The following is a 72,089-nucleotide window of genomic DNA, read 5'->3' as shown; positions in this document are numbered from 1 at the left end:
TCTCATTGGGGAAGCACTGTGAGCCTTTCCCCTAAGATCAGGAACAAGACAGGGATGTCTACTCTCACCACTGCTGTTCAACATAGTTCTGGAAGTCCTCGCCTCAGCAATCAGACAACAAAAAGACATTAAAGGCATTCAAATTGGCAAAAAGAAGTCAAACTCTCCCTCTTTGCCGATGACATGATACTCTACATAGAAAACCCAAAAGCCCCCAAGATTGCTAGAACTCATAGAGCAATTTGGTAGCGTGGCAGGATACAAAATCAATGCCCAGAAATCAATGGCATTTCTATACACTAACAATGAGACTGAAGAAAGAGAAATTAAGGAGTCAATCCCATTTACAATTGCACCCAAAAGCATAAGATACCTAGGAATAAACCTAACCAAAGAGGTAAAAGATCTATACCCTAAAAACAATAGAACACTTCTGAAAGAAATTGAGGAAGACACAAAGAGATGGAAAAATATTCCATGCTCATGGATTGGCAGAATTAATATTGTAAAAATGTCAATGTTACCCAGGGCAATTTACACATTTAATGCAATCCCTATCAAAATACCATGGACTTTCTTCAGAAAGTTAGAACAAATTATTTTAAGATTTGTGTGGAATCAGAAAAGACCCCGAATAGCCAGGGGAATTTTAAAAAAGATGCTGATGGGGGCATCACAATGCCAGATTTCAGGTTGTACTACAAAGCTGTGGTCATCAAGACAGTGTGGTACTGGCACAAAAACAGACACATAGATCAATGGAACAGAATAGAGAACCCAGAAGTGGACCCTGAAATGTATGATCATCTAATATTTGATAAAGGAGGAAAGACTATCCACGGGAAGAAAGACAGTCTCTTCAATAAATGGTGCTGGGAAAATTGGACATCCACATGCAGAAGAATGAAACTGGACCACTCTCTTTCACCATACACAAAGATAAACTCAAAATGGATGAGAGATCTAAATGTGAGACAAGAGTCCATCAAAATCATAGAAGAGAACGCAGGCAACACCCTTTTTGAACTCGGCCACAGTAACTTCTTGCAAGATACATCCACGAAGGCAAAAGAAACAAAAGCAAAAATGAACTATTGGGACTTCATCAAGATAAGAAGCTTTTGCACAGCAAAGGATACAGTCAACAAAACTAAAAGACAACCTACAGAATGGGAGAAGATATTTGCAAATGACATATCAGATAAAGGGCTAGTTTCCAAAATCTATAAAGAACTTATTAAACTCAACACCAAAGAAACAAACAATCCAATCATGAAATGGGCAAAAGACATGAAGAGAAATCTCACAGAGGAAGACATGGACATGGCCAACAAGCACATGAGAAAATGCTCTGCATCACTTGCCATCAGGGAAATACAAATCAAAAGCACAATGAGATACCACCTCACACCAGTGAGAATGGGGAAAATTAACAAGGCAGGAAACAACAAATGTTGGAGAGGATGCGGAGAAAAGGGAACCCTCTTACACTGTTGGTGGGAATGTGAACTGGTGCAGCCACTCTGGAAACCTGTGTGGAGGTTCCTCAAAGAGTTAAAAATAGACCTGCCCTACGACCCAGCAATTGCACTGTTGGGGATTTACCCCAAAGATTCAGATGCAATGAAACGTCGGGACACCTGCACCCCGATGTTTCTATCAGCAATGGCCACAATAGCCAAACTGTGGAAGGAGCCTCGGTGTCCATCGAAAGATGAATGGATAAAGAAGATGTGGTTTATGTATACAATGGAATATTACTCAGCCATTAGAAACGACAAATACCCACCATTTGCTTCAACGTGGATGGAACTAGAGGGTATTATGCTGAGTGAAATAAGTCAATCGGAGAAGGACAAACAGTGTATGTTCTCATTCATTTGGGGAATATAAATAATAGTGAAAGGGAATATAAAGGAAGGGAAAAGAAATGTTGGGAAATATCAGGAAGGGAGATAGAACATAAAGACTCCTAACCCTGGGAAACGAACTAGGGGTGGTGGAAGGGGAGGAGGGCGGGTGTTGGAGGGGAATGGGTGACAGGCACTGAGGTGGACACTTGACGGGATGAGCACTGGGTGTTTTTCTGTATGTTGGTAAATTGAACACCAATAAAAATTAATTTAAAAAAAAATAAAATGAAGGACCTGGACCCTGAGGAACTAATTTTAAAGTCTCAAAGCTTACTGTCTTGGAGTTCACTATAATCTCAGACTGAAAACATAGCCTGCCAGTGCATCAGGGTCTAGGAGGGTCTGTTTGACTCAGGGATAAAAGGGACCCCAGAAATCCCAGAAGACATTTGCCAAGTGGTAGATTCTATCTACATTCACTTCCCATTATATCCTTGGCAATTTGGGGACAGGTCACTCTGCTAAGTACTCTGAAGGCTGCAGCGCTGGTTTTAAGCAGATGTGATATTTACACAATGCCTGAGGCAGGAAGTGAAGCTCGCCTGCCCTTGAATCCAGATTCCTTCACTGCTAGCTTTTGACCTAGGCACATCACTGCACCAATCCGAGCAAATAGTTATACCGATATCAGAGAATGGTTGTGAGGTTTATACAAGTCATCCAATGAAAGGAATAAAGTGTCTTCTAAATCTAACAAGTTGTCACTTATTCAGGGCTTAGTACCCTGAACTAGTCTATTTGATTTACAACTTAGACTTATCTAAGTTTCAAAACAACACCATAAAGCAATTATTATTAATATCCTCATTGTCTGTTGAGAAACTTCTTACCCATGTTCCTTTTCTAGGCCTTGCTTACAGGTGGCATCTGGAATTTATCCTGGTCTTTCTGGCTCCAACACAGACCCACCGCAGCTGCTTTCTGGCAAGCTCACAGTCTGCAAAATAAATACAATTTCCCTTCCGGCCACCAACAGGGCCTTTTCTCAGGTTGTGCTGCAGGGTGTGTGTGTGGGGGGGGGGGGGGGGGGGCGCAAGGTCCTCACACTTTCTGGCCTGCGCTGAACACCTGCTCCTTACATGGGCTCAGCCCCATCTGCACCTGGGAGCCTGATTCTGGAGGTAGAGCCCAGGGTGTCTCTAAGACTTCCTGCTTCTGCCCTCTGGGTCACAAGCCCGTTCCTCTCAAAAATTCACAGGTCGATCCATCTGGTAGCATGAGCCAGCCAGACCCACGATCACTTTTGCTTTAAGCCTCCAAGGCTAGACACTTAGAACCCGCCTCTGCAAGCTCCTTTCTCAGTCCCTCCCAATCCAGTGAGGCTGGTGTGGACCCCTGGGCCTGCGGAGGGCAGCGGGCGGCGGGCGGAGCTCTGCAGGTGCTCACAGGTGCCCTCAGCCCTCCTCTGGCCCGCAGCGCCACTCGGCTCCATTGCAGTCACGGCGTACCCCGGAGTCCCGAGGCTTGGCGCACCCTTTTGCCCTGCTGCTCCGAGTCCTGGGACGTCCTCCCGCCTACTCCTTCCTGGGGGCCTTGTGGGCGCGGATCTGCACATCCTCCCGTCTCAATAGGTGGGGTCTGGAGATGGTCCTCCCTGCCGCGGCGTCTCGGGCCAGCGTGAAGGGAGTCTGGATTTACTCGGATTGGGAAAGGAGTAGTCTTTGTTGGACAGTTCCCGAGGGTCATGCACATATCCCCTTAATCAGACTTTTTTATCTTTGCAAAAATGGACCTTAAGTCGTGTTGGCTCTTTATGGGAAGGTCAAAAAATTTTATTTTCCATAAACAGTGCAATTGGTTTATTAAGAATCAAATACCCTTCTTTTTAATGAAATACAGCTTTCTGGGGGCACCTGGGTAGCTCAGTGAATTAAGCCTGTGCCTTTGGCTCAGGTCATGATCTCAGGGTTCTGGGATGGAGCCCCCTTATGGGTCCCCCTCCCCCAGTTCAGCAAGGAGTCTGCTTATCCCTCTCCCTCTGCCCCTCCCAGCTCTCTCTCAAATAAATAAATAAAATCTTTAAAAATAAATAAATAAATAAATATAGCTTTCTGGATAAAAAATCCTTGAACTTGTAAATGCAGAAGCTAAATATGAGAGTATAAGAAATAATCAGCCCAACTACATTTAATTGTTTTGTAATAAGCTTTGCAACTTGATATTTTATTGTCCTTATGCTCTGTGCTAAACAAGACTTATTTTTTAAACACTTGAGTTACACTTGTTTATTTTTAAAGGTAAATATATCTAAATGTTTCTTCCTTTTTTTTAAGATTTTTATTTATTTATTCATGAGAGACACACAGAGAGAGAGGCAGAGAGAGAGGCAGGCTCCATGCAGGGAGCCTGATGTGGGACTCGATTCTGGGACTCCAGGATCACGCCCTGGGCCAAAGCCAGGTGCTTTACCGCTGAGCCAGCCAGGTGCCCCTATTTAAATGTTTCTTTTGAAAATGCAAATACTTGCTCAATTTGATGAAAATTCAGCAGTGATGATGGGATAATGGAAGCTAGCTCCCTCCTTTCTATCTCATCTTCCAAATAAAACCAATATTAACTGATGCTTAACTCTAGACTTTATGCTAAAGCTAACAATGGATTTTTAAAAAGGCATGATTCCTACTTATTTACAATTTGTTTTTACACTTAAAGTTATCTGGTCAGTCTTTGTAGGACTAAATCATTCTTTTTTGCATTGTAGGGGCATATCATGCTTATTCAATCAATCTCTTTGTGGTTCATGTTTAGATTGTTTCTAGTTTTCACTATTATAAAGAATACATAACAAGCGTCATCATCCATGTATCTTTTGCATATATATGTGATTTTTTTTGGCACAAATACCTGAATGGTAGATTTGCTCAATTAAAATGTGTACATGTTGACTGGCACTGAGGAGGGCACTTGATGGGATGAGCACTGGGTGTTATACTATATGTTTCAATAAAAAATAAAATGTGTATATGTTAAATACTTGTTAAATGCAAAGTCTTCAGAAAGGTTATTCCCCAGATTAATTTTAACAGCAGATATCATGCATTTTTGAAAACTGATTATTAATGATGCTTAAATTAAAAATGTTTTATTGGACAGAAAGTGGATGAAACACATATTCATTCGACAAACATTTGTTGAAAACCTACAGTGTGACAGACCTCATTCCAGATGCTGGAATAATAAGCAATACAAGTCTGCACTCTTGTGTAGTATTTGATCAGGATTGCTGTGGTCAATTAAGAAACAATGGGATACTTAAGGAGATATAATAAAAAAATATGTGCAGGGTTGGTGAGTCATCTATTACTAGTGACAGCAGGGAGCCATTACCACCACAAGAACTACCGTGGAGGCAGAAACTATTACTACATCCTGGCAGAAAAGACTGCACCAAAGGGAGCCTTACAAAGAGAAACATATTCATGGCCAACTTTTGGCTCAGTATAAGGAGCCAAAGGTATAAACATCCATATTTCATTTGCTTTCCACCATCTCATAATGTATCCCCTAATGAGCATTTACATCTCCTCACTCTGTGCCATTCTTAGAAATGCATCCACATAGTCTCCTCTGGAGTTCCTTGCTAATTTTGCAGTTATATTTTTTCCTAGCCCTGGAATACCAATCAACTCACTGAGCCATTGGTCATGAATCAGTGTGATTCTTAATATGTCTCCTTTTGTGCTTGTTTTGGCAGCACATATACTAAAATTGGAACAATACACAAGGAGATTAGCATTGCCCTGCACAAGGATGACATGCAAATTCATGAAGTATTCCTTATTTATTTATTTATTTATCTATTTATATTTTTAAATATTTTATTTATTTGTTCATTAGAGACAGAGAGAGAGGCAGAGAGAGAAGCAGACTCTTTGCAGGGAACCTGATGCGGAACTCAGTCCCAGGACCCCAGGATCATGCCCTGAGCCAAAGGTAGATGCTCTACCTCCTGAGCCACCCAGGCATCCCCCTCTTTTTAAAAAATGATTTTATGTATTCCATATTTAAAACAAAAGCAAAACAATACACATCTCCTTCCATATAAAGTGGACAGCCAAATATACTTCTCAAAAATCCTGCCCATAGGGAGAATTTTTCTGTACCAGAGTCTTTCATGGTCACCCCTGAATGGAGCTGTAATACAGTCATTCTCTTCTAGATGATGCTACCACACCTTGCAGATGATATATTTATAACCCAAGGAGGGCTCTTTTTTCTTCCTGTGGAAATGTCAAATGTTTATGGTGGACTTCCCATGGGGAGGATACATGGAGGATTATGTATTGGGGAAGTAGGAATATGTACCATGTGAATGTGAACCACTTGCTTATACAGTTTGCTTATACCTTCTGGTCTTGCACCTACCATCCCATTTAACAAAGGAATAGCCTTGCACACATCTAATATTTTGATTCAGTGAAATTGATTATCATGTTCATGATAGATATTTTGGGTCATTTTGCTATCCTGTGTTTAGGGAGTTTAGTCTCTATTGGGATCCAGTAGCAAATCAGAAGCTGCTTTTCAAATGGAGGATAGATATCATGAAGTGAAGGCATACCTTACTCCAAAATTCTGGGAACCTGAGCTATATTGAGTCTTCCAATCTATGAACATAGTCTGACTCTCCATTTATTTAGGGCTTTGATATTTTAATAAACATTTTGAATTTTTTGCCATACTGATCCTGCATATGTTTTATTAGATTTCTTTTAATTTTTTGGAGCAATTGTAAACAGTACTACATTTAAAATTTTCATTTCCAATTTTTTCCCTAATTTATAGAAGTATGATTTATAGAAGTATGATCTTTCTAAACTCAATAGTTTTAGAAATGTTTGGTAGACTTCTTGGGATTTTTTTATGTAGACAATCATATACTCTGCAAATAAGATACATTTGTTTCTTTCTTTCCAAATTATATGCCTTTGTTTTGTTTTGTTTTCTTGTGTTATTTAAATGGTCAGGATCTGTACTATGTAAATTGTTTTAGGGAGAGTGAACACTCTTCCCTGGCTCTTAATTTTAGGAGGAAAAACATTGAGACTCTAGCCATTTACTGTGCTGTTAGCATTGGTAATTTTGTGGTTCTTTATCAAATTGAGGAAGTTTCCTTTTATTTCTAGTTTGCTGGGAGTTGTTATTATGAATGGATATTGGATTTGGTCAAGTGCTTTTTCTGCATCAACTGATCTGAGTATATGGTTTTTCTTCTGTAGTCTGTCAAAATTGTAGATTATATGGATTGATTTTCATATATTGAGCCAGCCTTGTTTTTGTGGTATAAATCATACCTGGTAGTGGCAATCTTTCCACATATTTATGGACATGATTTACTTATATTTTGTTGAAAACTCGTGTGTTTTGTTCCAAAGATAAATTGAACTGTAGTCTTTTTTTTTTTTTTTTGATACTGTCTTTGTTTGACTTTGATATTGGCCTTATAAAGTTGGGAAGTGTTCCCTCCACTTTTGTCTTCTGGAAGGGTTTGTGTTGAATTGGTGTTATTTCATCTTTTCCCCCAGCTCTGAGTATACATATACATTGTAAAATAATCATCACAATCAAGTTATTTAAGATATCCATTACCTCATATAGTTACTATCTCTTTCTTTCTCTTTTTCTTTCTTTCTTTCTTTCTTTCTTTCTTTCTTTCTTTCTTTCTTTCTTTCTTTCTTCTTTCTTTCTTTCTTCTCTCATGTGGTGAGAACACTTAAAATTTACTCTCATAACAAATTTTGAGTACACAGTACAGATTTGTTAACTATAGTCATATTGCTGTATATTAGATATCTGGAACTCATTCATCGTGCATAACTGAAATTTTGCACCCCTTGATCAACATCCCCCCATCTCCCCTCTCCCCCTGGCAACCATAATTCTTACTTTCTGCTTCTATGAACTTGACTAGATTCCATATGTCATTTTATCTTAAATGTTTGCTATATTTACAAGTGAAGAAAACTTTGGAGATTTCCATTTCAGGCAGGTTTTAAACTACATATTCAGTTTATTTAATGTAAAACTAAATGATCTATTTCATCTTGGGTGAGTTTTGTGTTTGTGGTTTTCAAGGAATTGGACCATTTTGTGTAAGTTGTTGAATTTCTATGTATATACTTGTTTGTATTTTTCACTTATTATCCTTTTAAAGTCTGCAGGTTGTGTAGTTAGAATTCCTCTTTTATTCCTGATGTTTATAAATTGTATCTTCCCTTTATATGTGTCAGCCTTGCTAGAAATTTATCAATTTTATTTGTCTTTTCAAAAAACCAAAACTATTAGTTTGATTTTCTCTTTGGTTTTTGTGGTTTTAATTTTATTGACTCCTCCTCTTATTGTTATCATTCTCTTTCTTCTAGTTTTCTGTTTATTTTGTCCTTCTTTTTCTATTTTCTTGTGGTAGAAGCTTAGATTGTGGATTTGAGGCTTTTTCTTTTCTAATATAAACATTTATTTATTCTGATCATATATTAACAGAGATCTAAAAATAATAAGAAAGATCATATCCATATTAAAAGTATTCAGAATTTTATTAGCCAACTATTTGACATTTATGTCAAGTGATTGAAAAATAGATAAAAATGGACATAAATTCATGTAGATTAGTCCATTTATGTCTTAAGATTCTATATACTTATACAAAGAAAGAGATTTAAAAAAAAAAAAAAAGAAAGAGATTTTAAAGGCTATGAGAGGACACCTGCACCCCGATGTTTCTATCAGCAATGGCCACAATAGCCAAACTGTGGAAGGAGCCTCGGTGTCCATCGAAAGATGAATGGATAAAGAAGATGTGGTTTATGTATACAATGGAATATTACTCAGCAATTAGAAACGACAAATACCCACCATTTGCTTCAACGTGGATGGAACTGGAGGGTATTATGCTGAGTGAAATAAGTCAATCGGAGAAGGACAAACAGTGTATGTTCTCATTCATTTGGGGAATATGAATAATAGTGAAAGAGAATATAAAGGAAGGGAAAAGAAATGTTGGAAATATCAGGAAGGGAGACAGAACATAAAGACTCCTAACTCTGGGAAACGAACTAGGGGTGGTGGAAGGGGAGGGGGGCGGGGTGTTGGAGGGGAATGGGTGACGGGCACTGAGAGGGACACTTGACTGGGATGAGCACTGGATGTTATTCTATATGTTGGCAAATTGAACACCAATAAAAAATAAATATATAAAAAAATTGGGCATTTCTAAAAGAAAGATAGGCTTCCTCTAATCAGGGATTTTGAGTTATCCTTTGATTCTCAATTACAGAAATTACATTAATATATTGATGAGCATATTCTTTTTATTTTATTTTTTTCCTATTTCATTTTAAAAGATGACTTTCATTACGTATTTTAATCTCTATTCCTTGTAAACTATGGAGCCACCAAGTCTCTGATTGAAAAAACAATCATAAAAACATTGTTAAAAGGCATCAATCTTTTGTTCTCAGTCACGTGGCCTGAGTTTTATGTTTGTTTTAACTGCATGCATATTTATTTTTATTATGTGTCATTGTGAAATGTCAGTGCTATTACAGAAATTTTTAATTCAAAAAGCACATTTCATTCTTACACTCATGTCCCAAAAACTCCAGCTGAAATTTTTCCTTTACTATAATTATCACCACTGAACTTGTAGGATGGATGGCTTAAATCAGTCATTGGCTCAGTATGAGAATTCTCTCTTCTGTTTGTATAACATATGAACATATGTGATCACTTGAATCATGAAGGAACAATACAGAGAGAATACCAATTAGTTCTTCTGAGAAGAATGGGGATTAGGAGATGGAGAATGGAAAAAGTGATAGGATTCTGAGAATATGACAAGAGTGAAAGCAGAGTTGATTGATTACTCTGAATTGCCACATTAAAAAAGGTAGAGCAACTATATAACAAAGCAAGACTAAACATTAAACATCAAAAACAAATTTATAAAAATAAAAAGATGGTAAAGATATCTCCACAAGTCCCACAATATGAGTTGTATCGACAAACCCCCTACCTACTAGTAGTCTGTGCAGGAAGAAGCAAGGAAAGCAATGAGATGGGACAGTTGGAGAATAGCAGCTCTGAAAGGAGATTTATTGTCTCCAGAACCACATAAGGGGCGTGTGTTAAGGAGGATGAAAAGGGATAGAGCAGTATAGCTTCTATGAACTCTGAACTAACTTGCCAGGGTTCCCTTTTTAGGACAAGGTCCCACACTGAGAAGAAATTGCTTATAGTGGAATCAAAATCAAGCCGTTCCAGAACGGATGATGGAAAGAGAAAAGTTAGATTAATGTGAGAAGGGAGAATAAAGATAGGACATTTCAGAAAGCAAAGCCACAGTATATTTGAACTCTACACACAAGAGAGAAGGTAGTGTTGGAGGGGCTAGGATTCCATACTTATCTGGAATTTCATAGGTCTGATCTCCCCCTCATGATAGTATTAATGGAATCAAGTATTGAGCTGAGGTTCCACTTCCACACGGTGGCATTGAAACTTCACAAGCTAGTACAAGGCAGAAACAATTAGTTAGGCTTCATTTCTCCTGCCTCTGTCATCAAGGCCCATTGGGGAGCTGACCCTCCACCTTACCTGGCATCAATGAGGATGAATAGAGTGGTACAAGGAGGGATAGTTGACAACCTGCTTCTCCTCTCCCATCATGTCAGTGGGGCCCAGTGGAGACCTGACCTTCCACCCCTACCCATAGTAGTAACAAAGTGGTGTCAGTCAGCCTTCTACTCTGCCCACTTTCCCACAGTGGAGGCAGTAGAGCCAAGCAGTGAGCAGCTCATACAACTCTACTCAGAGTCCACAGGTGGTGTGAGTCAGTGCACTTTTGCCAGAAAGGTGACAATGAGGTGAAGAGGGACCTGAATTTTCACCCCACCCATCTCTAACAAAGCAGTGTGAGTCAGTGCCCCATTTTGGCCAGGAAGTTTTGGAGGAGCCTGACAGGGTGTTAGCCCTTGCTAGCCCTGACTCACCTTGCCCTTGCACTATACCTGCTAAAAGAGATTAAATAAGATCCATAGTCTAATATAATACACAAAATATCTAGGACTTAGCAAAGCACTCATCATACCAATCACAACAGGAATGAGAAAGAGACAATGAACAGACACCAACATCAAGATAAATTAGATACTAGAATTATCTGACAAGGGTTTTTAAGAACCCACTATAATACTTCAACAAACAGCTACAATTTTTTGGAAACAAATGAAAAAATAGAAAATCTAATGCAAGAAATATAAATTATAAAAAGATAGCAAATGCAAATTAGAGAACTGAAAAGCATAGTAATCAAAGTGAAAAATTTGCTGTATAAGTTCAATAGTAGAATTGCCGTAACAGAAGACAGATTCTGACAATCTTAAGACAGATCAAAAGAATTTATCCAATGTGAGCAACAGAAAGAAAAAAAAAAGGCAAAAAAAAAAAAAAGCATCTCAAGGATGTTTAGGGCAAAAACAAAAGGGTGAACAGTGCTGTCAGAAGCCCAGGAAGAGAGGAGAGGGAGTGCAACTCAAAAAATATTTGAAAAAAATAATGTCTGAAACTTTTCAAATTTGGAAAAAGAAATATACCTACAGATTCAAGATCTCCAATGATTCAAATGATCTCCAAACAGGATAAATTCAAAGAAATCCATACTAGGACACATTGTAATTAAATTTTTGAAAACTAAGGACAAAGAAAAAAATCTTGAAAACATCCAGAGAGAAACAACCTATTTTAATAGCAGTATATTTCTAATCTGTAACCCTGGGGACAGAAAGTAGTGAAGGAAAAAACTTCAAGCCAGAATTCTATATCCTGTAAAAATATCCTTCAAAAATGAAGGAGAAAATCACAACACTAGCAGATGAAATAATACTAAGAATTTTATGCTAACAACCTTACTCTTTAAAAAATGGCTAAAAAGGGGCACCTGGGTAGCTCAGTGTCTGCCTTCAACTAAGATCATGATTCCAGTGTACTAGGATTGAGCTCTCAAGTCAGGTTTCCTGCTCAGCCAGGAGACTGCTTCTGCCTTTGCCCCTCCCCCACACTCATACTCTTTTTCTTAAATAAATGAATAAAATCTTTGAAAAAAATTAAAATTAAAAATAGCTAAAGAAATCCCTCTAAAAGAAGGTCTTGGAACTTCAGAGATGAAAGAACATCAAAATAGGTAAAAACAGGGGTAAATACACAAGACTATTCAAACTTTTATGAATTTCTTATATTATATTTGGTTGTTGATACCACCTCATAGGGTATTTGAAATATAGGTAAGAAATACAATAATTATATTTTAAAAATGTGTGTGCATGTAAAGGGATCTAAATAGAAATAAGGTTTCTATACCTCACTTGAAAGGGTTAAACATCAATATTAGTACGCTGTAATAAGTCACCCATATATATAGGAACACCTAAAGCAATGGCTAAGAAAGTTATATGAAGCTATATACTCAGAATAAGTAAATCAAGGTAGAATTTTTTTTTGATCTGTAAGAGGAGGAGGAGGGTGATTTTTATTTATTTTTATTTATTTAGTTTTTAAATTTAGATTCAATTTGCCAACATCTAGTACATCATTAGTTTCTGATGTAGTGTTCAATAATTCATCAGCTTCATATAACACTCAATTTTCATCACATCACATGCCCTCCTTAATGCCAGTCACCCAGTTACTCCATCCCACCCCCCCAACCCAACTCACTTTCAGCAACTTTCACTTTGTTTCCCAAAATTAAGAGTCTCTCATGGTTTTTTTTTTTTTCCTCTCTGATTTTTTTTCCTGTTCAGTTTCCCCTCTTTCCCTTATGGGCCCTGTCACTATTTCTTATATTCTGTATTTGAGTGAAACTGTATGATAATTATCTTTCTCTGATTGACATATTTCACTTAGCATAAAACACCCCGGGTCTACCCACATCGATGTAAATGGTAGGTAGTCATTTCTTTTTTTCTTTTTTTTTTTTTTTTAGGTAGTCATTTCTAATGGCTGAGTAATATATATATATATTCTCACTTCTTTATCCATTCATCTGCCAAAGGACATTTTGGGTCCTTCCACAGTTTGGCTATTGTGGACATTGCTGCTATGAATATTGGGGTGCAGATGCCCCTTTGTTTCACTATATCTGTATCTATACCCAATTGTTCAATTGCTGGGTTACAGGGTAGCTTTATTTTTAACTTCTTGAGGAATATCCATACTGTTTTCCAGAGTGGCTGCACCAGCTGGTGTTCACCTTAAGGTAAAATCTTAATGTTCAAATAACCGACAAGGTAAAAAAAGTGAAATGGGAACAAGAAACACACGAAGCAAATAATAAAATGGGAGTAGCAGTCCTAACAGAATTGTGTTAAATATAAATAGTTTAAATGCACTAATTAAAAGGCAGAGATGACTTCTGGGAAAGCTGACACAGAAGGAGAACCTTAAAATCACCTGTCCCATGAATACAACTAGATAACATTCATATCAGTGCAAATGACCCAGAAAATGACCTGAAGACTGGCAAAACAGACTCTCCACAGCTAAATATAGAGAAGAGGGCACATGCAAGAGGGAAGGATGGGCAGAGACACAGTTAGGAGCCAAATGGACCACAGGAATGTCCCTGGGAGGCAGAAATGCTACAGACATCAAGAGGTGAAAGAAACAGGTGCCCATACCAGGGAGGCCGCATGAGAAAAATGAATTTCCTGATTTCTTACAATCCATTAAAACCTGGAACTTTAAAAATCAGTGGGTTTGGCTCTGGGAGAGCTGGGAGGGTGAGAAGAAACTGAGTCTCTACCCTTAAAGAGACAGCATAACAAAGATCCCACAGAGATAGAGTCTAGAAGCAGCAGTTTGAAAATGCCTGAGGCATATGGTAGGGGGATTTCTTTACTCATCTCACAGCATGCACTGGAGGGGTAGGGATCATTAGGAGACTTCTAGAACAAAGGAGCTGGCAGGCACCATTTCCCTGCTGCACTCCCTCCACCCCCACCCCCAACCCCGCATAAACACACTGCCACCTGCAGGACTCAGTTCACTGATAATACTACCAAACTTGCTAACAGTACCCTGCCCTGTGTTCCTTCAGACATACTCCCTCCAGCCAGGCTTCTGCTCCAGGTCTCCTCCCACAGCTTTCCTACACAAACCTTGCTAACACTGAGCATGCAGCCTTCCCTTCACATCCTTTCCTCCTCCCATCCCTCACTTCAGTAGATCTGCCCCCTCTAATATGCTCTTGGCTGTATCTCATCCAAAGTGGTACTGCAAACCTGGCAATATGCTAGGGGCCACCACTCTCTGAAGTGACTCCTGCCCCAGGGAGAGCAAAAGATAACCACACACAATAATCAGACTACAGCCCAAGCAGTGGGCAGGGGGTAAACATTTGGTCTGACTGCAGGCCCCACCCACCAATGAAACTTCTCAGGAGACAAGATGAGGCTACTTCATTTCTGGCAAACACCTGGTCTGACTCAAATCAAGCCGAAGGGGGGCCCAGATTGGCCCACTAATGAGATAGGGACCAAACCCTGCCCACACAGGTGGAGAGCCATTGCAGATGGCTGGACTGAAGATAAAAGCAGCTCAGCCACAACAGCAGCGTGCACAGTGTACACACAGCACACATAGGAGAAATGCCAGGTTCTGGTGACAGGGGGCACTGCACTGCAGAGCACTACGGGAACTCTTCATGAGGCTGCTACTTTCAAGAGCAGGAGACATAGTTAACTTTCCTAACACTTACAGACACAGAGAATTAAACAAAATGAGGAGATCAAGGAATATGTCCCAAATGAGAGAACAGGACAAAATCACAGCAAGAGACCCAAACAAAATAGAGAGAAGTAATATGCCTGATAGAAGATACAGAAAATGGTCATAAAGATATGCACTAGACTTTAGAAAAGAGCGAAAGACTTCAGTATGACCCTTAACAAAGAGATAGAAAACATTAAGAGCCAATCAAAGATAAAGAACTCAGGGACAAATTAAAAATACACCACATGAAATACATAATAGACAAAGGAAGCAGAGAAACAGATCAGTGATTTGGAGAATAGAGTAATGTAAAGCAATCAAACTAAACAGGAGCGAAAAAAATAATAAAATAGACTTAGGGAGCTCAACAACCCTATCAAGTATAAAAACATTCATATTAGAGGAATTCTAGAAGAGAGAGAAAAGGGGGCAGAAAATTTATTTGAAGAAATAATAGCTGAAAAATTACCAATCTGGAAAAGGAAATGGAAATCCAGATTCAAGAGGCACAGAGAGCCCCCAACAAAACTGACCCAAGGAGGTCCACACCAAGAAACAGTAATTAAAAATGGAAAAAAGGGACAGGCCTGGTGGTGCAGTGGTTTGGTGCTGCCTGCAGCCTGGGGTGTGATCCTGGAGACCTGGGATCGAGTCCCACGTCGGGCTCCCTGTGTGGAGCCTGCTTCTCACTCTGCCTCTCTCTGTGTGTGTCTATGAATAAATACATAAAATCTTTTTTAAAAATGGAAAAAAGTAGTGAAAAAGACTTTTGAAATTAGCAAGAATATAGAAAACAATTGCACACACATAGAAACTCCTTAAGTCTATCAGCTGATTTTTCATCAGAAACTTTGTAGATCAGAAGACAGTGGCAAATATTTGAAGTGCTAAAAGGAAAAAAAACCCTACAGCCAATAATACTCTATCCAGGAAGGCCACCATTTGGAAAAGGGGGAGAGATAGATTCTTCCAGAGAAACAAAAGTTAAAGGTATTCATAACCACTAAGTCTGTCCTACAAGAAATGTTAAGGAAACTGTGAGTGGAAAAAAAAAAAAAAAAAAGGAAACTGTGAGTGGAAAAGAAGGACTATAAGCAACAGTAAGAAAAGTAGAAAGGACAAGAGGAGTAAAAATAAGTATATTTATTAAAAACCAGTCAAAAAACTCACAAAATAAAAAGATATAAAATATGACATAATATGCTTAAAATATAGGGGGAGAGAAGTAAAGAATAGGTTTGAGGGACACCTGCATGGCTAATAGTTGAGCGTCTACCTTTACAGGGTGAGATCCTGCAGTCCCAGAATCGAGTCCTATATCAGGATCCCTGGATGGAGCCTGCTTCTCCCTCTGCCTGTGTCTCTGCCTCTCACTGAGTGTCTTTTATGAGTAAGTAGAAAAAATGTTTAATAAAAAAAAGAATAAGTTCAAACGTAAATGACCATCAACTTAATACATACTGCTAGATGCAGAAAATGTTATATACAAACAAAATGGCAAACAAATTTCCAAAACCAATAATAGACATTTAAGGAAAGAGCAAGGAATCCCAGCATATCACCAAAGAAAGCCAGCAAGTAGTGAGAGAAGGCAAGAGAAGAAAGAAAAATTGAAGAACTGCATTAACAAGTATAAAACAAGCAACAAAATGTCAATATTCATGCACCTATAGCTAATTATTTTGTATATAAATGAGCTCAATGCTCCAATTAAAAGATACAGGGTGTCAGAATGGATAAAAAAAAAAGCAAGATGCATCTATATACTGTCTACAAGAGACTAGTTTCATATCTAACGACATGCATGAGATTGAAAGTGAAGGGATGGAGAAATATTTAACATTTATCATGCAAATGGAAGTCAGAAGAAAGCTTGGGTGGCAATACTTACATCAGACAAAATAGGCTTTTAAAGAAAAACTGTAACAAGAGACAAAGAGGACACTATAATCATAAAAGGAACAATCCAAGGAGATATGATAATTTTAAATATTTATGCAGCCAACATAGGAGCATCAAAATACATAAAGCAGTTAATAACAAATATAAAGGAAGTAATCAATAGTAATACAATAATAGTTGGGAACCTGAACACCCTATTTACATCAATGGATATTTCATCTAAACAGAAAATCAATGAGGAAATAGTGGCTTTCAATGACACATTGGACCAGATGGATCTGCTAGATATATACAGACATTCCATCCTAAAACAGCAGAACACACATTCTTTTCAAGTGCACATGGAACATCCTACAGAGTAGATCACATATTAGTCCACAAAACAAGTCTCAACCCTCAAAAAGATTGAAGTCATACTGTGCATCTTTTCTGACCAAATGCTATGAAACAACAAATCAACCACAAGAAAAAATATGGAAAAAGCACAAATACATGGAGGTAAATAACATGCTACTAAACAATATATGGGTCAACCAAGAGGTCAAAAAAGAAATTTAAAAAAAGATACAGAGAGACAAATAAAAATGAAAACACAATGGCCCAAAATGTCTGAGATGCAACAAAAGCTGTTCTAAGAGGCAAGTTTCTAGTAATACAGGCCTGTCTTCAGAAGAAAAAAAAATCTCAGATAAAACATCTAAATCTTACACGTAAATGGGATAGAAAAAGAATGAGCAAATCTCCAAACTAGTAGAAGAAAAAGAATAATAAAGATTAGAATAGAAATACATTTATTTTGTTTTTGTTTTTTAATATTTTATTTGTTTATTCATGAGAGACACAGAGACACAGGCAGAGGGAGAAACAGGCTCCCTGCAGGGAGCCAGATGTGGAACTCATCCCAGAACCTTGGGATCATGACTTGAGCCAAAGACAGACACTCAACCACTGAGCCACCCAGGTGCCCCAAGCAGAAATGAACTTAATAGAAACTAAAAAAACCAAAAACAAAGAAAACCCCCAAAACCCAATGGAACAGATCAATGAAACCAGGAGTTGGTTCTTTGAAAAGACCAACAACATTGATAAGCCTTTAGCCAGATTCATCCCTCTGCCGCCTCCAAAAAAATAGAGTACTCAAAGAAACAAAGTCAGAAATAAAAGAAATAGCAACTAATGCTACAGAGATACAAAGGAGTATAAAAGTTTTATGAAAAATTATATGGCAACAAATTGGACCACCTAGAAGAAATGAATAAATTCCTAGAAATATATAACCTCTCAAAACAAACAGGAAGAAATGGAATATTTGAACAGACCCATTATCAGCAATGAAATTGCATCAACAATTTAAAAACTCCCAGGGGGGATCCCTGGGTGGTGCAGCGGTTCGATGCCTGCCTTTGGCCCAGGGCCCGATCCTGGAGACCTGGGATCGAATCCCACATCGGGCTCCCGGTGCATGGAGCCTGCTTCTCCCTCTGCCTATGTCTCTGCCTCTCTCTCTCTCTCTCTCTCTCTCTCTGTGACTATCATAAATAAATAATTAAAAAAAAAATTAAAAACTCCCAGGGCAGCCCTGGTGGCACAGCGGTTTTGTGCCGCCTGCAGCCCAGGGTGTGATCCTGGAGACCCGGGATCGAGTTCCACGGTGGGCTCCCTGCTTGGGGCCTGCTTCTCCCTCTGCCTGTGTCTCTGCCTCTCAGTCTCTCTCTCTCTCTCTGAATCAATAAATTAAAAAAAAATGCTTATTTTTCTCAAACTATTCCAAAAAATAAAGGAGGAAGGAAAACTTCCAAAATCATTCTTTGTAGCCATAATTACCTGGATACCAAAACCAGATAATGATACTATAAAAAAAGAGAACTACAGGCCAATAACTCTGATAAACATAGATGAAAAATCTTCAAAAAATATTAGCTAACCAAATCCAACAATTCGTTAAAAAAAATCATTCACCATGATCAAGTGAGATTTAGTCCTAAAATGCAAGGGTGGTTCAATATTTGCAAATCAATTAATGTGAAACATCACATCAACAAGAGAAAGGATAAAAACTATATTATTATTTCAAAATGCAGAAAGTTTTTGACAAAGTACAGCATCCATTCATCACAAAAACTCCTGACAAAGTAGGTTTAGAAGGAACACACTTCAAAATACTCAAGATAATAAAAGCCATATATAAAAAACCCACAGTGAACATCATGCTCAATGGTGAAAAACTGAGAGCTTTTCCCCTAAGGTCAAGAACAAGAAAAGAATGTCCATTCTCACCCTGTTATTCAACATAGTATTGAAAGCCTCAGCTACAGCAGTCAGGCAAGAAAAAGAAATAAAGGCATCCAAATTCATGAAGATAGAAAGTAGAGTAGAGATTACCACGGGCTGGGAGGTGGAGAGGAGGGAAAGATGGGGAGTTATTGTTTAAGGGGTACAGAGCTTCTGTTTAGGATGATAAAAAAATTCTGGAAGTGGATAGTCGTGGTTTGTATGACATTGTGAATATACGTAATGCCACTGATTATAAATGGTTAAATGGTGAATTTTTATATCATGTATATTTTTCCACAAAAATAAAATAGTACAGTTAGGGACACCTGGGTAGCTCAGTAGTTGAGCATGTGCCTTCGGCTCAGGTCATAGTCCTGGGGTCCCTGGGATCGAGTCCTGTATCAGGATCCTCCCCACAGGGAGCCTGCTTCTCCCTCTGCCTGTGTCTCTGCCTCTCTCTGTGTCTCTCATGAATAAATAAATAAAATCTTTTTAAAAAGGAAAAGAAAAAAGAAATTTTTTAAAAAAGAAATAGAATTAGAAGACACTAGTACTTCTGATTTAGCATACAAATAACGAGGATTCAATATTTAAATTATTGAAAATTTACATTTTTCTTTTTATGTAAAATTTACATACTATAAACTGCACAAATCTTTTTTTTATTGGAGTTCAATTTGCCAACATATAGCATAACACCCAGTGCTCATCCCATCAAGTGCCCCCCCAGTGCCCATCACCCAGTCACCCCACCCTCACCCACCTCCCTTTCCACCACCCCTTGTTCATTTCCCAGAGTTAGGAGTCTTCATGTTCTGTCTCCCTCTCTGATATTTCCCACTCATTTTTCTCCTTTCCCCTTTATTCCCTTTCACTATTATTTATATTCCCCAAATGAATGAGACCATATAATGTTTGTCCTTCTCTGATTTATTTCACTCAGCATAATACCCTCCAGTTCCAACCACATCAAAGCAAATGGTGGGTATTTGTCATTTCTAATGGCTGAGTAATATTCCATTGTATACATAGACCACATCTTCTTTATCCATTCATCTTTCAATGGACACCGAGGCTCCTTCCACAGTTTGGCTATTGTGGACATTGCTGCTAGAAACATCGGGGTGCAGGTGTCCTGGCGTTTCACTGCATCTGTATCCTTGGGGTAAATCCCCAGCAGCCCAGTAGTGCAATTGCTGGGTCATAGGGCAGGTCTATTTTTAACTCTTTGAGGAACCTCCACACAGTTTTCCAGAGTGGCTGCACCAGTTCACATTCCCACCAACAGTGCAAGAGAGTGCGCCTTTCTCCACATCCTCTCCAACATTTGTGGTTTCCTGCCTTGTTAATTTTCCCCATTCTCAGTGGTGTGAGGTGGCATCTCATTGTGGTTTTGATTTGTATTTCCCTGATGGCCAGTGATGCAGAGCATTTTCTCATGTGCTTGTTGGTCATGTCTATGTCTTCCTCTGTGAGATTTCTCTTCATGTCTTTTGCCCATTTCATGATTGGATTGTTTGTTTCTTTGCTGTTGAGTTCAATAAGTTCTTTATAGATCTTAGCTACTAGCCCTTTATCTGATAGGTCATCCACATGCAGAAAAATGAAACTGGACCATTCTCTTACATCATACACAAAGATAAACTCAAAATGGATGAAAGATCTAAATGTGAGACAAGATTCCATTGAACTGCACAAACCTTAAGCTTATAGATTTTTGAGTTTTATTATTGTCATCAACCCAGAAAGTTCCCTCATGACTTTCCTAGTGAAATGCTCTGATATCATTTTTAAGAACAGAATTGAGAATCCACAGCCAAAGATTTGCCTTTTAGCTTCTACTTATCTTGGCCTTCCCTCTGAGAGTTGTGTGAGTAGCAATCTAGTGCTGTCCTTGGATGTGGAAACCGAGGAAAGGGTATAGAAAGCTGAGAAAAGGACGCTTCTGCCCCAGTGTTGGGATATGGGGGGGGGGGTGCGTGTTGGGACAGAGGGAAAGAAATAGAATACAAATTCTGGTATTCAGACAAGAATCAGTTTTCTATTCACACCAAAGTGGTCTAAGTAGAGTTGTCCCTTGGAGTTACCTCGGTGGCTCAATCAGTTAAGCATCTGTCTTTGGCTCAGATCATGATCCCAGGGTGCTGGGATCCAGCCTCACATTGGGCTCCTGCTCAGTGGGGGTCTGCTTTTCCCTCTCTCTGCCCATCCTCCTTGCCTGTGTTCTCTCTCTCTCTCTCAAATAAGTAAATAAATTCTTAAGAAAGAACTGTCTCTTGGTATATTCCCTTGTTGACCCCCTCTCCTTTGGCTCTCAGCAAAATCCCTCTCTACCCCTCTTGGCTGAGGCTAATGACTTTGAACCCACAGTCCATGGCTCTTGAGAAATTCTACGTTGCTGAGACTTGCCTGAATAATACTGGCAGCTGATTGGCCAGTGGCAGTTCCTCATGTGTGTGTTGGGTGAATGGACTGGCTGAGCAGTGTCAGTGTAAATCTTGGGAGGATAAATCCTCCAAACAGGAGAATTGCCTTTATTCAAGTTATCTAAAGATGGTCTGTTTGTTTCCTTTCCTCCTCCTTCTTTTCCTTTACCAACTCTTTAGTTTCTTAAATTGAACTATATTATCTCATGAGAAGAATGCATGTTAATTATTTTTAAAAATTGAAGTAATACAGCACAAAGATAAAGTGCCTCTTTTTAGCACCTCCAAGGAGCATATCTTAGTTTATAATCATTGAGAACTTTTAAAAATGCATGTACAAAAATGTGTCTCTCTGCATTTAAAAAAATTATACCAAATTATTCATATTGGTCTGCAACTTGCTTTTTACCTGAAGGGTATATTTCATAGGCATGACTATGTGTCTCTTCTGCTATAAGATCAAGGAAATGACTCACATAACTCAGGGAGCTTCATTTTAATTTTTGTGGTTATTCTTTTCAAAGTCAAGTGGATTAATTTAAGTGTCTCAGGTAAACCTTAGTTATAAAAGGACGTGGTTGGCCAAAAAAAAACAACTTCGGTACTCACAATTTTCCATCCACTAACTTTTGAAGATTTTTAAGAAGAATTTCTCCCAAGTCTGGTTTTAAAGAGTGCTTAAGTAATAAATCTGCTTGAGGAATTGCACTTAACCACTTCTTGACTGAGGGATGAGCAGAAAAGAAAATAAGCAAAGTGAGGAAGAAAAACTTTGAGTTTCCTTATCACACCCAGAAGTGGCAAATTCCAACTCATAAAATGGAAGACCAAAGGGCCTAATCTTGAGTTTTGTTGGAGGCTATTCTGTATCAAGTGAAATTATGTATTTTGTAATTCTCCATAAATGCTATGTATTATGTTATTATTTTAATTATTATTTTGGGAAGCAGTTTCACATTGGAAACATAAACTCTGGATCATGGAATGTTTGGTGACTAGGTGGCCCCAGCATGAAGTAAAAACACTTTCACTTAGAATGTATTAACTAAACAACAGCAACAGCTTACTGGGGCCATCTTGAAATATTAAAATAATAAAAAGAATAACTATTTTAAATGTAAATGTGTGTATGTGTGTATGCATGTATGTTGGGGGGCATAAGGTGTGTATGACAGCAAGAGGAGGACCAGGTGGAAAGGTGAAGAAGAGATGATGGGGAGGAAGAGATATGAATCAAGGAGAAAATCCCTGTGATGTTTAAATGTTATGTGTCAAGTTGGCTAGGCTATGGTCTCAGTGGTTTGGCCAAACACTAATGTAGATGTTGCTGTGAAGGTATTTAGTACACATAATTAGTATAGATAATTAGTTGACTTTGAGGAAAGCAGTGTATACATTATAGTGTGGGTGGGTTGAAAGGGTGTTATTTGTTAGTTGTTCATATACTGATGTATATCCTACTTTGGAAATGACATTAAGAAGTCAAATGGCCTCTGTTAGTCTCCCAGATGGTCCAGTAATTGAGCCTTCTAGTGACAAAGCCTTTCACGTATTTTTTATTAGTCCATTCACCCTCTCAATTAGGCCTGCAGCAGTAGGACTGGATGGCAGATGAAAAGTCCATAATATATCCTGGGTCTCTGCCCATTCTTAGACCTCATGGATGGTAAAATATGTCCCTTGATCACTAATGTGAGTCCACATTACCTACATGTTCTGTAGTTTTGTTAATCCTTTACACTTGCTTGTAAAAGTCCTACGAAAGTGGGATCCCTGGGTGGCGCAACGGTTTGGCGCCTGCCTTTGGCCCAGGGCGCGATCCTGGAGACCCGGGATCGAATCCCACATCGGGCTCCCGGTGCATGGAGACTGCTTCTCCCTCTGCCTGTGTCTCTGCCTCTCTCTCTCTCTGTGACTATCATAAAAAAAAAAAAATTAAAAAAAAAAAAAAGTCCTACGAAAGTGATCATGCAGGGCAGCATATCCTTGTGCCCTTCCAAAGCCAGCAAAGGGCCTATGTAATCCACCTGCCAGCAAGAAATAGGGCATGTAAGCCATTCAATATGCCCCAAGGCATGGTGCAATGGTCATCCCGTGAGGTGACACTGGGGGCACTCCTTGTCAGCAACTTGCAGATGAGAATAATTTAAAGGCAAGTGTAATCTCTTTACTATTTTTCAAGTAGTTTTGGGACCACAGTCTCCCAATTTATTGTGCATCCATTCCATACATCAGACACACTCAGCATTTCTTCCAGCAAAAGCACTTGTACCTGAACTAGAACGTCTGCTTTACAATTGCCTGGCAATGTGGATGGGAAGTGTGGGCACACAGCCATACTTGGACAGCTGCACCGAGCTTATTACATACTTCCTAATTATCTTTCCATAGTTCTGGTCTCCACAGGGGTCTATTTAATACAGCCCAGACTTTTCTGTGCCATGGAGGCATCCATTCCACTATGCCCAGCTGTCAGTGTTCAAGTCAATGGGCATAAGTTCACACGTCAACACAATCCATACTGCTCTCAATTCCATGCACTGGACTACTTTTGGTTCCTTCTTTGAATCAAAGTACATCAGAATCCAGGGAGATGGCAGAGGGATACCAAGTGGGGGGATTTCCCATGCAACTGCCACATATGCACCATGTGTTCACTGGAAGAGAGCTTACCCCTTCCTGAACTTAGAGAAGGAGGGGCACAATGTTATTGACTTCTGGAAGTTGGCTGGGTCAACCTAAGTGACCAGTCCTAGTAATGAGTGTAGTTCATGAGACAGCAAGCTGGTATTATAAGTGCCTTCCTGCTATAGGTAAGTGTGTCATTTCTGTGAGGTAATTATCTGGACACAGGTACTCTTAGGTTTGATGAACGTGTAGTTAACCTATTCTCCTAACTGATAGGGAGAGCCAGAGTGTCTCAGGCAGGTGGTTGTCAGTCCTTCAGTCTGTTGCAGTGCAAAATAAACAGCTGATAATTATTCTTTGAGGGGATTATTCCTGGTTTCTCCTCTCTTCCATAATTGAGACCAGAATCTAAATGGGATTCTTTCCCATTTTTCATTGTCAAAGGCCACAGGCAAATCCTTCTGGATATGAATTCACATTTCGCATCTGACTTCAATACTTTCAGGGACTGTATTGGTTTTACTACCATTTTTGCCTTTTAAAAAAGCCTCTTGGGGATCCCTGGGTGGCGCAGTGGTTTGGCGCTTGCCTTTGGCCCAGGGCGCGATCCTGGAGACCTGGGATCGAATCCCACATCAGGCTCCCGGTGCATGGAGCCTGCTTCTCCCTCTGCCTATGTCTCTGCCCCTCTCTCTGTCTCTCTCTCTCTGTGACTATCATAAATAAATAAAAATTAAAAAATAAATAAATAAATAAAAAATAAAATCTTTCCTTTCTCAGGATGTTGAGATCATGCTCCACCTCTGGCTCTGCATTGAGCATGGGAGCCTGTTTCAGATTCTCTCTCCTCTTCTCCCTCTGCCCCTCTCTCTCCCTAAAAAAAAAAAAAAAAAAAAAAAAGCCTCTTGTTTGGGCAGCCTGGGTGGCTCAGTGGTTCAGCACCACCATCAGCCCAGGGCATGATCCTAGAGACCCAGGATTGAGTTCCACATCGGGCTCCATGCATGAAGCCTGCTTCTCCCTCTGTCTCTGCCTCTCTCTCTTCTTATTTCTATGAAGAAATAAATAAAATCTTTAAAAAAATAAAAATAATTAAAATAATTAAAAAATTAAAAAGTCTCTTGTTGGTTAATCCCATGAGCTTCCATTTTTTTTTCCTGGACTTTTAAAAAATTTATTTATTTATTTATTTATTTATTTATTTATTTATTTATTTAAATATATATATATATATATATTTTTTTTTAAACTGAAGTTCAATTTATCAACATATAGTATAACATCCAGTACTCACCCCATCAAGTGCCCCACTCACTGCCCATAAACCAGTCACCCCATCCCCTCAGGTGTTTCCCCTTCCTCTACCCCTTGTTTGTTACCCAGAGTCAGGAGCCTCTCATGGTTTGTCTTCCTCTCTAATATTTCCCATTAAGTTCCCCTCCTTTCCCCTCTAATCCCTTTCATTATTTTTTGTATTCCCCTTATGAGTGAAACCATATGATGCTTGCCCTTCTCCAATTGAATTACTTCACTCAGCAAAATACCCTCCAACCCATCCACATCAAAGCAAATGGAGGGTATTCGTTGTTTCTAATGGCTGAGTAATATTCCATTGTATATATAGATCACATCTTCCTTATCCATTCATCTGTTGAAGAACATTGAGGCTACTTCCATAGTTGGAGTATTGTGGACATGGCTACTGTAAGCATTGGGGTGCAGGTGTCCTAGCATTTCACTGCATCTGTATCTTTGGGGTAAATGCCCAGTAGTGCAATTGCTGGGTTGTAGGGTAACTCTATTTTTAACTCTTTGAGGAACTTCCACACTGTTTTCCAGAGTGGTTCCACCAGTTTGCATTCCCATCAACTGTGCAAGAGGGTTCCCCTCTCTCCACATCCTCTACAAATTTGTTGTTTCCTGTCTTGTTAATTTTTGCCATTCTTACTGGTGTGAGGTGGTATCTCATTGTGGAAATACACATTTTGATTTGTATTTCCCTGATGTTAAGTGATGCAGAGCATTTTCTCAAGTGCTTGTTGGCCATGTGTATGCCTTCTTTGGAGAAATGTCTGTTCATTTCTTTTGCCCATTTCATAATTGGATTGTTTCTTTGCTGTTGAGTTTAATAACTTCTTTATAGATCTTGGATACTAGCCCTTTATCTGATGTCTCATTTGCAAATATCTTCTCCCATTCTGTAGGTTGTCTTTTAGTTTTCTTGACAGTTTCTTTTGCTGTGCAAAAGCCTTTTCTCTTGATTAAGTCCCAATAGTTCATTTTTGGTTTTGTTTCCCTTGCCTTCATAGATGTATCTTGCAAGAAGTTGTTGTGGCCAAGTTCAAAAAGGGTGTTGCCTGTGTTCTCCTCTAGGATTTTGATGGATTCTTGCCTCAAATTTAGATCTTTCATCTATTTTGAATATATCTTTGTGTATGCTGTAAGGGAATGGTCTAGTTTCATTTTTCTGCATGTGGCTGTCCAATTTTCCCAGCACCATTTATTGAAGAGACTGTCCATTTTCCAGTGGATAGTCTTTCCTGCTTGTCAAATATTAGTTGACCATAGAGTTAAGGGCCCATTTCTGGATTCTCTATTCTGTTCCATTGATCTATGTGTCTGTTTTTGTGCCAGGAGCACACTGTCTTGATGATCACAGCTTTGTAGTACAGCTTGAAATCCAGCATTCTAAAAAAATGTACAATAAAAAAAGAAATCCAGCATTCTGATGCCCCTGGCTCTTTTTCAAAATTCCTATGGCTCTTCGTGGTCTTTTCTGATTCCACACAAATCTCAAGATTATTTGTTCCAGGATCCCTGGGTGGCGCAGCGGTTTGGCGCCTGCCTTTGGCCCAGGGCGTGATCCTGGAGACCCAGGATCGAATCCCACGTCGGGCTCCCGGTGCATGGAGCCTGCTTCTCCCTCTGCCTGTGTCTCTGCCCCTCTCTCTCTCTCTCTCTCTCTCTGTGACTATCATAAATAAATAAATAATTTAAAAAAATATTTTAAAAAAGATTATTTGTTCCAACTCTCTAAAGAAAGTCCATGGTATTTTGATAGGGATTGCATTGAATCTGTAAATTTCCCTGGGTAGCATAGATATGTTCACAGTATTAATTCTTCCAATCCATGAGCATGGGATATTTTTCCATCTCTTTGTGTCTTCCTCAATTTCTTTCAGAAGTGTTCTGTAGTTTTTAGGGTATATCCTTTACCTCTTTGGTTAGGTGTATTCCTAGGTACCTTACACTTTTGGGTGCAATTGAAAATGGGATTGACTCTTTAATTTCTCTTTCTTCAGTCTTATTGTCAGTGTATAGAAATGCCACTGATTTCTGGGCATTGATTTTGTATGCTGCCACACTGCCGAATTGCTGTTCGAGTTCTAGCAATCTTGGGGTGGAGTCTTTTGGATTTTCTATATACAGAATCATGTCATCTGCATAGAGGGAGAGTTTACCTTCTTTGTCAATTTGAATGCCTTTTATTTCATTTTGTTCCCATGTTCCTGAGGCTAGGACTTCTAGTACTATGTTGAATAGCCGTGGTGAGAGTGGACATTCCTGTCGTGTTCCTGATCTTAGGGGAAAGGCTCCCAGTGTTTCCCCATTGAGAATGATATTTGCTGTGAGCTTTTCACAGATGGCTTTAAGGATGCTGAGGAATGTTCCCTCTATCCCTACACTCTGAGAGTTTTAATCAGGAATGGATGCTGTATTTTGTCAAATGCTTTCTCTGCAGCTATTGAAAGGGTCATATGGTTCTTGTTTTTTCTCTTGTTGATGTGATCTATCATGTTGATTGTTTTATGAGTGTTGAACCACCCTTGCATTCTGGGGATAAATCTCACTTGGTCATGGTGAATAATCTTCTTAATGTATTGTTGGATCCCATTGGATAGTATCTTGTTGAGATTTTTTGCATCTGTGTTCATCAGGGATATTGGTCTCCTTTTTGGGGGGTCTTTGTCTGGTTTTGGAATTAAGGTGATGCTGGCATCATAAGTGAGTTTGGAAGTATTCAGTCTCTTTCTATCCTTTGGAACAGCTTTAGTAGAATACGTATTATTTCTTTTTTAGACATTTGATAGAATTCTCCTGAGAAGCCATCTGGCCCTGGACTTTTGTGTCTTGGGAGGTTTCGGATGACTGCTCAAATTTCCTCACTGGTTATGGCATGTTCAGGTTTCTATTTCTTCCTATTCCAGTTTTGGTAATTTGTGGTTTTCCAGAAATGCATTCATTTCTTCTAGATTGCCTAATTTGTTGGTATATAGCTGCTCATAATACATTTTTAATATCATTTTAATTTCCTTGGGATTGGTTGTAATCTCTCCTGCTTCATTCATGATTTTATTAATTTGAATCTTTTCTCTTTTTAATAAGGCTGGACAATCATTTATCTCTTTTATGAATTTTTTCAAAGAACCATCTCCTGGTGTTGTTGATCTGTCCTACTGTTCTTCTGGTCTCTATTTCATTGAGTTCTGCTCGAATCTTTATTTTCTCTCTTCTTCTGCTTGGTCTAGGTTTTACTTCCTGTTCTTTCTCCAGTTCCTTTAGGTGTGAGGTTAGCTTGTGTATTTGAGTTTTTTCCAATCTTTTGAGGGAGGCTTGTATCATGATGTATTTTCCTCTTAGGACTGCTTTTGCTGTATTTGAAAAACTTTGAACAGTTTTATCTTCATGTTCCTTAGTTTCCCTTGTTTCTTTGGTTATGTTTTGCCTAGAAGATCTGTCATTTGCAGAAAGTGCTGTGTTGAAGTCTACTACTATTTGTGTATTATGATGTATCTCTTTCCTTTGGTTATTAATTGACTGATATACTTGGCAGCTCCCATGTTAGGGGCATAAATATTCATGATTGTTAGGTCTTTTTGTTGGATAGACCCTTTAAGTATGGCATAGTGTCCATTTTCATCTCTTACTACCATCTTTTTTTTTAATTTTTTTTATTCATGATAGTCAGAGAGAGAGAGAGAGAGAGAGAGAGAGAGAGAGGCAGAGACACAGGCAGAGGGAGAAGCAGGCTCCATGCACCGGGAGCCCGACGTGGGACTCGATCCCGGGTCTCCAGGATCGCGCCCTGGGCCAAAGGCAGGCGCCAAACTGCTGTGCCACCCAGGGATCCCCTCTTACTACCATCTTTGGGATAAACTTTAATTTATCTGATATGAAGATTACTTTGTTTTGAGGATCAGTTGAATTGTAAACGGTTTTCCACCATTTCATTTTCAGGCTGGAGGTGTCCTTGGGTCTAAAATGAGGCTCTTGTAGGCAGCAAATGGATGGGTCTTGCTTTGTACCCAGCTGAAACCATGTTTCTTTTGATGGGATCATTTAGTCCATTCAGTTCGGAGTAATTATTTGAAAGATATGAAATTAGTGTCATCGTAATACCTATTCAGTCCCTGTTTTCGTGGATTATTTCCTTGGGCTTCCTCTTTATTTTACAGGGTCCCCCTTAATATTTCTTTCACAGCTGGTTTTGTGGCCACATATTCTTTCAGTTTCTACCTATCTTGGAAGCTCTTTGTGTCTCCTATTCTGAACAACAGCCTTGCTGGATAAAGTATTCTTGGTTGCATGTTCTTCTCATTTAGTACCCTGAATAGATTATGCCAGCCCTTTCTGGCCTGCCAGGTCTCTGTGGAGAGGTCTGCTGTTAATCTAATATTTCTCCCCATATAAGTTCGGAATCTCTTGTCTCTTGCTGCTTTAAGGATTTTTCTCTTTATCTTTGTAATTTGCAAGTTTCGCTATTAAATGTTGAGGTGTTGAAATGTTTTTTATTGATTTTGTGGGTGCACCTCTCTAACTCTTAGATTGAATGACTGTTTTCTTCCCAAAATTAGGGAAGTTTCCAGCTATGATTTGTTCAAATATACTTTCTGGCCCTTGGGCCCTTTTGGCATTTTCTGGTACCCCAATTATACATAGATTCTTCCTTTTGAGACTATCATTTATTTCCCTTAGGCTTTCCTCATGGTATCTTAATTGTTTTTCTCTTTGTTCCTCAGTTTCCTTCCTTACCATCAACTTGTCTTCTATGTTCCTCACTCTTTCTTCCACCTTATTAACCCTAGCCATTAGGACATCCAGTTTGGATTGCATCTCATTTAATTTATTTTTTGATTTCTGCCTCATTTGATTTAAATTCTGCATTAATGAAGTCTCTAGAGTCCTTTATGCTTTTTTCCAGAGTCACCAGTAGTTTTATAATTGTGGTTCTGAATTGGCTTTATGACATCACATTATAATCCATATTCTGTAACTCTGTGGCCGAGAGTATTTTTTCTGGTTCTCTCTTTTGTGGTTAATTTCTCCTTCTAGTCATTTTGCTCAGTGCAGAGTGGCTGTATGAGGGGACTGAGTCACGGATATCAACCACGACTTAAGCAAATGTCACCCTAGTGACTCTGGCAGACCAGAGACCAGAAAATGAAAACAAAGATCAGAACAAAATAAAACAAAAGGATCACTAAAGTGAAAAACAAATTTTAAAACAAAGTAGTAAGAAATAAAAGGTCAAAAATCCCAAAGAAAAAAAAAGAAGAGAAAGACAAAAGTAAAGAGGAAAAAGAAAAGAAAAAAAAAAAGAGGAAAACACCCTGAACACCTAAATTTGACCTGAGATTTAAGAGACAATAGCTGGAGTGCTACAGAGAGAAGGGTTTTTGCTTCTAGCAAGGTAGGAAGGTGGAAAAAAAGAAAGAAAAGAAAGAAGGAAAGAAAGATAGAAAGATGAAAGAAAGAAGAAAGAAGAAAGGAAGAAAGAAAGAAAGAATAAAGTGGGGGAGGTGCCCCATGAGGAGCCAGGCTAAAGCCGAGCAGTGAGAGCCTCTGGGATAGGAAAGCCTAGTCCTGGAGAAGTGGGAACTTTAAAAATCCACGCTGGTGTTTTTCCTGGAAGGAAAAGTGCTTAGCAGGGAAATCGGGCAGAGTTGCAGGAGGGGCAGTGACATCTCCAGATTCCCGGAGTCACTATAAGAGGAGGGGCACCAGGGGGAAAGCTCACTGCAAACCATGGACCGATCTCGGTAAGGGCTGGAGCGCCACAGCCCATGGGGCATCTGGGAGAAGCCAGTCCAGTATGCAGGCCAGCTCCAGACGAAGGTGTCTGTGCCCTGCTGCCTTTGGGAGCCGCAGTCCCCGGGAGCACCAATCCAGCAGCACAGGGCCCCAGATCCCAAGGCAACTAGTGGGACAAAGCCCAGGATCCTGTCTCCTCAACCCCCGCCCCGCCCCGCTCCCCCAGAGCAGGCAGAAGCAGGGAGGGCACAGGACACCGGAACTCTCCTACCACTGGACACCCCCAGGCTGTGCAGATCAGCACACCCATGCCTGCCCCGGGAGCATCTAGGCCAGTGAGGACTGGGAGACTGTGTTAGTTACTAGTGCGGAGCTGACTCCAGAGCTGGAGATCTGGCCGCTGACATTGTTGTTCCTCCACATTGCACCCTGTGCCTGGAAGAGGCAGGGCTGCCAAGGAACAAAGGCCTCACAGGATAAACAGCTCACACTGAGCCTGGCACCTGGTGGGTGCAGGGCATCTCCCCCAGGTACACACACCTGAGAATCAGCACAGCTGACCCCTCCCCCAGAAGACCAGCTGGAAGAACAGGGGAAGAGCAAGTTCTTGATCAAGCATGCTGGAAAGCTCCAGGACCGAGGGAAATGATATACAGAACTAGAGGGTACCCCCCTTATTTTATTTTATTTTATTTTATTTATTTTATTTTATTTTTTATGTTTTCCTTTTTCCATTACAACTTGTTTTTATATCAGACTAAAAATTTCCAGTATTTTTTCTCTTTTCCTACATTAACTACAATATTTTACCAGCTCTTCGTTATAAGTTTCATCCTTTTTGGCTTTCATATTTCTACAATTACATGTCTTAGATAAATTTTCCACTTCTAGATTCCCTTCAACTTACTCAATTTAATTTTGGGAGATATACAAGATATGAGTTTTTGTTTTGTGTTTTTTGTTTTCTCTGCCTCATTTTGCTCCACAATGTTGGAAGTTAATACCTTCCAAAGCATGACTAGCTTGCACCCAGAACCAAGTGGAACACCATGCTGGATCATTCTGTGAGATTATATTCTCTCTTCATTCCCATTCTGCCCCCCTCTTTTATCTCATTTATGTCTTGGTGGTCAATGTTGGGGCTCTCTACAAGTATTGTGGCTTTATATAAATTTGGGACTGAGAATCTTCTAACATACAGAACTTAAGACACTCAGAACCAAGAGGATCACCTTCTAGGATCCCTCAGGTAGACTACATCCTCCCTCCAATACAACTTCTTCCCACCACGATTTCCCAGTACCACCCCCCCACTTTTTTTCTTCGAAAGTTATCTAGGTAAGTGGTGGGACCAGGTGGGTTGAGGACCCCTACTCTTCCACCATCTTGCCTGGCCTCCCATCAGCTTCTGTTCTTAAGCAAGGCATAGAAAGGTCTCAGTGTGCTAGATGGGGAATAAAAGGTCTCCAGTAATCCAAAGGACCAACAAAAACCTGTAATTCCTTACCAATTCCAGGATTGGGAGGGCTTGTATTTTATCAATGACTGCCTCTGGCATTACTTTTGTCTCACTCATCCAGATGATATCCAGGATACTAATTGACCTGGCCTCTGATCTGGTCACTATTTACTTCCCAACCTTGTGACTTTAAGTATACCTGTATGATGCAGCTGCTTGAGACAGGGAGAATAAATCATCACAAATTAACATCACCTATGTAACGATAAATTACCATCTCTTCTGGCAATATCTATTTTTCCAGACCTCTGGCTACTATCCTGTGACAAACTGAGACTATGGAGGTACCCTTGGGGCAATGCCTGGAAAGTCCATTGTCTCCTGTTCCATGTGAAGGTGATTTGGTCTTGGGATTCAAGTCCTAATGGAATGCTATAAAGGGGGCTAGATAGGTTCAGTACATAATGATCTGTCTTAATGAATGCCATGATTTTTCTTTAACATTAAGACTGTATTAGGTACCATGGTATGGATGGGTGGAGTAACTTTATTGAGTTCCCTATAATCCATTTTCGCTCACCACCTTGATCCCATTAGATTTTTTATAGGCCAAACCAGACTATTGAATGGAATTTGAGCAGGTCTGATCACCCCCACATTTTCTAATTCTCTACTATTGGCAGTGATTTCATCATGTCCCCCAAGCAGCTTATATTGTTTTACATTTATTACCCTCCAGGGAACTGGCAGCTCTATAGACTCCCATTTTATAGAATGAAAGGTTTCATCACTTGAATACACAACCTGAACTTGCCTATAGTTGTAGTTAGATCTAGACCCTGTAAAACATCTATACCCAAAGTATATCCTGGAATGGGGGAAATATGCACTCAAAAACAGCAGCCAGGAGCTACATTTTGGGTTTGTCCAGCCCCCTTAGGATTTCCTGGGCCAGAACAGTTAGCCATGGCAGCACCAGGGCTCACCCATTTGTTTCCTGTGTTAGAAGCTATGATAGATCAGTAATAGTCTCATGTGTCCACTGGAGGTTGACCTAATTTATTTTCATTCTCCAGGTCCCATTAGATTTCGTTACAGGCCAAACTAGACTATTGAATGGGCTTTGAGCAGGCCTGATCACCCTTGCCTTTTCTCATTATGTAATAGTGGCAGTAACTTCATTATGCCAGGTACCTTATATTGTTTTATGCTTATTACTTTCCAGAGGAACCAGCAGCTGCATAGATTCCAAGTTTGCATGACCCATGAGGACAGGTTTCACTACTCGAATATGCAACCTGAATTTGCTCTCATGGTAGTTGGATCCAGGTCCTGTAAACACCTACTCCCAAAATATACTCAGGTATGCAGAAAATATGCACCAAAAGCAGCAGGGAGGGAATTTGTCAATCTGTAGGTAGACACTAGTCTCTGACCTTTGTAATTTGTCTCCCATAACACCAATTGCTTTTATTTCTCCCTGAAATATTGAGAGATTTCCATAGATAAGTATGCATTTACCAGTGTTTATTAGAGCTAGTAAAGTCTGTTAGTGTGAAACTAATAAATGGTTAATTCAACATGGGACCTCTGATCATACCTTATTGTACTCACTAGATGGAAATTTTGGCCTAACCCCTAGTCTCTAGTGGTAGAGACTCTGTGAGCAGAGGGGCTCTCAGGAACACATTCTGGCCTTTTTGAGCTTTCTTTCAAGGGAGTAAACTGCTTTCCCTTAGGCAATGCCTTCCATGGATTTAGCAAGACTCAATTGGATTGTTTGTCTATATTTCCTCTCAGTGTCCCAGATAATACTAGATCTTGTCACAATTGTTTACTAAAGAATCCGATGGCCCCCTTTTTGCCATTTTATTATTGTCAGCATCTTTTGTTTTTCTGTTTTTCAACCTATTTCCCCTATGCCTGATTCTTTTGGTTTCATGTAAGTCAGCCAACTTACAGAGGCTACTATAGCAACGGGTTGATTAAACATAGGTGCAAAGACACATACTGAAGTCCCATACCATGCCCCAGGGCTGAGTGTACGATATGGTCTTTCATATAAGAGGAAATAAAAATCTAAAAAAAGAGGAAAATAATTATTTGGTCCTCTAAAATGCTGAGTGTGAATGGCATGTTTCATTCCCAATTATAGAATTTCTTATAGAGGTCCAGTGCAATAGAAAGGAGGGAACAACAACAACAAAAAAAAAAAAAAAAAAAAAAAGAAAGGAGGAAACATCTCCTTCATTAGGCCAGGTCATCTTAATGCTAGAGTTTTTATCCAATTCATCAAATTAGCTGAATGCTCATTCATGCCTGTGGCCTATAACCTTTGTTGCAAGGCAGGTTGAGCAGTAACTAAGATCATTTTTAGCATCTTAGACCCATCTAACATACCATCTGCCCCAATATCCCACCCTTTTAATATCCAAGCTGTCACCCCTTCTTGGCCTTTCCGCTTAAAGTGGCTTATTAGCTCTAATTCACCAGCAGACTATTCCCTTATAGTCATTTTCTGACTTGGTGGAATTTATTCTATGTAATCTCAAGGTTCATGAATATCCTGGGTCTTTGTTTTAATCAAAGGACACGACAGTAAAACATTTTCCTCCTCCATGATAACTTCCTCCTCATGAGAGTAGTCATTATTCCAGGGATTCCATGCTTTAGGGTCCCAATTATATCTTATAATATATCTTATTATATCTTAAGATATAATAGTTTTCACTTTAGTGTATGGTAGTCAGCATCTTTGCCATCTTATGTGTCATAATTTCTTTTGTGTGTGTGTGTGTGTGTGTGTGTGTGTGTCATAATTTCTAAGCATTCCTCTGCTGTTGGATTCTTTTAGACATAATGTCCATATTAGAGAACACGCCTGTTAAAGATGTGCCTGTACATCTTTCACCAAAGTCAATGCTTCTGTTAGTCTGTTCTTATTCTTTTTACTTATTTTTCTGCAGTGTCTCATCGTGTACCTAGCAATGGCCAACCTACCACCATAATAGCTTATTCACTTCTCCATACCTTTCCCCTACCATTTTGGATAGGATATCTAATAATCCCTTGGGCCAGTTCACGGTATCCTTGTATTCATACACTGCTCCAAAATGCACCCCCCAAAATAGTTGAGTCTCCTCACATGGCAGTGGCTGGCCAGCGTGGGACCTCCCCTACAATGGGCTTTCCCCTGGTAGAGCCCCTTTATCCCTGCTTGCTTTGTTTTTGTTCTCTTGCCTGGATTACCAACTGTTAGTTGTTGGAATGGTAAAGTGTCCTCCAAACTGAGAAGGCACTTTGAGACCAAAAAATGAAGCAAGCCACTCCATACCATTTATACAGTTTTACTGATCTGGAGATTGGGTGAATGATGATCCAGGTGTTTCACAGCTCTTCTCTGCAATGTCAGGACCTTAATCCACAGATTTTATAGAGCAAGGAGATGTGCAGAGATTATCATGGGGTCAGAGTATTTAACAGATCATCTATGCACCAGAGTGTGGGAGGGGCAGAAACAACGATATCTCTACCAGTTGTCCAAACGTCTTTAGGGAAGATCTGAACAAACCTGCCTGTATTTTGGTCAGGGGATACATTAACCTTCAAGGGGCCTGGAACAAATAGCCCTGAAGGAAATCATTGCAGAGACATTAACAAGATGGAGGACCAAAGAGTAGAATCAGTATTACCTGCACTCTTACACCTATACAAAATGGTAGTTGAGATGCTTTGGTACATTGTAGAAGAGAGATTGAAATGTTAGAGTCTATTTGTCATGTAACACTGCTCACTCACCTCAGAAGGGTATAAAGGACACACATTCCACTATGACTGCAAGAAATAAATTTGTGAGGGAAGTCCCAGTATCCTTGAAAAGCTGTGGTCACTCTCCTCTACAGATGAGAAATTACAGTGGAAACTGCTGTCATTGTTGACATGGGATTCTTGTTTTTTTTGACATGGGATCCTTAAATGCAAAGGGAATAATTGGATTCTGGGGGGCAGGGGCCAAATGGTGGCAATTTAATAACCAAAGAGAAGGTGGATATAGAGGCTGATTTTAGGCAACATGCATGAGCAATGGAAACCTGCAAGGCAGAAGGGCCCACAGTGACTACCAAGTTGATGCAAACTGGCTCATTAAATGACCTAGACCCACCCTGACATAGCCATAGGCCTTAATTAACCAATGAGCTGCTTACAACCAGGCACTGGTACCAAAAAAGGTAAAATTCCATACATTCCCATACTTCCCCGCTATACATCGTAACTATAGCCCCTCACCACAGCCCTGTGGCAGGCAGTCTCTCCTTTGCTGCTCTGCCTGCTGCTCCCTTGCAGTGTATTCAGTAACTTCTATCTCCTTTGTTCTGCCTTAGGTGACCTCTGCCACCACCACAGCTGCCAGTCCCTACTCAATTGGAACACGCCACAGTGGACATGGTTACTACAGTCGACAGCAGAGTCAATGCAGTAGTCTAGTCTGACTTGCAAAACCCTATGTCATTGGCTAGCTGATCATGTTGTCCCTAGGAGAGAAGTAGATGGGCTGGCCACTAAATTCTTACTTGATCTACATAAGCAGAAGAGTTCTAGGTCAAGTTAGCAGAAGTCTAACTTGAATTTAAAAAAAGTAAATATACTTTGGAGATGGTGATGGAAATATGTGCACCAAATGGCAGTTTCCTAATTATAGTAGTTTTCCCTTCTTTGTGGGTAATAGATTCCCAGACCCCCCCAGTGGATGTCTGAAACTTCTATACATGTTTTACCCTTGAACAGAGGTTTGAACTGTGCAGGCTCACTTCTTTTTTTTATAGTGTAGTTTTAATGAGTTAAACATAAAGCTACTCCCACATGCTCTTACATAAGTTTACAAACCCTTTTATCTAAATGAAAATGTCACTTGAAAGATGGATTATACAAAGTGTAGTTTCAATCAGTTATGCAGACGTATTCCAATATGCTTTTCTTTTCTTTTTTAAGATTTATTTTAGAAAGAGAATGTGAGCTGGGGGAGGTGAAGAATCCTCACACTCTCAACAGACTCTCTCTTGAGTGGAGTCTGATGAGTGGCTTGATCTCAAGACCCTGAGATCATAACCTGAGCTGAAACCAAGTTGGCTGCCCAACCAACTGAGCCACCCAGGTGCCCAGCTCTATGCTTCTACATTAAGTTTACATAAATTTATACCTCAAAAATGCTATTTGAAAGTTACAGTGTAGCATCAAGGTTTAAGCAGGTGTAGGCTCACTTTTATGTGGATTTTTCCTTAAGAATTTAACATTCTCTATTGTAAAAATACAGTACATAATATGTAGAACATACAAAACACGTTAATTGGCTATGTTATTAGTAAGGTTTCTGGTCAATAGTAGGCTATTAAGATTTTAGAGAATTGAAAGTTATATAGAATTCAAATGCATGAGGTGGGGGTAAAGTTGGCATCCCTAAAGCCCACATTATCCAAAGGTCAATTGTACTGTTTTTTCCTATACATACATGATAAAATTTAATTTGTAAATTAGGCACAGGATAAGGTTAACAGTAAAATAGAATGGTTATAAAAATATAAGGGAGCCTGGGTGGTTCAGCGGGTTAAGCATCGGACTTGGTTTTGGCTCAGGTCATGAGATTTGAGCTTCACATCAGGCTCTGTGCTCAGTGGGGAGTCCGCTTAAAGATTCTCTCCCTTTGCCCCTCGCTCCACTCTCTGAAAATGGATAATCTTTAAAAAATAATATACAGTAATAAAAGTTATGTGAATGTGGTCTCTCTCAAAATGTCTTCTAGTACTCATTCTTCTTGTGAAGGAAGATAGTATAGTGCTTATGTGATGAAATGAAGTAAGGTGAAGGATGGGCATTGTGATGTAGCATTAGGCTACTGACCTGCTCATTTGTCAAAAGGATCATTTGCTTCTGTACTATTGCCTGAAACTGGAACAAGAGAAAAATACAGTGCAAAATGGGGAGGGGGACTACTGTACTGAGCACTTTCCCTCCCCTAAAAACATGCCAAAGTGACATAGCTATAAACCCACATGAGGGAATTCCTTCCTCATAACTTGCCTAATTGTCTCACCTTTCCTTACTTCCTTTGGAATATAACTAGGATAAGGAACCATTTGGATGTCTGGACTATAGGAAATACCGGGAACCTACTCTTCAGATTATAGTGATAACATTTGTTTCCAGCTCTTTATTTCAAGTCTAATGGCTCCTTTGAAATTGTTTTATTTTTTTTTTTATTTTTATTTTTTTAAATTTTTTATTTATTTATGATAGTCACAGAGAGAGAGAGAGGCAGAGACACAGGCGGAGGGAGAAGCAGGCTCCATGCACCGGGAGCCCGATGTGGGATTCGATCCCGGGTCTCCAGGATCGCACCCTGGGCCAAAGGCAGGTGCCAAACCGCTGCGCCACCCAGGGATCCCTGAAATTGTTTTAAATGATAGTTGTAGTTTGGTACTTCAGGACATGAAGTTTAAAGAAAACATCAAACAGTTTAGACACATGAGGAGTCCTTTGCTTTGACAGACTTGAACCTTTTTTTAAAAGGAAAAAGCCATCACACTTTCTTCCAGTTTAGCACCCAAATGTTTCCTTATTTTGAGTTGCTCCAGGATAATCTGTGAAGAGGCAGTTAGCGTACTATTGCAAGATGAAGGAGTCCCTTCTCAGAGAAAACTTATGACTGAATGTGGGTGATTGTATTTTCTGAAAATGGCCACGGAAAAGGATACTGAAGATTTTGGGGAATAGAAGGTTCCAGGTGCCCTCCATCTCATTCCCTTCTTAATGGATTATGGCTAGATTAAATATTTCACCAATTTATCTGTTCTATTTTCTTACTTATGAAGAGCATGAAATTTTTAAGCACATGTATACAGGCTTCTTTAGCTTGCAGAATGTAGTATATTTTGACATTTTTCCTCCTACATGTCTCCTGCAGAACAAGTTAAAGAATCATCCATAATCCACCCAAGCGTTTGGCATATTTCCTTTCCATCTTTTAAATATACAAATATATTGTCTCATTTGTATTTACTGCCTGTGCAACCATAGGCTTAGGCTGTTTTGATCCCTTCCAAGGTTTTTTTATTTTTATTTTTTTTAAAGATTTTATTTATTTATTCATGAGAGACACACAGAGAGAGGCAGAGATAGGCAGAGGGAGAAGCAGGGAGGCGGACATGGGGCTCGATCCCAGGTCTCCAGGATCATGCCCTGGGTGGAAGGCGGCGCTAAACCACTGAGCCACCGAGCCACCGAGCCACCAGGGCTGCCACCGAGTTTTTTTTTAATTCAAAGATTAGCTAAGCCCAGGTTTGGCTTAGTGATCACTCATCCAGCTTCCTAGGCCAGGACTATTTCTGTAGTCTCTGCTCATCTCTTGTGGATCTTTAACACATTTCTCCAGTTCTTACCAAGTATCTGAGACTTGTTCATCACAGCCATTAAATTTACTTTTGTTAACATTAGGTAACAAAACTTCTCCTAGAAGAGTAATGTGGAAAGCCAACAGACTTGGCAGAACAAAGATAAGACAGACTTGGGAACCTAGAATCTGGTCCTCTTTCAGCTGCAACGTAGTCACATGATCTTCACCAGCAATTCAAAGAGATTGCTTCAGTAACTAACTGGCTCTGAGGCTTTTATTCCATGACCTTGTTAGATTTTAACCATTTTGAGTCCAGAGGATCTCCTTTTCTAGTATGTAAAGCCTAAGAATCTGTATGTTTATTCACTTTCCTAAAGAGTGAATTGTTAAAAACTATTAAAACTTTATTAAAACAATTTACCTTTGTCCTTAGAGACTGTCATATTTTGTCAGATTCAAGGGTTGGCTCAACATAGGCAATGGGCAGCCGACATATTTATAACTAGAAGATGCTGAGGGCCAACTCAGTGTCCTCCTAATTCAGCATTGGTATATTCAGTTGTCTTTATAGCCCAATTATATTTCCCGACTACACAAAAAGTTAATGTATTGGAAGCAGAGAAGTTCCACCTCTACATATTCAATTAAAATTTATTTCAAAAGGCAAAGTTTTATATATATTTTGAAAAAATGAGAAGTCAAAAGTCTTAGAATTAAGTAATGAGTCTTCAACGTTATAAAGCCATATATAACAGTAATTAAAGTAGTTGGTAATGTTTTACCCTGATAAAAATGTCACAGAATTCAAATCACAACTTGGATCCTCAATGATTCAAGTGTCTTATCTTACACAATAAGAGTCTGGTCAGCTTTAAGATAAAATTCCTCCAGATATGCTGCCTCCATCCAAGTCCTCTAATCTTGCGATCCATCAGCTCACACAGTGGGATAGCTGGCTGCTGTGGCAATTCCACAGTGGTTGTTCTGGTCTTTGGCCATTTTTACATAGCCATTCCAGCCCCATTCTGGACCCCAACTGAAAAGAAGAGCATATTTTTTCTTTTATGCAAAGAATTAAGTACACACTAACTTCATTAATAATAATAGCTAATACTTAAGGCTTTCCACTTACCAGGCACTATTCTAAGTGCTGTTACATAAGTATATTAATTCCCATAGGTCCTTAACTTTTTAAGACCGGAAATTGAGGCAAAGCTAGAATTCCAATGTAGCAGTCTGTTTCTCTACAGGCTATCTTAGCCCTCATCTCAATTAATTGATCCTGACAATCCTCAAAGCCTTGGAGAGTTGGGAAATACAATAAAATGGCAGGGTAAGTGGTAACAGGAAGGACGCACAAAGTCCACTGGACTCTTGGAAAATCTTTTGGACTTAAGAGTCAGTAGTGGTTTCTGCTCAGTATACCTTGTTGAAAAACTGGGACACAGAAAAAAGGAAAACCAGCCCTTAACCCTACAGGTGCAAAATCCTTTATCTGAAACTCTTAGGGCCAGATAGGTTTCTGGATAAAAACAATTTCATAATTTAGAAATGCAATGTTACAAATACATAGTAATAATTACAACAAGCTTGCTAAAGAGTCTTGTAATCAAGTATCAGTAAGTTTTACCTTTATAAAAATGTCAGTGTTCACTCTAAGTGGGAGAAAGACTTCTGGGATTTCGAAAGTAAGCTTTTTTTGGACTTGAAATCAAAAACCTATTCCAAACAAGCATTCCCTTTCAATTTAATATATACAACATTTGGAGTTTTATACCTGTTCTTGACAATCCAAAATTTATTATTTGAATCTGTTTCTTCAAAGCCATAGCCAACCACCAGAACACCATGATCTAGATCTTTGCTGCTGCAGTCTGGATCAAAATAAATGCCTAGAAGAGTAAAATTTGATGTCAGGGTAAGAAGCTCCAGGGAACACATGACATTAACTCACTCTACTACAGTTAAGAGAGACATCTCAAAATGCAATGAAATGTCATCACCAAGATTGCTATGGCTCATAAAAAGGAAAAAAAGCCAAACTCAACTCACTAGAAATCAACACAATTCAGTTAAATCAAAGATATTTTCTTATTTATTTATTTAATTTTAAAAGATTTTATTTATTCATGAGACACAGAGAGAGAGAGAGAGAGAGAGAGAAAGAGAGAGAGGTGTCCCTATTTTCTCCTTAAAAAAAAAAAAAAAGATTTCCAATAATAAGATCTAGTTATCGGGGACACGCCTGGGTGGCTCAGTAGTTGAGCATCTTACCTTTGGCTCAGGGTATGATCCGGTGGTCCTGGGATCCAGCCCCACATCAGGCTACCTGCATGGAGCCTGCTTCTCCCTCTGCCTATCTCTGCCTCTCTCTCTGTGACTCTCATGAATAAATAAATAATAAAATCTTTAAAAAAAAAATCTAGTTATCAAGGCTAAGGTTATTTAGCCACTTCCATTATTTAGCATAATCCTTTATATTCCTAAAAGGAAACAACACCAGTGTTTATATTCCATAGTAAACATTTTTTGTAAAAGATATCCAACAATTGGGCAATAGTTACATCAATTGTTTGTATTTACAGAATTACTTTAAAATCAGAAAGAAGGGCAGCCCAGGTGGCTCAGTGGTTTAGCACTGCCTTCAGCCTAGGGTGTGATCCTGGAGACTTGGGATCGAGTCCCACGTCGGGCTCTCTGCATGGAACCTGCTTCTCCCTCTGCCTGTATCTGTGCCTCTCTCTGTGTGTTTCTCATGAATAAATAAAATCTTACTATATAAATAAATAGATAGATAGATAGATAAATAAAATAAAATAAAATAAAATAAAATAATAAAATAAAATAAAATTAGAAAGAATTTGTCATGAAAAAATGCCTAAAGCATGTCAAGTGGAAACATCACTATTTTAAATGCACACTCAAAATTCTACTGTCTTGGAAAGCAGGACTCCAAACCAAAGTCAATCACGGTGTTTTCCAATTTTGCCTACTTGAATTTCCACAGTAAAAATACAAATACCCACCTGATTTGTAGAATTGGAAAGACTGATGGCCTGCATCAATAGCAACAGAGATGGGCCCTAGAGTTGCCACTGCTTTCATTAGGGCCTTCTCCCGTTGAGGGAGGTCCACAAAGCCAGTGTCATTGGCAGCAGAACACTCAGGCTTGTAGTTGCAGGTCTCTGTGTCCTTTTAAAGGTAAATGGAAAAGAACGTTGATCACTACCATCTAACTCCTGGGGAACAGGAGTTCTAGGACCTCAACTCAGCAGTTTGTAGCTTAATGATTTCCAAGTTGACTCTGTTGTCAGTCAACAGCAAAATGCTACTGGTTGATTTGAAATTGAAAAATTAGCAGATGTTTCTTCAGTGAAACCCTTAGGCCTACTTGTCCACAAGAAACTTCACTGTGGAGAAACTTGCATTATGTGCAGAATAGTGTATAAACTCTCCAAGTTACACATAGAAGTAAGAACAGCTATATGCCAACCATCTATTCAGAGAATTTATGCAAAGGCTGATAATTTATATGGACAGTTCTGTCAGTTTGCATTAAACTGTGAATGCTTAATAAAATGTCATCTTTCAAAATGTTCAACGTTCAAAAGCAGAGCTTGAATAACAAGGTAAGGAGTCCCATTTACCCTTCCAAGATATGGATAAGATTCCTCTGAGTCCAGGCCTCCATTGTCCTTAACATACCGGAAGGCGTTATCCATCAGGCCACCATTGCAGCCCTCGTTACCTTGATCCCTAGAGCAGTCCACCAGGTTTTGCTCACTCAGTGGCACAAGTTTGCCCGTTTTCCGGAACATCTGTCCTTCAAGGGCACCAGTTGCACTAAAAGCCCAACAAGAACCACACTGACCCTGAAAATAAAAAAGTTACCAGTTTACAATACAAACAATAGCTCATATACCTGAATACTCTTAAAACAAAAAAGCAAACTGATGTTACTCCACAGTCTACCAAAGCAAGGACACTAATTCCTTTTTGGCTCTACTCTTGGAGGGAGATCTGCTAAATATTATCATACCTGATTCTTCACAGGAGTTACATAGCCTTTCTCTCTCCAGTCCACTGATTTGGGGATCTCAACAAATAGAGGTTCTTGGAACATTTTCCCTTTCTTGTGCTTCTGGTTTTGAAAGCCATTCATCACCTGCCTGAATTCTTCATTGGTCTTTATGGAAAAGTAAATTAGATGTTGAAAAAGCAAGAGGTTATTTTGCTCAAGTACAGAGAGGAAGCACAAAACTTTCAGCAATCTATGCCACACTCACCATGTCACCAAAGGCATTCATTGCCATTGTGAAGCCATGTTTCCCTTGGCTATATTCCCGATTATGCAGTTCAATCATTTTCATATTCTTCTCCCATACTGCTCTCCTCCATCCTTCTTCATTCTAGAGGTAAATATATAACTTATCTTTATTTCTACTTAAAACCCAGCCTATCCTCACCATGGAGATTTACAGACAGGGAGAAAAAACCATGGCCAGGGATGGCTTTATGCTTCTGGGAGCTGTTCAACAACCATACAACAGGAATTATGCCTATATCGTGCTTAGTAACAGGTGCCATGAAGTTATTGCGTTGGTAAAAGCTAACTTCTAGATGCTACTCTCTAGCTATAAATTCTCAATGGCAAGGGCCTTTCTCTTGGGGTCCCTCTGGACAGTTTCATGTTACTAACCATGCCATATAATCTCCTGTGCGTTGCCTTCCACTGGTACCACTGTGCATTTAAGCTTTGATCAAAATTTGGAGCTGCTGAGGCTATTCCCAAGCAAAGGGCAGTCAAGAAGAGTGAAGGATTCATGTTTCAAAAACCTAATAAGGAAAACAAAATGAATATTTGATGAGACTGATCCTTTAAAAAAGCCATCCTATTTTGTCCTGAGATGTTAAGTAAAAACACTTAAAAACCATTCTCCCAAATATTTACAGGTCTGTGGAAGAAGGCTATGGATGTGGGTGGAGAAAAACCGGCCAAGGACTTAAACAGAGGAACTATATATGACTCAGCCTTCAACTGAAAAACAGGCTGACAAGTGCTGTAGGAATTGAAATAGACTTCACTGTAATAGTGCAATGACAATTTAGGTTTTGATAGAGGTCTCAGAATCTTAAGACAGCTCAGAAACTGTTGGTCCAAGTTATTTACTGAAAATACCGAGGTGACCCAGGAAATCTTATCAGGACACTTGTTCCCCAGTAGGGACAGGGATCCCCCAGGACTCAAGTAGCCCGTCACACCTTTCTTCTGAACTAATGTACAGCATGAGGTGAGACATGCCTTCGGACCTCTATTTCTTGAATTGAAACCTTTCTGAAAGGCATTCACAGAAGGGAGACAGGAGTGCACGCGGTGCCCCCACCTCTCCGGTCCCCCAAATCAAGGACGTGGTCCGAGGCACGACGGAGTCCAGAGCTGCCAGTTCCCGACCCGTACAAACGCGGCGCGGCAGGCGGGGCTGGGCCAGGGGGCTCTCCGCCCCGCTCACCGCCCTCCGCTCCGGGAGGATGTTGGCGGACCACCGCACAGGGCGCCGGGCCCCGCAGCCCACGCCGCGGTCAGGCTGCCGCGAGCCCCCGCCACCGCACCTGCGTCCGCCACGGCCCAGAGGCGCTCCGGTTCCCGCGCAGCCTAGGGCCTCCTGGGGGTCTCAGCGCCGCCCTGGGTTCCCCCAACCGTTCAACCCGCACTTCCCACCTCCAGGCTTACAGGATCCCGGCAGCGTCGACTTAGCCTCATCAACTCCAGGTGAGCAGATACTCGTACCTAGCGGGTCGCACCCGCCCCTCGCCCGAGCCCCGGGGTGGACCCCCGCTCCAGTCCCGGTGCCCGACGCGCTGGTTCCGAGACCGAGACGCTGACCTGCGGCGCCCACAGCTGCGCAGGCGAACCCCACCGATCGCCAAGGCCCAGGAGTCTGGGCCAATTGCGCCTGACTCAGCCTTTAAGGCCCCGGGAATTCGGCCTTCTCGGGCCCGCCCCCGCCGCCTGCTCGCGCGGCGATTGGCTGCGCCGGCTTGTGGGCGGGGCCTCCGGGCGTGGGGCCTCCGGGCGTGGGGCTTCCAGCGCGTGACGCAGCGCCGTCTGGACAGGTCCCGAGGCGGCTGGGGCCGGCGTCAGGGGGGTGGAGTGTAGCGCCGGGCGCCGGGGTGGGGGGGCTGTGGGGTGGGATCCCGAGCCAGTCTGGGCGCCCCGATGACGTCATGACCTCGAGGTTAGCCAGGGCCTGCTTCAGGGGGGCCAGGGATAGCGCGGAGGGGGCGAGGCAGGGTGGGCGGGGGGTGGTGTCCAGGGGCCAGCCTGGGGACCTAGATGGCGTCATGACCCCGACTCACGAGATCGGTGGGGGAGGTCGCTCTCGAAAGGAAGCTCACCAGCATCCCCCTGCGTGTCCTTTAGTCCTACAGTCTTCGGTTAAAATCTCCTGGAAGGCTGAGTCAGGATAGTCTGTCTAGTGGTTCCTGTTTATTCCAAGCAAAGGTGGGGCGGGTGGAGGATGGGGGAATGCGGTGCCTCTCGGTTTGGGAAGAATCTGGAAGGGACTGGAAATCCCCCAAAAACGGATGCGATAGTCAAGACCTAAATCCTTGGAAAGTGAAGGGACAGACTGGGTAGGTGTACACAAAGGCCTGGTATTTCGTAATGCTTCGCTCCTGTATCTCTGCCTTCTTCCCTCTCCAGCCTTTCTCAAAAACAATGAAACAAATTATTTACAGAAAAATTTGGTTCAATGAAAAACGCTGTTGAGAAAAGTGGAAACTTTTATTTCCCTACACTTTACATTAGAGGTTGTTTGGTCTTTCTCAGTATCCAAAGTACTTCTCTTGAGCTATAAGGAATATGCTTTCTAACACTTATTGTCAGGGTGCTTCTCCAATGATAACAAGCAGTGACTAACATATATATGGTCTGTATTGTATTCTTATAGTAAGCTAGAAAAAAAATATGTTACTAGGAAAATCATAAGGAAGGGAAAATACATTTACAGTATTCTAATGCATTTATCAAAGGAATTTGGATGTAAGTGAATTCCACATTTCAAGCCTGTGTTGTTCGAGTGTTAGCTGTATGTAGAAATTTAAGGAAATCAATTTAGAAATGTTTCTAAAAGTTTCTTTTTTAAATTGTGTAAGGAACATTCATTGTAGAAAATATATTTTAGAAAATGAACAACCCTGTGCTCTCCCTCCTTTTTTCTAGGCCTATAAATATATATATATATATATTTTTTTTAAATTTTTACAGAAATTGGTGCATGTGAATTTGCTTCTACAAAAGTTATCGATTTAATTTTAACTAAGTACAAAGTCAGACAGATATTTTTAAAAAATATCTGGGCATCAACTTATTGGGCAGCCCCGGTGGCTCAGCGGTTTAGCGCCGCCTTCAGCCCAGGGCTAGAGACCCAGGATGGAGTCCCATGTCGGGCTCCCTACATGGAGCCTGCTTTTCCCTCTGCCTGTGTCTCTGCCTCTCTCTCTGTGTCTGTCATGAATAAATAAATAAAATCTTTAAAACAAAAAGTCAACTTATTAAAAATTTCATTTTATGTCCTTGGAAAGTAGAATCCTTTTCCTCTCACACACAGCTAAGGGCCCCAAGTTTTCAGGTAGTTACAAAAATGTATTGCATATGGCTGGACTTTGATTTTGCTGTTTTATCCTTAAAAAAAAAAGTAACAATGCTGGTCAGCACAAGCATCATATGCAAATAGAAATAAATGAAGACCATCCACGATACAAAAAGACAATTCCAAAAAAGAAAAGAAAAAGGACACAATTTTAAAACAACCAGAGTGAGGAAAAGCTTTAATTATGTAAAAAGAGGGAGGCTTCTGTTGTCATGGGGAAGCTGGAGGACGAATAACTAGAAATGGAACTTCATTTATGTGATTGGTTTGGGGGAGAATATTTGGATTTCTCTGGTTTGTCCTGGGTTGGAAGTGGAGGCAAAGATAAATTAATAGCCATTCAGCAAGTCCTGACTGTTTTGAGACAGTTGCCAGAGAGGTTTCTTTTGTGGGTCAGAGTTCTTTGTTATGTAAAGTCTGGCCATTGTTTGCCTGTTTACTCAGTCAATCACAAGAAATCTAAATTATTCTAGCACGTGGGTTTTATAGTTGCCCTGGGGTCACAGCTCCATTGCACAGAGTGGAAAAACCTGCTACTGTGTGAATGCCTGCACCTAGGTAATAGCCTGGCGGGAGGCTGGCTGACTGGCAGGTGCTGCTCCAAAGAATGGCATCACCTTTGCTTGATGGAATGTGATACAAACTCAATAGAGGAGAAAATGGTGTCTATGCTCAAAACATAAGATTAAATCAAGAGATATATAAATTCAGGAGAAATATGGGAGAAAGTCATTTAAGCAAAAGAGTGGAAGATATTGCTCCAACTCATGACATGTACTTCTACATAATCTGTTAAATAATGCATTACAGAAATGTGTATTACTAACCATTGTGTCCATTTTCTTCTTATTCCTTTGCAAAATAACTTAAATGGGTGCTAATATTAAAATTGTCTAAAATCTTTAAAAAAAAAAAAAAAAGGGTTCCCTGGGTGGCTCAGCGGTTTGGCGCCTGCCTTTGGCCCGGGGCACGATCCTGGAGACCTGGGATCGAATCCCACGTCGGGCTCTCTGCATGGAGCCTGCTTCTCCCTCTGCCTGTGTCTCTGCCTCTCTGTCTCTCTCTGTGTGACTATCATGAATAAATAAATAAAATCTTAAATAAAATAAAATAAAATTGTCACATTTTAGTCAAGCAGCCAAAATTTAGTTCTGCCTTTGATAAAATTCATTTATCAGGATTTCCCAATTCCTATTTAAAATGCAGTCTCGGGCATCCCGGGTGGCCCAGCAGTTTAGCACCGCCTTCAGTCTCAGGTGTGATCCTGGAGACCTGGGATCAAGTCCCATGTCAGGCTCCCTGAATGGAGCCTGTTTCCCCTTCTGCCTGTGTCTCTGCCTCTCTCTCTTTCTCTCTCTCTCCCCCCCCCCTCTGTGTCTGTCATGAATAAATAAATAGAATCTTTAATAAAATAAAATAAAATGCAGTCTCTGTGAAAGTATATTCTCATGTGCATGTCTAGATTTCTTTTGCTCACCAGTAAAACAGGATATAATTCTTCACCTCATCTCTGGAAGTTTTAAACCATGGGGCAGTGAACAAATCCAGGGTAATGGTATTCAAGATCCTGGGGCCACTTAACATCTCTCCTCAATATAACAACTACTCCAATTTGTTTAAATTCAATGAGCCAAGACTTACTCTTAAAAACATTATCCAGACAACTATTTGTAAAATGGTTTATTATAATTTATAATTTTATGAAAAAGAGCCTGTTTATGGTTAGATGTTCATATGAAATTATGTATGAAATAATATATATTTTTTAGCTACTGTAACATTAAACAACCAGCCAATTTATTAAGTAAATCTATTAAGAATTTAATTAAACTCTTACTTTGTGATCATTGTCGTCTCAGGGTATAGTTTGTTCATTTACTTAGACATGTTCTACATGTAACTTCCCTACTAGCTTTACTGAAGCTCAGCATTTCCATTTTAAAATCTGATATTGACACCTGGGTGACTCAGAGGTTGAGCATCTGCCTTTGGTTCAGGTCCTGATCCCATGGTCTTGGGATAGAGTCCCACATTGGGCTCCCTGCAGGGAGCCTGCTTCTCCCTCTACCTGTGTCTCTGCCTCTCTTTGTGTCTCTCATGAATAAATAAAATCTTTAAAAAAAAAAAAATCTGGACAGCCCAGGTGGCTCAGTGGTTTAGCCCCGCCTGCAGCCCAGGGTGTGATCCTGGAGACCCAATATAGAGTCCCATGTTGGGCTCCCTGCATGGAGCCTGCTTCTCCCTCTGCCTGTGTCTCTGCCTCTCTCTCTCTCTCTCTCTGTCTCTTGTGAATAAATAAATAAAAAATCTTTAAAAAAAATAATAAAATAAAATCTGATATCAACTATGGTAATCTTGATTTTACAGCATATGAACACAGCCATTACCAGTATCATTTAAATAAAATTACGGCAAAGTGTCTTGATGTAGAAGGTAACAAAGGTGCTGACCTTGTGGGATTTTTCCCATTGTCAAGACTATAATCCACAAACTCTCCTTTGGCTGCCAGAGGATCTCTTCCTCAAATCTGAAAAAACGTCTTTTCATGAAACAAGAAGTATCAGTTTCTTATGACTACTATAACACATTTCCACAATGGGTTAAAAGAACAGGATTTTGTTCTCTCACAGTTATGGAGGGCAGAAGTTCAAAATCTCATCACTTGGGCTGAAAACCAGTTGTCACAGAACAGTGCTCCCTCTGGAGGTCTAGGGGAAAACCTGTTCTATCCAGCTTCTGGTGGCTTCAGCCACTCCTTGGCTTGTGCACATCACCCAATCTCTCCCTTTTCTTTTGTCTAAGTCAAATTTCCCTTCACTTCCCTCTTATAAGAACCCTGGTGATTGCACTTAGAGCCCATCCAGATAATCCAGGATATCTGTCCCTCTCAAAATCCTTAATCACATTTGGAAAATATTTGCTATGTAATATTTAAGATTCTAAGAATTAAGATCTGATATCTTTGGGGACCATTATTTAATCAACTACAACATGGCATAAATAAAAACTAGTTTCTTGAGAAGACTGATTGAAACTTTTTGTTTAACATTTTTAGGCTGGCTTGACTAGCACAGCTAGGCCCTAAACTCTGTGTGAACTTCCCACTCCGAAAATTTGCTCACGTCCCTGACTACAGACATTTCCTGCCTTGACTCTCCTGTTCGTGCAATGTTTGGCACAGTTTTTTAAGGTTCAAGACTCCTACACAGCATTTTTTATTACCTTTTTCTTCCCCAACCCACCTTATATTTCCAGAGCCACCAATTCCAGGATCTCTGCATATAAAAGCATTACTCACCCATCCTTTCCTGAAAACATTTCTGAGTTAGGCTTTGAGCATCTCCTTATGTCAATTGCCCCCATTAATACAGTCTTTCCTTACAAATGTAAGTTTTTGCATTTCCTCTCCTGGCACCTTGTGTCATTATGATAAGTGGTCAAGACAGAGAAGACCTTTGTGTTATTAATAGTCACCTTGAACCTACATGTGCTAGGGCTTTGTTCTACAGGATAGGCATCTCCATAGGAGAGTACCCAGCACTCCTTGGAGATTAAAGTGTTATTAGAAAGGATTCCTGCAATGATTGTGATGATCATGATGGTGCTGATGGTGACTATGATGAGGATACCAACAGCTAGATAACACTGAGTGTTGGGGGCCACGTGCCAGGAAGGGGTTAATGGATGGAGCAATGGCTCTCTGTTGACTCTTCCAACCATGGCCCACCTGTCTCACCCTTGTTGTTAAAGGCTTGTGGCTCAAGGACGCATACTATTGCTATCTATTGTGAAAGGACATGTCTGGAGAACTAAGCTTAAAATATCCTGCTTGTTATACAACCCTGCTTTATAAAAGAGTGAATAATACAAATAAAGTTGGCATTGTGGCTGAATCCGGCCATATGTCCCTCCTGCTCCCATTCTGTCTATGTCTTCTTTCTTTCCTCATTCTCTTGCCCTCATCCCTGGACGGTTGTCGCCCCCAACGCGCGCGACAAGTGGCACCTGAACAGGGACTTGAGCAAGAAGCACATAAGAAGGTCCCGGAATTGAATTATTCAGGTAAGGGAACCAGGCAGGGTCCTGGAACGGCGGGAGTAAAATCATGGGACAAGAGCAATCCGCAAATCAGGTTTTATTTATAGCTGGATTACAAACCCTTCTCCAAGAAGGAGGGTTCAAGGTACCTAATAAGGCCTTGAGAAGCTTTTTCGAAACTGTCAGGGATTTATGCCCGTGGTTTCCGACTGAAGGATCCTTAGATTTAGAACATTGGAGAAGAATTGGACAGGAACTGAAAAATCAAATTTCCCTTAGAAGCGAGACAGCAGTCCCAGCAGGGACTATGGGATTGTTTCAGCAGTTGTGACAAGTCATTGACCCTTTGCATGAGATTGAGATTATTTCCTTGAAACTGGAGGGTATTATGCTGAGTGCAGTAAGTCAATCGGAGAAGGACAAACAGTGTATGTTCTCACTCATTTGGGGAATATAAATAATAGCGAAAGGGAATATAAAGGAAGGGAGAGGAAATGTGTGGGAAATATCAGGAAGGGAGACAGAACATGAAGACTCCTAACTCTGGGAAACGAACTGGGGGTGGTGGAAGGGGAGGAGGGGGTGGGTGGGGAGGAATGGGTGACGGGCACTGAGGGGGACACTTGACGGGATAAACACTGGGTGTTTTTCTGTATGTTGGAAAATTTAACAGCAATAAAAATTAATTTATTAAAAAAAAAGAGATTATTTCCTTGAAATCTGAAACCGAGAACAAAAATGATCAATTTGAAAGTGAGTTTGAGGGTGATTCTGAGGAAATTCCGCCTCCCTCAGCAGCTATGATACAAATGGCCTTATCATCCTCTTTTTCTCCTGACTCTCCCCCCACTCCAGTTGGGGATCACTCCTGTGAAGTTATTCCTGAGCCTCCTGGGGTCATCCCCTCTGCCCCACCGCCTATATCCGATCCAACAAGAACTTATGGGCCTCATAAGACAGACCTTAGGGGATCCCCTTTGTTGAGATCGGGAGGAGATGAATTCGGAAACGACGATATATATTTGGACAGTGATAATAAAAGTCCTCCAAAAGGATACATGCAAATGACAAAATTTTCTGGTAAAAATTGGAAAAAGGGGCCAGTCCCCGGGTATAGGGATCAAGCTACTAGTCCCTTACCTTTATATCTTACAAGCTCCAACCGCAGAGATAAGATCTGGGAAGGAGCACCTGCTGTCCCTTGGCAGACTTTCCCCATAATGACTAACCAACAATCAGCCGGGGGGTTTGATATTAAAGGTGTGACCCCCTTACAAAGGGCACTGTATGAGGCCGGAAGATGCGGAGAGGACACCACTGGATTTACTGCTTTCCATGTCTCTTTGGACAATGCCGGTCGGTGCATGTATTCAGCCCTAAACTTCAAAGTGTTGAAAGAATTAAAAACTGCATGTGCCCAGTATGGGCCCACTGCCCCTTTCACTTTGTCCATGCTGGACAATTTGAGTCGAGAGGCCCTGTGCCCTGGGGATTGGCATGTTGTAGCCAAAGCATGTCTTTCGGGGGGGGGGGGATTATTTGATTTGGAAATCTGATTATCATGACAGATGTAATGATCTTGCCAATTACAATAGGAGGACTGGAATTCCTGTCTCATATAAAGTATTTGCAGGAACAGGTGCAGTTGGAACATCTTGTTCCTTCCAACAGTCTTTGGAATACTCCTATCTTTGTCATTAAAAAAAAAATCAGAAAAATGGAGATTATTACAAGATCTCCAAGCGGTTAATGCTGTTATAAAGCCCATGGAAACTCTTCAACCTGGGCTGCCTGCTCCTTCAGCCATTCCTTTGAATTATCAATTACTTATCTTAGATTTAAAAGACTGTTTTTTCACCATCCCTCTATCTCCTGATGATTGTGAAAAATTCGCCTTTCAATTCCTACTACTAATCTACAAGCCCCTTATGCCAGGTATCATTGGAAGGTTTTACCTCAGGGCATGGCCAATAGTCCTACCCTATGTCAGGAATTTGTAGGCAGAGCTTTGATCCCCTTTAGACTTGCTTTCCCATCTGTATATTGTATTCATTATATGGATGACATTTTACTAGCCGCTGATGAGGAAGGGACTCTCTTAAGAGCATTCGAGGGATTGCAGTCTTGCCTTCAAAGATTTAATTTGATAGTGGCCCCCCGAAAAGGTTCAGAGAGCTGAACCTTATGAATATCTTGGATATATTATTGAACAAAAAACTATTAAGCCACAAAAAATTCAAATACACACTGCCCCTCTTAAAACATTAAATGATTATCAGAAGTTATTAGGAGATATGAATTGGATACGTTCAACGTTAACTATAACTGCGGAACAGTTACGCCCCCTCTTTGATATACTAAAAGGAGACTCTAATCTGGCCTCTCCTAGAATGTTAACGGAGGGCGCCAAACAAACATTAGAACTGGTCAATAATAAACTCTCGGAGACTCAGGTTACAGGAGTTTCTTTGGTGGATTCACTATACTTAATTTTATTGAACCCTGCCATCATGCCCTTGGCTGTCCTTTGGCAACCTCATGGTCCTTTAGAATGGATACATCTCCCCGTACATTCTCTGCATGTTATTAATTCTCTTCCTAGCATGCTGGCTCAACTCATCACTCGGGGAAGGACGCGTTCCCTACAACTCCTAGGCAAGGAGCCTGACTTTTTAATCTGTGCTATGTTAACTAAAGAGAAGTTTGAGAATTTGCAACAGTTTGACCTTGATTGGCAAATTGCCCTTGCCTCATACCCGGGCCAAGTTAAATCCCATTTGCCGGCAGATAAACTTCTGCAATTTCTAAATAAGGTTTCAACAATCCCACAAGATTTCCCTTTCTCACTCCCCAATTGAGGAAGCTGCAAACATTTTTGTGGACGCCAACAAATCTGGCAATATTGCAATTTATTATGTCTCTAAAAATGAGAAACATATAGAGAAATATCATTACTCAACTAAATCAGTGCAAAGAGCAGAATTAAAAGCTGTTGCTATTGCTTTACAAAAATATCCTGAACCATTAAATCTTTTCACAGACAGTCTATATGTTGCTCAAGCTGTGCCCTTACTTCCCTCTGCCTTTTTATGTTGTAATGATGAAGAGTTATATATCCTCTTCTCATCTATTCAACACAGTCTTCTTAAAAGACATAATCTGATTTATATTTCTCATATTCGAGCTCATTCGGGCCTGCCTGGCCCATTATCCTATGGAAATGCAATTGCTGATGAAATCACGCATATCAATTTTCTCTCATCCTTTGATGCTGCTAAGAAAAGCCATAACAAATTTCACCAAAATTCAGCAGCTCTTCGAAGACAATTTAAGATTTCATGCGAATTGGCCAAATAGTAAAAGAATGTTGGACTTGCCCTGAAACCCTCAACCTCCCTTCATTTACTGTTAATCCCCGAGGCCTCTTACCTAATCATCTATGGCAAATGGATGTTACATTATATCCTCCATTTGGTAAATTGAAATATATCCATGTTTCTGTTGATACCTTTTCAGGATATATTTTTGCCTCTTCCCACAGTGGAGAAGCCTTTACTGATGTACAAAATCATCTATTAGCTGCATTCTCCCAACTAGGCCTCCCCAAGACTATTAAAACTGACAATGGATCTGCTTATACCTCGTCTTCTTTTCAGCAATTTTGCCTAACTTTCGGCATTTCACATTCCACTGGTATTCCATATAATTCACAGGGTCAGGCCATTGTTGAAAGAAGTCATTCCACCCTAAAAACTTATTTACATAAATTAAAAGAGCGGGAGATACTTAAGAGAAAGACTAAGTATTCACCACATATGCATTTGGCATTAACTTTATATGTTTTAAATTTTTTGAATGTTGATGCAGTAGGTAAGACTGCAGCTGAGAGGTTTTGGGCTCCAGAACCGGAGCCCTTCCTCTATGCACGATGGAAGGACCCGCTGACAGGACAGTGGTCTGGCCCAGATCCAGTCCTCCAGCGAGGACCAGGGTTTGCTTGCATTTTCCCACAGAAGGAGGAAACGCCGTGGTGGCTGCCTTTGCGGTGCGTTCGATTTACCAAAGAAAATGGCCCGCCTTTCCCTTCAACCACAAGTTCCTCAACAGGACCAGACGGTGAAACCCCGGAGGAGAAGGGGGAGGAGAGCCCCATTGCCTACTTGGGGACAAATAAAAAAGGTGGCTGGCGAGGCCAAACAAACCGTACGTAAAGCCCAGGCCCCCCTTACTCCTACTAACCTGTTTTGGCTCTTTTAGCAGGCATCTCCGCCTCTACTGAGACAGCCGAGGCGTCCTCTTATTGGGCTTTTATGGTGGACCCTCCTTTTGTACGGCCCGTTACTTGGGATAATCCTACGCCTCATGTACCTACTAATCTACCAGATGCGCTGGGCGGGCTGGAGGCATAGTCCATTGAGGCTGTCGCAAGACCCATCAGCTGGACTGGGTTGGCAGATCAGGTTCCAATTTGTTTCCAGGCCGCTGAATATGGTCAGTCCCCCTCCTATGGGTGCCTTTTTACTAAGCAGGTGACTCACACCGTCAAGCGTCAGTATTGGGATGACAAAAGACATAATGGAGATGGAAGGGAGGAGGAAATGGTTGATTATTGGGCGCTTAATGAACCATTCTTCGCACCGGGGGCTACTTCTAACCTTCGAGATTCTCCTCCTGGAATGAGCCCTTGGGACTATCCTGACTGCCCTACAGTGCCCAATTGGAAATCATCTCTCCCGGTTTGGAGAGAATGCAGAGTGCGAGACCCTGAGACTTTGCACCCAGTAATGATACCCTCTTTGCGTATAACGGACTGGTCAAAATCAAAATCTGCAGCCTCACCAGAAGTGCGAGTCAGAGTGGGGTCCCCAGGACTCCGTGCTGTCTATGAACATTATGGATACGTGCCTCCCGGCACGCTTTCAACCCCACGCATGATACATTCGGACCTTTGGAAGCTGGCTTCGGCTCTCCGTCCCCTTAAAACAAACTCTACTACTGGACCTATCTACCCCCCTCATGTTGATCTGTATATTCAGGCTTGCGTACCACGTCCCTTCCTGTTGGTGGTGGGGAGAGGCAAAATTGATAAGCTTCAAACCTCTCAGGACAAATACCAGGCTAGTTGCCAAAATTGTGTATTGACTAATTGTTTGCCTGTTCATCTGCCCCCTGGAGATGCTCGCCCTGTTACAGTTATGTTAGTACAGCAACCCCCGTATGTCAAGCTCCCTGTTAATATTACAGGGCCGTGGTATACTAGCTACGTACGGGTACTCCTTTGCTAGACAACTCACTGATATGGTGGTAAGAACGAAAAGGTTTTTGGGTCTATTGGTGGCAGGAATAGTTGCTTTTGTGTCTTTGGTAGCCTCTGCCACTGTTTCTTCTGTGGCACTCAGCCAAACCATCCACACCGCTCAACATGTTAATTCCTTGGCCCATAATGTATCTGTGGCTCTTGCCACACAAGGGACTATTGACCAAAAAATTGTTGCCCGACTGCAGGGGTTGGAGGAAGCGGTAGAGTACCTGGGAGGGCAGTATGCTCGGCTCCGAGCTCAGTTATCATTGCAATGTCATGAGGGCTTTCAGCATATCTGCGTCACCGCACTACCTTATAATGAGACATAACATACATGGGAACAAGTGCAGCAACATTTAAAGGGGATTTGGAACAATACAGATTTAAGCTTAGATTTGCTAAGCCTGGAACAGCAAGTGGCTGCACTTAACAATGCTCATCTCTCTATTGAGAACCCTGCTGAATTGGCAGATAGATTTTTGAAAGGTATCCGAGATATTAACCCCTTGCAATGGTTTGAATTCAATTCCCCTGGCATTTGGATTATGATTGCTGTCGCTACAACCTTTGTGATTGCTTTAACTATTGGAATATGCTTATATGCGTCCTTTAAAAGTTTCCAGCGCAAAGCCCTTAGAAATCTCTATTTTCAGGATCTCAAATTAAAAACAATAGGGGGAGATGTTGGGGGCCACGTGCCAGGAAGGGGTTAATGGATCGAGCAATGGCTCTCTGTTGACTCTTCCAACCATGGCCCACCTGTCTCACCCATGTTGTTAAAGGCTTGTGGCTCAAGGATGCATACTACTGCTATCTATTCAAGGGCACATACTATTGCTATCTATTGTGAAAGGACATGTCTGGAGAACTAAGCTTAAAATATCCTGCTTGTTATACAACCCTGCTTTATAAAAGAGTGAATAATACAAATAAAGTTGGCATTGTGGCTGAATCCGGCCATATGTCCCTCCTGCTCCCATTCTGTCTATGTCTTCTTTCTTTCCTCATTCCCTTGCCCTCATCCCTGGACGGTTGTCGCCCCCAACGTGCGCGACAACTGAGGTACCATGTTCAGTGGAGCATGTTCTTCTAGCTCCTCTATCATTCACTCTTCACAACAACCCTGTGATAGCGATTCTCAAACTTGAGTGAGCATCTGAATTACCAGAGTGCTTGTGAAACTGATGGCTGACTTCTATCCTCTGAGTTTCTATTGCAGTGGATCTGACATGGGGTTTGAGAATTTGCTTCTCTAACAAGTTCCCAAGCAATGCTGATTCTACTAATCAGGGGACCCACTTTGAGAACCACTGCTCTAGGAGATGGGTGCTATTGTACACTCCATTTTACAGATGAAGATGGTTATGGTGGGGAGTGTACAAAATCAATGGTGATACAGGTTTCTCTCTAGCGTGAAGAAAGAACTTAAGTGTACTTTAGGATAGCAGGGCTTAGAAAAGGAAGCTGGACTTTGGGGGACTTTGCCCTCAGCCCCAGCCCCCATCACTTACTTGGCAAACTGAACTTTGGGTGCCAGAAGACAGCAGGAGAAGTAGAAAGTGAGCACTTATCATTTCTCTTATGTGCCTCAAAATATTTCTTTTTCTCCTCAATAAACTGCTAGAGGCCATAATGAGATAAAGTGTCAAACCTCTCCAGGGCCAGGCTCTCCTGCTTGGACTTCAACATAGGCTTGCCTGACATTGGGCTGAAAGGAGAGGAAGACAGGTGAGCCATGCAGAAGGCATTGCTGCCCTCACTGGGCTGGGCCGCCACATCTTCCTGCTCCACCAGCTTCCTGGAAGGCATTTTGCCCTGTGCCCCCAGGGTGTTTCCTTGCTTGATCATTTCCAAAAGACAAAACTCTTGTTACCTTAGCTATAATCAATTCATTTTCAAATTTAAGACTACCTCTGATGACAATGCTTCAGTGACTCACGGGTTTTGAGAAGCTCAGGTATTTAAAAAGTGAGGTTCATTCATTCACCAATTCTAGAAACACATGTGTAAATTATTCTTTTTAAAAAAATTTGAGACCATAAAAAGGAAATAAAACTGTGCAATCAAGGACCCCCAATTTCCTATATGCTCTCAAAAACCAAAACCAGGGAAATGTTTTCAATAGAAGCTTTGATAATTTTGCTGAGTCACTGACTCCCCTCTGGTGGTTTACATTTGTTTTCTCTTGTGTCATGTGTTCCCTCTCTGCCCTCGCCCATCCACCACCCACCACCCAACAGTTGCTGCCTTCTTATCTTGGTTTTACTGTCCTCAGAGCAGACCTGTAACTGTGGTCTTGAGTACATGTAAACTTTATTCTTAAATCCATAGCATCCACTGAAGAACCTAGCTTTTATTTTTGAGAACTAACTCACTCTCTGAGTAAAGAATCTGATTTTATTTCAAGATTGCTGCTTACATGGTCAGATAAATGGCATGTAAGAGTTCAGTATAGAATAGACAGTTCTGACCCAAGGAAGCAACAACTACTTCTTTTAAAGATTTTATTTATTTATTTGAGAGGGGAGAGACAGAAAGGAAGAGAGAGAGAGAGAGCATGCACAAGTAGGGGTGATGGTAGAGGAAGAAGCAGACTCCACACTTAGCAGGGAGCCTGATGCAGGACTCAATCCCATGACTCTGCGATCATAACCTGAGCTGAAGGAGATGCCTAACTGACTGAGCCACCCAGGCACCCCACCAACTACTTCTTTCAAATTAACAGAATTCTTCTTATTATTATTAACAGAATCCTGTGCCAGGATGGTATTCTTTTACTCTAGGAGGATAAATCAGGCACATTGCAGAATGCATAAATCCCCCCAGTGTGTAGTTCCACTGCCCACTGTATTAGTAAGGCTTGGAGCCTGGTTGTCCTGCCTGCGTGCTTCCTTGCCCATCATCCCAGGTTTCTCATCCAGGGAGCAAGATCACATAAGGTGGTGATTCCAAAGCTAATTAGTGTCTACTGTGGATATGGCATGTGTGTTTTCTAAATCCATCCACCTCTCTGCATAGTGCCCTACACCCTGGCAAACACTTTACCGGTTTATAAATTTCCATTGGCTCAGTGTAGAAGCTATTGACATGCAATGCTTACTGATGGTATCCAGGGATGGTTTGCATGACTGTAGAAAGTAAATGGAATTTGACTGAAAAAATTTGGGAAGTAGTAAAGAAGAGTTTCTCCAAAGAGGGAGATGGAAGTAGATGATAATTTGAATGACATGAGAAAGTGTTTTCTTTGTATCAGGAGGACAAGCAAAACTAAGTTACATGTCTTGTCTCTCCAACAAAAGTGTTTTGAGGGACAAAGACTTTGTTTAATAGTATTGAGGTCCCCAGAATGTGATGAATATCATTGCAAATATAAATATCACTGCAAAATGGCAATTATTGGGCTAAGAGAGGAATTGTTGCCAATTTGGGTAAACTCCCTGGGGACCCTGGCACTGGGCTCAGAGCTTAGGGTCTGGTGTACTTGGGAATCTTCTCTTAGGACACAAATCCTAGATCCTCCTCACTGTCCTTGAGATGCTTAGAAATGCCACAAGGAACTTAGAACTACCTCTTTCCTTAGACAGTCCCTAAGACAGAAACTAGCCATCAAGGGTCTTTTAAGGCCTGAACACCCCAATCCTTAGGGTGCTGGTGGATTTTAGAATGCTGCTAGAGTCCACTTAGGCAGTATAAGAGCTCCCTGTGGGTGGCCTTTTGGGATGGTAAGCCAAGTGTCTACTATTGCTCAACTGATCCCAGGGAAGGGAGACCCTCTTCTGTTGTTCTACTCCTTTGTGAACATTTTATTGAGGATAAAAAGAAATAGTTTGAGGCACATGAGAAAAATGGTAAAAATGAGCATCGAGGTTAAGACTCATATTAGTCGAGTGTTTAATCCAGTGATTTCCAACAATACTAGCATAATAAAGTCATTTGGTGTAATATTGTATTTCCTCCTGTTGAGGACTCTGAAGGAAGCTTTCTGTAAGCACAGTAGGGACTTGCCATCTAAAAACAGGTGATTTAATTGCTTTGCCCAATTTATGAAAGGGAGGAAAATTGGAGACTTACCTGAATTTCATTTCTGTTTTATCTTTTTGGATTTGAGAAGTGATAAAAACTCATTAATACTTTTTCTTTATTATTTTGGTTGAGGTAGAAGAGCTGATAAATAAGGATGTTTGCTGTAAATACTAACTTTGATAACCCAAATTACAGAATATCACAAAGCTCCTATCACAAAGCTTAAAATCTTTTAATGTTAGAACCATATCTGCATTAAAACAGTCAATGGAAAAATGACAGGCCAATAAAAGTGAAGAAACCCCCCCTGTAAGTAGGATCAGCCCTAATCCAGAGGCAGCCCATCCAGGTGCCTTCCTGAAGTTTTAGCAACAAAAAGCATTCTGTTTGTGATAAGAAGAACATTTCCCCCCACACCCTGATTGGAATGTCCCTGAATAGGTTCATGTTGACCTTCTCAGAAATCAACTTGGATGCTATGCGACTCCCACGGTTCTTTTGTCTTTAAGCGTTTTTTTTCTTTTACCTTTAAAAGATACCTGTAATTGGGATCCCTGGGTGGCGCAGCGGTTTGGCGCCTGCCTTTGGCCCAGGGCGCGATCAGATACCTGTAATTGCTAATCGGGGCTCTCTTCCTCCTCGGAGGCGGAGAGCCCGTTTGCGCAAACGTTCAATAAACCCTCTTGCTAATTGCATCTGCCTGTCTGGGGTCTGAGTCTCTGGGGCGTCCACCAGGACACGTTGGCACCCGTGAGCCAGGGTCCAACAAAAGAAACAATTTCTAGTACTTCTGGACCCAGTTTACCACCCAATTGCACTGTCTTTGGAATGTAGATAACTCCTATCTCATCTTTAGAAGGCATAAACTTTGCACAAATAATTTACTTTCTCCAAGCCCTGGTTTTACCCACTATAAAATGTGGATAATACTAAGGACCTCATAAAGTTGTATTAAAAATTAAATAAGATAATATAAATGTTGATATAAAGAGCCATTTATAGAATTTCTCCCTTGAAAATTGACATGTCTTTGAGAAATAATTCAATCCAAAGTCACACTAACATTGCAGAAAAAATTGTTGCCATTGCGATTGTGTACTGACCATGCTTAGGGCTTTGACCATTCTTACATATCTAGAATCCTACTGTAAGGCATTAGAGGAGTTTGTAACTTGATTCAGGGAAAACAGCTCTCAATAACCATAAAACCATGGGAGCTGGCATCCTTCCCATTCCAGACAGTCCTCTGCCAGATTTCTTCCATTTTTTACCTTATTGTCCTAGGAAGCCCTCCCCTCCAGGGATTCAATTGGACTTATGAATGCATTTGAAATCCTCTAAGAACAGTTACGGAATCGTATAATATGCTTCCTTTCCATTTGAGGAAAAGTGGTAGGCGTGAGACAGGTCTTAAGGAGTTGAGGCTTACTTTACACAGCACTGGCTCAAAGTGCCAAGCCTGAGCCAAGAGTGACATGAAAGACCGGCCCTTGTCCTTACTGCTAGCTCTCTAGCCAAGTCTGTGGGATTGAGTGTCCTCTCCATTTCTTCCTTTGCAAATGACCTGCATTCCGTTACTCCTGGGGATACTGTATAAAGTGTTAAAAAGGGAAGGGCAGGGATCAGGATAATGACAGTACAATGGCTGTGATGTAGTTTTGGAATGTAGATGAGGTTTGGTGGGGTGGGGTCTGGAGCCCACAACCAAGAAAGAATTCTTGAGATGTCTTGGTGCAAAATGGTGGTTTTGTTAAAGCCTGGGGACAGGACCCCTGGGCAGGAAGAGCGGCTGCCCTGGGGTTGTGAGGGGTGGCTAATTGTATACTTGGGAGTTGGGGGAGGGCAAGAAAAGGGAGGTTTTTCAAAAGGACTTTCATGTGCTAAAGAGGACTTACAAGGTACTGGAGCCCTTGCCATTGTCAAGTTAAGGTTGTTTTTCCCTCCAGCGAGGAGGAGGTAGCGAATCAACATTAAGACAGCTGGAGCTTCCTGGAAGAACATTATACTCTGCCTGCCTCAAGTATTTGTCAATGGGCTGCAGGTTATAAAGACATCTTATTTCCTTTATAAAGACATCTTATTTTATCTACATTTCCTTCTGGAAGTTACGTTATTGATAAGAATGCTTTTTTTCTTGTAAATTTCTAAGACATCTATCTGTAAATTGAGGGAGACTCATGTCTTGCTGGATTATAATCTTTATAAATTTTACCATTTGTTTTTCCTTCCCTTAGCTTTAGGGCAGCCAGGAGTGCCTGAGGAATGTCATACTTATCTCACCTGGGGCGGGGGAGGGGGTTGCGGGGTGTCAGCTCGTGCTTTGTTCGCAGCTTGCATTCTGCTCCCTCATCAGCTGGATTCAGGAAATGATGTTTTGCCACTCATTCATTCTATGAGTCCTTACTAAGTCCCTATTATGTCAAGTCCTGTGCGGAGGAATCAAAGATGAATGAACACTGACATTCCCTGCACTGGAGGAGCTTACATCCAATGAAGCAGTAGGTATGAGTCAAATATTCTCTTTGGATAATATATAGACTTGTGCTTTCTTTCTTTGCCATTGACCTAAAAGTCTTGCCAGCTTCTCATTTTGTGGGTCCCCAAGTAATGAGGTTTCCATGTAGCTGTCCCATCCCCTGATAGAAGGAGCCTGAGAAACTATAGCAGCCTCCCCTTCTCCAGATTTCATCAGGAAAAAGAGAAGGCCTAAACGACATAAAATAAAAGACATTCTGACCACGGCTGCATGTGCTCATTTGATCATGGATCAAATGAGCCTTGTTGATTCAGTTATTTCTGCCCAAACTATATGACCCATTATCTGTCACTTGATTCAGTTCTACTTCATTTGATTGTGACCTGCTGCCTGGTCTCTATTTTCAAGAAGTCATCTCATTGCACCATTGATCCTAAGCCTGTCTGCCCAAAGAGTCCCTGTGGCGACCTCACTATTAACCTTTGCAGGTCCTCCTGTGTTCACAGAGAAAACAGGTATTGGTATTCTAATCTGAGAGAATAGTCAGAAGCATATGGTACAAACTTTGAAGTTTTAACCAAACCAACATCAGTATCTTAGAGTTCTTTCTCAGGAGGCAGAATGTTCATCTGAATGGAATGGGCACAAAATTCATCCCCTGCCCACCACCAAAGGAAATGGCAAAATGTCTAGGATCCTAAATGGCATCAAATAATATAAACTCTTCTATTTTCAATTTAATACTATGGCATAGATATCTTTCCATAACAATACATAGAGCATTCCAGTGTTCACCCCTACCATGACTTCAGTACTCTCCTTTTCTCTTATTGATGAACAGTTAGTTTTTTTGTTTTTCACTTACAAGCATTACTGCAATGAATATTTTTGCACATGTATCATCTTTTTTAGAGAAGGGGATAGAGAGAGAGAGTGAAAGAGGGACAGAGAAGGAGAGAGACAGAGGTAGGGAGGAGGGGCAGAGGGAAAGGGAGAGAGAGATAGAATCTCAAGCAGGCTCCACACCCAGTGTAGAGCTGACATGGGGCTCGATCTTGCAACCCTGAGGTCACAACCTGAGCTAAAATCAAGAGGGGGATGTTTAACCGATTGAGCCATCCAGGTGCCCCTTGCAACATTGTGTCTTTATGAGGGTGTGCAAATATTATAAAACTAACTTCTGGAAATGGAACTACTTACTGAAGTTATTCCAATGTGTCTGCCTACCTGTAGCAAATGAAAATGTTCATTTCCTCAGAATTTGTGAACCGTCTCATTTATAAGCAAAATGTGATCTAATTGCTGCTTTACAACATTGAGAACCCAATATGCCAGAGATTTACATACACAGTTGGAATGGACTTAATTATTTTTCACAATAATCACGTGAGGTAAGAACTGCTAACTGATTTACAATTGAAAAACAAAATGTGAAATAGCTGTGTGCCCTTAGGTAAATAAGTTAAGCACTCTGTGCTTCCATTCCCCTAGTGGAAAACGGAAGTGGTAGTATCGTGTTTATTACATAGATGTGATGGTCAGTTTTATGTGCCAACTTGGGTCCGGTTATACTCCCTAGTTACTCAATCAAACACTAATCTAGGTGTTGGTTGTGTTGCTAAAAGTCCCTCTCAGTTGGTTTTAATTAAGGGTGATTACCCCGGGTAGACTGAGTGGGCCTGGTATGCAATCAGTTGATTTGTTCTTATTGGCTCTGCCACTTTGGTTGAACACAGTGGGGGTGTGTTAAAAACTAAAAGTACTGTATAGCTGAAAGGTATTTTATGGTGCCTGTGAGTAATGGGTGACCTGGTGCATTTACAGTTTAAATGTGCTGGGAGGACAGCAGAATAGAAAGAAATCTGAAAAGACTGGATGCCTGGATGTGGTTCTGCAGCTAGTAGGCTGTGTATCATTTTGAATAAGTGACACAATCTCTCTGTGGACCTTCATTTCCTTACTTATTTGACATAAAAGAAAGAAGTTACACCAAATGGTCTCTAAAGACTTTTTCAGGCTAAAAAGTCTACAATTATAAGTTTTTTTTATACAGGCAAGGAGGCTTTAAAATCATTTTATTGTTGGCTTTGAGGTATCATTTACAAACTAAAATCTGTCGATTTTAAGTGGACAGTTTTAAGAAATGAATCCAGTAGTGTAACCACCATATCACCCCACAGATTTCCCTTCCTGCCCCTTGCCATCCGTCTACTCCCCCAAGCCCTGCACTGGACAATCACTGCTTTCTGCCATGATAGCTTTGCCTTTATTTGAATGTCATATAAATGGTTCATATAGTCCGTTTTCTTATGTGCTGTGTTCTTTCACTTAGCCCAATGTTTTTGAGATTCAGATCTTTGATTATTAGCGTTTTTTGTTATAATTTCATACCACTTATTTGTATTTCTTCTAAGATAGACTGTTTATGTCCCTGTCCATTTTCTATTGGGTCATTGATCTTTTCATAAATTTATAGAAGTACATTTTTAAAAAGTCAGTGAATGATATGGAAGTTGACTTTATTTTTCTAAAGCTGCCTGAGAGTCTTCTCCTACCAAATGGACCACGTGGCCATACATGCTGCCATTCTTTCTCCGCCCCCTGGAGGTGCTTCCTCCTTTCCACCTGCCAGCTTGCTGTGGAGATCCACATGTTGGCCTATTTCCTCACAGTGCCCAGTTAGGAGGTGGGGCTTTGAGAGGAAAATGAGAAGAACTGCTTCTACCCCTGCTCCTTGGCACCCAACTGGGGGGTGGTTTACCAGCAGCAGATGTATAGCCCTGGGCCTGCTCATTGTCCCTAAACCTGTACCCCAGCCCTGGGACCAGAGACCCTTCATGGCCAAAGCCTGGATTTGCTCAAACCTGCAGACAAGCTGCCTTGTAGTTCTGTTCACTGGGCTGTACCAAGGGGCGGGGAAGGGACTGTTGCCCTCATCTCATTCTGCCTCATTATCTGCCATAAACACTCAGGAAACCTCTGGAGGGTGGGGCATTCTCTGAAGTGGCCACTTCCAAATCCTTAGTGACAAGGAACTCCTGTGCAGATCTGTGGGCCTGCAGAAACAAAGAGGGTGATGGGAAACCTACTAGGCAAGGTCACTCCAGCCCCAGAGGCTGCCTGGATGCCACCCTGATCTCTCTCCTTTGTCAGGCTGCACTGTCCTGCCAGGAAGGGCCCACATCTCCTGCTGCCCCACTTGGGGCAGCTAGAAGGTCAAGTCTTGATCATCTGCACTGGAACAGATGTGCACCTGGCTTCCCAGGGAGATCTTGTAGCTCACAGGAGTTAGGTTCCATTAGGTGACATCACGTGGCACCACTTCTGGTGCACTGCCAGGTAAGTGGAGTGTCCTGTTCCAGTCTCAGGGCTTAACCACCAGGAGCTCAGTCCTGGAGGAAAACAGATCTGATTTTCCTAACATCCCATTGGATGGACACTAAGGGCACAACCTGCTTGTCACCTGGGGTTACCCTGTCCTAATCTCCTAGGAAGCTTTGAGTGAGTTTCTCAGGTGCTAGTAGACTTTGTTGTTTGGTGTTTTTATTCTGCTTCTATCCTAGTACAAGATAGAATGGAAGAAAATATACAGCATCAAGGAATACTTTAAAATCAGAATGGTAACAATGGTGAAAAATAGTCTTGGTTCAACACCAGTGCCCACTTCAAGTCTCTAATTAAAGCTATTAAGTAAAAACATTTGTATCACGGTTCTCCCCTGAAAATTTCTTTTTTTTTTTAATTTTTATTTATTTATGATAGTCACAGAGAGACAGAGAGAGAGGCAGAGACACAGGCAGAGGGAGAAACAGGCTCCATGCACCGGGAGCCCGATGTGGGACTTGATCCCGGGTCTCTAGGATCATGCTCTGGGCCAAAGGCAAGCGCCAAACCACTGCGCCACCCAGGGATCCCCTCCCCTGAAAATTTCAAGTGTGTTTTTGTTCCAGGGTTTTTGTTTTGTTTTGTTTTAATAGAAGTCTTTGAAATTTCCATAGCGTAACCTACTGAATCTTCTTTGGAATCTTCAAATTCCTCAAATCTTTAGAGACTTGGTGGTCACTCCCTGGCCAGGGGCACTGTAAAAGGATTGTGGAGATTTCAGCTCAGAGTCAGCAAAAGCCATCCCAAACCTTTAGTGTGATTCTGGAACCTTTTTCAGGATCTTTCATGTGGGAAGACCATCTGCTCCATCCTCTGATGCAACACAAATAACCACGGTGAAGCTCAAGGTGAGTTTCCATGAGTTTATTCTTACCATGTGTGACCCAGATACACTAAGATTCATAGGTATGTTTGTGTTATGTTTCATATTCAAATGCACAGTTCCAGTAGTTTACTTTATAAGTTGTACTCTTTGTCTACCTTGTACTCTGTCAAGCATCAAGTACAGTGTCATCTCTGTGTGGCTGCTCTACAAATGCTAATTGGTCATGATCAGGATAATGATGTTGACAAATGACTTCATCAAACAGATGAATCATTTGATGGAAGAGGCCAGGTACAGCAGTTATGTAATATTTCACCAAACAGGTAATGTTTCATACCTCAAAGCAACCCAAAGCATTTTGCCTGTCAGTGTTACTATTTCAAGTCAGAGCCAAAAAGCCATCTTTAAAGAGAGTCGAACTTTTTTAATTTAAAGATTTATTTATTTTAGAGAGAGAAAAGGGGAGAGCACAAGTTGGGGGGAGGGGCAGGAGGAGAGAGAGAATCCTCAAGCAGCCTCCCTACTGAGCACCAGCCTGAGTGTGGCCTTGATCCCAGGACCCTGAGATCATGACTTGAGCCGAAATCAAGAATTGGATGCTGGGGATCCCTGGGTGGCTCAGCAGTTTAGTGCCTGCCTTTGGCCCAGAGTGAGATCCTGGAGTCCCAGGATCGAATCCCACGTCAGGCTCCTGGCATGGAGACTGCTTCTCTCTCTCTCTCTCTCTCTCTCTCTATGTCTATCATGAATAAATAAATAAAATCTTAAGAAAAAAAAAAAAAGAATTGGATGCTTAACTGACTGAGCCACCCAGTCACCCCCGGAAAGGTAGAACTTTTGAAGGATAGTAACTCTGTAAATAGACTCTTAGAGACATACAGTTTGTTTCCTTTGGTGAAGGCTACAACCAAAACCTGGCTCTCTCATGAGTTGGCAATGAAATAAACAAAAGATGAAGCAAGAAGTTTGAATCAGCTATAAAAACAAACTAATTCATAAGAGTATTATCACTTCAATGGTATTGTTCTTACTCTCCTGTTGAAAGGTCTGGACCTTTTAAAATAAGGTAATGTGGCATAGACAAGTTTACGGAAAAGTTTTTGATTTACATAGGAGATTGCTGACATTCAACTATTTCTGACCTTCAAAATGTCAATTTCATGTAGTTCGACTTAATAAAAAAATTAAGAATTCTCTTAATTGGAATGTGTGGAATTGAATTGAATCGAATGTGTGGAATACTTGCTTCTTGGCAAATTCATAGTTATTTTCAGTTGATCTTCCTTTATAGGTATAAGTGAGTAAAAAAAACCCACATTATATGTTTTCCAAAAAAAATTAAGTTTAATCTTAATTTTTAAACAAAATTAAGTCAAAATCTGAACTTAAATTTAAAACAAAAAGATTTAGCTAAATATTAGAATTTTGAACATAAGGGATTTTTTCTACAGAGGCCAAAATCTAATACTTATATGTATTTCTTCGGACAATTAGATTCTTTGTCATTTTAGATCAGGGGTTGCAAATTTGTGGCCAAATCTGACTCATAGACAGGTAATATTCAGTCTGCATAATCATTAACACTTTTATAAATGTGAATAACATCATCATTCTCCAGTTATCAAAGCCCTTACAAACCTCTATTAGACTCCCTTTCAGGATTTATTTACATTTTCCTGCAGAGTCCTTCAAAACTTTTCAATGTACTGCTCATCTTAGATGTCATTGAGGTTCCTGTGCTTTTGCTTCTCTGAAGAAAACATTCTGAGTCAAGAAATCAAGGGGAAATGCTGTTCCCACCATAGATTCCACCTCATGGCCTATCTTGTTCTGAATATGAGCAAAAGGAGAAGAAAATACCAGAAGATACTTACCTTCTCATAATGAAAGTGAGGCAAATTAAAACAAGCTATCTTTCTATTTTTAACCTCTTGGTTTTGCAAAAGTAAAAAGATTAATGATATTTAAGAGTGTGGAAAAATGGGAATTTGCTGGTATATTGATGAAATTTTGATCTCAGGATTGTGATATCGAGCCCCCCATTGGGCTCTGTGCTGGGCATGAAGTTTGCTTGAGATTCTCTTTCTTCCTCTCCCTCTGCTCCTCCTCTCCTCGCCCCCCCCCCCCCATGCACACACTCTCTCTCTCTCTCAAAAAAAAAAAGGTTTAAAACAATGAGATGTGGGGCACTTGGGTGGCTCAGTCAGTTAAGCAGCTGCCTTTGGCTCAGGTAGTGATCCCAGGGTCCTGAGATCAAGCCCCATGTTGGGCTCCCTGCTTCTCCCTCTCCTTCTGCCCCTCCTCCCTGCTTGTGCTCTGTCTCTCAAATAAATAAATAAGTAAATAAATAAATAAATACAAACTTAAAAAAAAAGAATGAAATGTATCTGTGTGTAATAGAAAGGTGTCAAGGATATGATATAACTGAGTGCAAAAAGCAAACTTCAGAATACTTCATAATATAATTCTATTAAAAACCAAAAAAGATAATGGTGTATGTGTATTTTGATAAACATATATAGGTATATGCATAAAGTCTAGAAGAGTGGTACTCGACTTTGCTCTGTCCTCCCAGGGGACATTTGGCAATGTCTACAAATGTTTTTGAATTTCATGACTGGGGAAGGGTGCTACTGACATCTATTAGGTAGAGGCTAGGGATGCTATTAAACACTTTACAGTGCATAGGACAGATCCTACAATAAAGAATTAACTGGCTCAAAATGTGGATAGTGCTGAAGTTGAGAAACACTGGTCTATGAGAATACGTAGCAAACTATTGCTAGTAATGATGGGGTGGGAGTTTAGGAGCTCTTTTAATGTTATTTTGTATTTTGATGTATTACATTTCTTTTTTTCCCCCAATGTATTCCTTTGAAATTAAAACAAATGAGAAAGAATTACAGTTGTAGGAAGGCCTTATTCATTTTCATTCACAATGATGGGCAGTCCACTTCCAACAGCTGGGAAAATAAGCAATAATTTAAAAATTGAGGCAAAGTAGCTATTTTTTTTTTTTTTTAATTTATGATAGTCACAGAGAGAGAGAGAGAGGCAGAGACACAGGCGGAGGGAGAAGCAGGCTCCATGCACCGGGAGCCTGATGTGGGATTCGATCCCGGGTCTCCAGGATTGTGCCCTGGGCCAAAGGCAGGCGCCAAACCGCTGCGCCACCCAGGGATCCCCAAAGTAGCTATTTTGGACAAAGAAGTATATATCAGTAGAAAATGAATTTGCCCTCTCAGTATTTATTTTGCTCCATTTAGATGGACAGTTTCACATCTAAACAGCCAGTGCTTCCTTACCCTGGATTACTTCTATAAAGCCCTCCAGTGCTATCTGCTTACATGCTCTCTCCAAACACTACACAGGACTGAGAAATCTCACACACCCATGTATGGAGAGCTGCAGGCAACCTCAGGTCAATAGTCACCAGGAACAGAAGCCCCCAGCCCCTCAGCCCTTGTGTAAGTGTGACAGAATTATTTCCTAGCCACAACTTCAGGTGGCTAAATTGGTCAAATGCCAGCATTACAGCCTTACGAGAGGACAGAGGAACTGCTGAGCTGTGTCTGGACTCCTTCCCCAGAAAAACTGTGAGATAAGGAATATATGCTGTTTTGAACCACGAAGTTGGTGGTGATTTGTTATATATAGATAACTACTAAAGTTACTACTTTCTGGTATTTATTCTGTGTCAGGCATTGTTTTAAGTGACTGGTGCAGATTACCTTAGAAAATATTCCCTAAAAGAACTGTAGTTAATAAGAATCATTATCGACCATTTTGTGGAAGAGGAAACTGGACTTTAGTGGTGAGACATGACTTGCGAAGGATCATATAGCCACCTGGAAGGGGGTGGAGCAGGGAATAATAACCAAGTAAGGACAATAAGCAATTTGATTAGTTCAGAATTGACTGTCTCACCACAAAATGAAGTCCTGAAACTCACCTATATACTTTTTTAAATCAATCAAGGCATGATTTATATACCATAAATACCAATTTTCCATATACTTGGATGAGACTTGAAAATTTATACTTCTATGTACTCACCACCATCTATGTTTAAAACTTTCCATCATCCCAACAGGTCCCCTGATTCCCTCCCTAGTCAATCCCCATGTCTACCCTCAGGCAACCGCTGATCTGTATTCTATCCCTCTAGATTAGATTGATCTGTCTGATAATTTTGTGTAACCATCGTCATAGAGTTGTACTCTCTTGTGTCTGCCTTCTTTTGCTTAACATAACCTTTTAAGATTTATCAATACAGTTATGTGTATTAGCTACTCCTTTGTATGGTTGTATATTTTATTCATTTTAGGAGGCTAGCATTATACTTTTAAAAATTTAATTAATGAACTTTAAATGCAATTAACCAATTTATTCCTTTTAAAAAAAAGATTTTATTTATTTATTCATGAGAGACACACAGAGGGAGGCAGAGACATAGGCAGGGGGAGAAGCAGGCTCCCTGTGTAGAGCCTGATGTGGGACTTGATCCCAGGACCCCAGGATCACAACCTGGGCCAAAGGCAGACATTCAACCACTGAGCCACCCAAGTATCCCACATACTTAGTTTCAAACATAGTGTGCAA

The 72,089-nt window shown here is 40.7% G+C and overlaps 1 protein-coding gene and 1 non-coding gene across 4 annotated transcripts; one reads left to right on the top strand and one right to left on the bottom strand.

Moving 5' to 3' along the window:
- Positions 1–5,591: 5,591 nt before the first annotated feature.
- Positions 5,592–5,698, top strand: LOC121485923. The gene has a single exon (XR_005986426.1). It is a non-coding gene; the product is annotated as a U6 spliceosomal RNA (small nuclear RNA).
- Positions 5,699–40,422: 34,724 nt separating this feature from the next.
- CTSV (cathepsin V) lies at positions 40,423–45,805 on the bottom strand. 3 transcript variants are annotated; one of them, XM_041746413.1, is made up of 8 exons: positions 45,671–45,805; positions 44,486–44,622; positions 44,073–44,195; positions 43,826–43,972; positions 43,434–43,658; positions 42,813–42,978; positions 41,564–41,678; positions 40,423–40,822 (listed from the first exon to the last, which is right to left on the bottom strand). In XM_041746413.1, the coding sequence occupies exons 2-8, from the start codon at positions 44,609–44,611 to the stop codon at positions 40,723–40,725; spliced, it is 1,002 nt and encodes a 333-aa protein (XP_041602347.1). In that variant the 5' UTR covers positions 44,612–44,622; positions 45,671–45,805; the 3' UTR covers positions 40,423–40,722. The 3 variants fall into 3 exon arrangements, with proteins under 3 accessions (XP_041602347.1, XP_041602346.1, XP_041602345.1); XM_041746412.1 differs by having other exon boundaries at positions 45,506–45,716; XM_041746411.1 differs by having other exon boundaries at positions 45,518–45,715.
- Positions 45,806–72,089: the final 26,284 nt, after the last annotated feature.

This window comes from Vulpes lagopus, chromosome 2 (genome assembly GCF_018345385.1).
Source record: "Vulpes lagopus strain Blue_001 chromosome 2, ASM1834538v1, whole genome shotgun sequence".
Lineage (NCBI taxonomy): Eukaryota > Metazoa > Chordata > Mammalia > Carnivora > Canidae > Vulpes > Vulpes lagopus.
This window is presented reverse-complemented; position numbering and strand designations above follow the sequence as displayed.

Excerpts from the sequence above, each read along its gene's own strand:
- CTSV (XM_041746413.1), bottom strand. The coding sequence starts at position 44,611 with ATGAATCCTTCACTCTTCTTGACTGCCCTTTGCTTGGGAATAGCCTCA. Across the intron at positions 43,973-44,072 it reads TGAATGCCTTTGGTGACATG|ACCAATGAAGAATTCAGGCA; the intron begins GTGAGTGTGGCA and ends TTTTCCATAAAG. Across the intron at positions 42,979-43,433 it reads CTTATCCATATCTTGGAAGG|GACACAGAGACCTGCAACTA; the intron begins GTAAATGGGACT and ends TACCTTTAAAAG.